General features: G+C 43.7%; 1 protein-coding gene across 1 annotated transcript; it reads left to right on the forward strand.

Annotated features, from left to right (window-relative positions):
* Nucleotides 1-249: 249 nt before the first annotated feature.
* On the forward strand, nt 250-32,790 carry EDEM1 (ER degradation enhancing alpha-mannosidase like protein 1). The gene is made up of 12 exons (XM_033210518.1): nt 250-1,011; nt 7,614-7,686; nt 12,173-12,276; nt 14,642-14,813; nt 15,842-16,025; nt 17,936-18,110; nt 20,029-20,149; nt 20,972-21,142; nt 22,977-23,050; nt 23,927-24,023; nt 26,160-26,363; nt 28,663-32,790. The coding sequence occupies exons 1-12, from the start codon at nt 503-505 to the stop codon at nt 28,750-28,752; spliced, it is 1,974 nt and encodes a 657-aa protein (XP_033066409.1). The 5' UTR covers nt 250-502; the 3' UTR covers nt 28,753-32,790.
* The last annotated feature ends 38,971 nt before the right edge of the window (nt 32,791-71,761 follow it).

Here is a 71,761-nt window from a genome sequence, read left to right on the forward strand (position 1 = left end):
AGAGACCCGATCTAGCCAAGGCCAGGCGCTCTAGGGCCACGTCTGTGTCTAGCGTCCGGCGGGCGCTGCCGTGCCGCTCTCCCATTGGCTGGAAGTTCCCTCGCCTGGGCTGGAGCGGCTCCTGCTCGCCACGCCAGCCCGTCGGGCTACCGACCGCCCAGGGGGGCGGGGCTTGGAGGGACGGGGCGGGGCCTGGGTGAGGGGCGGGGCCTCGGGGCGTCGCGGACGTCCGGGCGGCCTACGGTGTGGGAGGGAGTGCTGGGCCGCGCCCCGCGAGGCCGGGCCCTGGCCGGGCCAATCCCGGGCCACCGGGCGGGCGAATGCTGGGTCTGGCCGGCCCGCCCGAGAGCCTGGGGGTTGGGGACAATGGGCTAGTTCCTGGTGCGTCACGGGGGAGTTCCTTAAAAGGGAAGTGAGCCGGGCTACAGGGCGAGCGCGGGGTGCGGTGGTCGGCGGGGAGGCCCCCGCGCTTTAAAATAATGCCCGCGGCGCCCGCGCGACCATGCAATGGCGAGCGCTTGTCCTGGGGCTGGTGCTCCTCCGGCTTGGCCTCCATGGAGTATTGTGGCTCGTCTTCGGGCTGGGGCCCAGCATGGGCTTCTACCAGCGCTTTCCGCTCAGCTTCGGCTTCCAGCGTCTGAGGAGCCCCGACGGCCCCGCGTCGTCCGCCTCGGGGCCCGTGGGCCGGCCTGGGGGGCTATCCGGACCGTCGTGGCTGCAGCCGCCAGGGACCGGGGCGACGCAGAGCCCGCGCAAGGTTCAGCGGCGTCCTGAGCCGGGGGTGTGCGGCCCAGCCCACTGGGGCTACGTGCTGGGCGGCCGGGACCGCGGCCCGGACGAGTACGAGAAGCGCTACAGCGGCGCCTTCCCTCCGCAGCTGCGTGCCCAGATGCGCGACCTGGCACGGGGGATGTTCGTCTTTGGCTACGACAACTACATGGCGCACGCCTTCCCTCAGGACGAGCTCAACCCCATCCACTGCCGCGGCCGTGGGCCCGACCGCGGGGACCCGTGAGTAGCCCCCGCCGCCCGGGGCCGGGCGCCCAAGCGCTTCCTTCCGCCCTCCGCTCCGGGGTGCAGCTCTCTGTCCTCCGGGGCCCCTGAGGGCGCCAGGGCCGTTAGGGTCCCGGGCAGCGTCCGTGCGCCGTGTCCCGCCTGAGTCCCTGTGAAGACCCCCGAGCTTGAGGGTGCGGGGTGGGCCGGTGGCCTTCCTCTCCTGATTCTCCCACAATCTCCAAACTTCAGAACTGCTGTCCAGCTCAGTGTCTTACACATGAGGAAACTGAGGTCCAGGACCAGAAGGGACAGTGGCAGTGCCAAGGGCTGGCTGGGAGGGCTTTCCACTTCCATCTCGAGCCCCTCCTCCGGATGAACATAAACTCTAGATGAAATCTCCACGCTCCCCGTGTAAACGCAGCTTCAGAACAAGTCTTTACCCCGTACCCCCACCTCCATCAGATTGCCACACCCACGTCCTTTCTGTGTAAAAAGCCAAGAGTTGACTTCTCCAAAGCCGTCCGTTGAGTTTGAGGCAGAACGGGGTTATAGCCTCTCCTTCTCAGGGGCTGCTGCTTACGCTGAGGATAGGTGGTGGGGAGGGAAGCTATGTGGCCCACATTTGGGGTCCAGATACTTGAGGTGAAATTTATTGGATGCTGAATTGATTGTCAACGTCATTACCCTGTACGATCTGTCCTATAAATTCCCCCCCCTCTCGTGGCGTGGTTGTCAGGGAAGGTCAGGCAGCCCTCCCTGTCCACCAGCCTTGTTTGCAAAGGCTGAGCTCCAAGGTTCACCGCTGTTGACATCAAAGTCCAAGAGGGCAGTACACCCAGCTAAGGACGTCTTACCTGTAGGGAAGGAATGTGCATTGTCATAGACCCTGTTAGTCCAAATAGGTGACTCCCCTCCCCTGGATGGGAGTGGAGGAGTTGGTTTGCTCAGTGTCTTGGCACCATCTGGGGCAAGCATTTTCCTTCGCCTGGAGGAAAGCAGTGGAGTCCAGTCCTTAGGTTCTGATAAGGAAGCCTATAGACTAAACGGACTTGGGTTTTTAAAGTGATGTGGTTATCTACACATTTATGTTTTAAATTGCAGTTTGAGAGCATGACTTCTACCGAAGCAAGGGGACATCCCAGGCAAAGGACTGAGCCTTTTCATAATTCTAGGGAACTGATGAGTTTTTCTTGCTTAACCGTAGCGTTTATTTGTATAAGTGTATATTCTATCTCAATTTTTTTTGAGAAAAAATATTAAATTTTGAAAAAAAAGTATTTGGCCTTTCCAGAGTTTTTGTTTTTTGAGACAGAGTCTCGCAGTGCAGTAGTGTGATCTCCGCTCACTGCAGCCTCCGCCTCCCGGGTTAAAGTGATTCTCCTACCTCAGCCTCCCGAGTAGCTGGGACTACAGGCTCGTGCCACCATGCCCAGCTAATTTTTTGTATTTTTAGTAGAGACAGGGTGTCGCCGTATTAGCCAGGACGGTCGCGACCTCCTGACCTCGTGATCCACACGCCTGGGTCTCCCAAATTGCGGGAATTAAAAGCCTGAGCCACCGCGCCCGGCCATGACCTTTCCAGATTTTAAGCAGTGAATGAATTATTTGGCTCACTTAACTAGAGGGGACTTTATACCTGTAAATGTATTTTCTTTCTGTCTCAGTTTTTTTTTGGGGGTGGGGAATAAACTTCATTAAATTGTGGTTTTGGTTTTTTTTTTTTTTGTCAGCCTACATCATGCTTTAATGTTTTTTCTTTTTAAATCAACATCATTAAATTTTGAAAAACATCATAACATTCTACCAGTTATTTTAAATTTATCTTTGCCACTAGTTCCTGCGCATATGTCTACCCATGTTTTACATAGGCAGTCATAATATGTGTACATATTTTGGATCTTAATTTGTGCTTTTCCACTAGTGCTCTTGGTATTACAAGAAGGGAGAGAGTACTTTCAATAAGTAAGTACCTTTATTCTTGCTCACAGACTGTTTCTCAGATTACCTTTTATCAGGTGGACTCAAGTTGAAAACAGTTTAACGGGGAATTGTGATAACACTTTCATTTGAGAATATGATGGTTTGGAGAGTGAGTTGATGACATTTTAATGTTTTTCTTAATGAACCTTAAGAGTGCTTCTGGAGAACCTTAAGAGTCCCTTCCCAGCAAGGTGAGGTGGTGGTTGATTTAACTTGCTGGTCTTCATGGTATCATGTGTGCCGTTGGCTTTTATTTCAGAATGAAAGGGTGCTGATGAGTGTTTTGGTTTGGTTATGCATTGGTTTGGTTATGTGTAAGTTAAGGTCAGGTTGCTTTGAGACAGATGTGTTATTGGAAAGAGGGTGTTAGAAGTATTGAGGAGGTGGGGATGGCATTAGGGAAGGGTTGTGCCCTGAGCTGGGTAGACCTGTTGGTTGGTAAACCTTTGTTGTCTTTGAGGAGGCCATAGAAACCTTGTGCAGACTCCTCACACTTGCCTTTTACAGAGAATGGAAAAGTTAATTTTTTGTACTCTCTTTCCTTTAATTTAACTCCTCTCAGGCTTTGCTATTTTTGTTTTAATATTTTAAAAAATTTTATTTTTAATTTTTTTGGGTACATAGTAGGTGTATATATTTATAGGGTACATGAGAGATTTTGGCACAGGCATGCAATTCGTAATAATCACATCATGGAAAATTGGGTATCCAACCCCTCAAGCATTTTTCCTTTGTGTTAGAAACAGTCCAATTATACTCTTTTAGTTATTTTAAAATGTACGATTATTGACTGTAGTCCTCCTGTTATGCTATCGAATACTAGGCCTTGAGGAAAGTTTAGAACCAGAATATTGTCATGCTGGCTTTGAAACAGGAGGGTACTTCACATCCCCAAACTAAATAATCTGTGATAAAAATCTTTCATATTTTTTTTTTGTTTGTTTAATTGACAGGGTCTTGTTCTGTCACCCAAGCTGAAGTGCAGTGGCACAATCATAGCTCACTGCACCCTTGAACTCCTGGGCTCAAGCAGTCCTCCTGCCTCAGCCTCCCGAGTAGCTGGGACTAGAGCTGTGCCCCACCATGCTTGGCTAATTTTTTAAAAAATTTTTTCTGTAGAAATGGGGTCTCACTTTGTTGCCCAGGATGGTCTCAAACCCCTGGCCTCAAGCAGTCTTCCCACCTTGGCCTTCCAAAGTGCCGAGATTATAGGTGTGAGCCACCAAGCCCAGCCAAAAATCTTCCAGATTTAAAAAAAATCAAATGTATTCTAACGATTCATTTAACGAGTGAATTTGCCATTAGAGTATTATGTAAAAAGTACACATAGAAAATATTGGTGCTAAACACTCCTACCTTTTCTCTGTAGTCATGTGTGCTCCAGGCTTTCTTGCCTCAAGTACATGTGACTTGTTCTTGGGGAGGTGTCAGGTAAGGGGTTAACATGAAGTAAATAAAACCTGAACACTCTAAAAAGAGCAAATCTTTCTGTCTACAGAAAGCTATGCAAAGTCAGTTCTTCTCACATCCTCAATTTGTGTTGGAGGATCCAAACTTAAAGTTTCTTTGAGTAAATGTGGACATTATATTTTTGTAATCCTGTGAATGATAAACTATAGTTCTGGCTTTTGGGCATGTGACCATTCTCAATTTCTTCTCAACTGTATTGCTATTAAAACAACAAAGCAAATCTCAAATTAGGCCAAACAAATATTGGCCCCTCAAATGCTTAGGTACTCCTAGCTCAAGATGGCCTCCTCTGCATTCCTCTTTCTTTGGAAAATCCTGCCCTCTTTCAGACTCAGGCTCGTCTTGTTTCCGTGACACCATCTAACTGAAGATGATTCTCCTTTATTTACTCAGTTCTCCTTTTGATTCCTTTCCTTTGAGCTGCGATTCCACATTTTAACCTTGTTTGAGAATTGAGTACTGTTGTGTATTCACCTTCATTTCCCTTTGTCTTGTCTCTCCAGATTATCAATCCCTTGAACGCAGGGACTCTTTCTTATGTTATTTCTGTGCCTACACCACACCAGGTAGATTTCTGAACAGCTGTTACAGGCTAAGTATATGTGGGAATTTTTAAAAACACATATGTTTGATTTTGTTAACATAATCAGAAATTTTAAAAACACATATGTTTGATTTTGCTAACATAATCAGAAATTTTCTGTCAAAGGCCATGGTTTTCTCCATCTTTTCTGTTTTGAGGTGAACTTTAAAAATTTACAGTGGGGTGAATGCCATGAACATTTGTACCTGGTGAAGTAAGTGGAGCATTTAGTTGTGCGGTTCAGCCAGCTGGTTACAGGGAAAGGTATTGAGTTCTTGGCTTGATGCACTTAAAGATACCAGCTTAGGTTGGACATTGACAAGAATATCTACAGAGAACAAATCCAGAGTCTTACCTGCATAGTGGGCTGGCATAAATGGAGTCATAATAATTTCATGCTGTTAGGCTAGGAGAGTTTTATGGTGTTTATTTTTTTTTTCTTTCATCCTCACTCCCACTTCCCCCTTATTTTGGCACATTTTGAAAGAGCGTGTAGCAATTATTTGGTAAGAAAGAATTAAAAGTGTTCTAATGAATACCCCAGATCTTGGAGAGGATTTGTCTGACTACTCAGTGGAGAGAAGGAACCCCACAGTTACTGCAAATAATTTTTTTTTTTTTTACTGTGGCAACTCAATTTTTAGTGACTGGGCATTGTAAAAGAAATATTTTAAAACTGGGTCTATTTTAGTTATAGTTTAGAAGGCAAAGCACGATAAACCATGGAAAGGAGTTCAGTACTCACAGTGAGTACCTTCCTTCCATGGGCCTGTGCAGGTGGAGAGAGTGACACATGCCACAGATCTGGGTGTGACTCAGGAGAGGGGAGTTACATATGGTTCTCCTGATTACCATCTAGCTTGGATGCTACATGATGAGGGAGTTGCTTTCTGATGAGGTGGGCTATTAAAGCCCACTCTGTTTCTAAGCAGCAGAGCAACATAGTGAAATATTTACACGCAGCAGAACATTCTTGAGTTGGCAGAATTGGGCATGAGGATCTCCCTGTCTCCTTTGAGCCCCTCCTGCAACCCTTGCACTTTTTGTATCTTTTTTGGCTGTCACTTGCCCTTGAGAGGCCTATTTGAATCCACAGCTCTCGCTTTGAGGGGACCTTTTGCTATTGCATAAGTTTATTTCCAGAGAATCAACAAATAGAAGAAACAGGTGCAATTTTCCAGCCAAGCAGTTTTCTGACTTTCCAGCTTGTAGGAAATGAGATAATCCTAGTTCCTAGACTATAACCCCCATATATATCTTGTTTCAAAAAAAAGTATCTAAAATTTTACTATAAATTCTTTGCTTTAGATTAGGTGGCATAACAGCATAAAACAAGGCAACTGGAGGGTTCAAATAAAATCAGACGTTGGAGCTGTTATGCCTCTTTCACATAAGCCCCATTTCCCCGCAGCTGAGGTATAGACCTTTCAGAGAGCACAGCAAGCCATTACAACACAGAGGTGCTGTACACCAGAAGCTTCTCTCACTGGAAAGTGAGATGAGGACCCATTAGGGTGATCCAAGGAGCAGATAAAGTACTCTGGGATATGGTGGAAGACTGCAGATATCAATGAATCTTGCTGGAAAGAAAACTGGAGCTTTTTTGCTTTGGTTGCTAATAAAATCTTTAAACGGTTGTCTTATGTCTTCTCTTACTATCATTTTTTCCAAGCTTCTGCACTTATTCTCTGGGTTTTTGGGAATGGGACAAATAAATAAATGAAGTCCCCAGAATTTCTCAAACTGTCCTTTATTTTACTCGTTCTTCATCGCTATTCTCCCAGATGTATTAGTTTTTTTGTTGTTGTTGACTTTTTTTTTTAAGTGTTATAAAGAAATGCAGCGCCTGAGGAGCTTCACCCTTGTTGTCATCCTGAAGTTGGTTTCTTAAGGTTGTTTCAGAATGGAAAATTGCTGTAGATTATGGGGGTGAGAGCTGTGTGGCAGAAACGTTTCTGTAGCTCCAGTTAAGAAGGGAGAAAGGCCTCAATTCCTGCTTTGGTTCATGTTAAATGATATCTCAGAATTAATGGAAATAATGGAGACCCTTTGGATGAGTTATTAATGAAGAAATGGTGTAAAGAAGTTAATTTATACCCCCAACCATAGGGCAGATGAGTAATATTGACACTGTCAATGAACGTATTTACTTTGTGTGTAATAGGCTGTGGTGTCGAATTGCTTTATTAAAGTGTTGCAGGTGGGTCGTATGACAAGTGCTCTCCTTTAGTTCCTAATGATTATGAAATCAGAGCTTTTTAAAGTTGGACAGGACCAAAGAGATTGTATATGGTGATAAACCTGAATCTCAGACAGGAGGTAACTCACCTCCTGACTTCCCATGAACATTCTTTCCACTCTGGTACAAGTGTGTCTCCACAGTTCTGTGACTCGATTCTACTTATGAACACTATAGAAAGTGTTGCTTTTGGAGTAGAAAGACCTTTGCCGTATTAATTCACCCATAATTAGTTCCTGAATAAATAAGAGTTGCTGGCAATTACAGTTTCTGATGGGTGTTTAGTTTTATTGTCTTCTCTTTTGAAATAAAGTCTTTTTGTTTAATTTTAATTTTCTTTTTCAGTTCAAATCTGAACATCAATGATGTACTAGGGAACTACTCATTGACTCTTGTTGATGCATTGGATACACTTGCAGTAAGTGTTCACCTTTTTAAAAAAAGTTAATTAAGATAAGATGTTTTGGAGTCGATTATCCCTAGTTCCCTCCAGCAATGGGAATTCCAGGGAGCCTGATAAGTCAAAATGTATCGTTAGCTTTGATAACCGTTATTTATTTTAATGACCTTAATGGGGAGGGCAAGAAAAGTGTTGAAGGTTAAATGAGGGGAAATGTGATTCCATTAAAAAAAGGAGAAGAAATGTATGATTGATTTTAGGGAACCTATTTTTTTTAAACCAGTTTCTATCTTATTCCCTAAAAGAACCCATAGAGAAGCTCATTAATATTGATAATTGCAGTAGTTGCTATTCCAGGAGTAAAAGAGAGAAGATCTCAGGGTCAGCAGGTACCCTGAAATATCGTCTAGCTACTGGCTCCCCCAAGAGCAAGTTGGAATCCTAGTGCCAGTCCTTATGTGGGGCTCCCTAGAAACCTTTCTCTTTTATTTGCTACTTCCTGTTTTGTGGACACCCCATGCCTGAGCTGCCAACGTGGGTGCTGACATTACCTCCTCATCCTGTGGTTTTGCTCATTGACTCTGGAGAACTGGAGACCTTTGAGCAGATATGAAGAAGCACCTTGAAAGTAGTATGGCACTCGGTGTGTGGTGCCATGTCTGTGTGCTTCATCTGCTTCACCTTTTGCCATTAAAGCAGTTTCCAGGGGACTGTATTCCAGCATAGTGCTGTTTTAAAATCTTCTTAGTAAAGGTGATTTTACAACCTCTTTGCTTTCCTTCATTGTCCAGCAAGTCTTTACCATGAGAAATTTCTTATTGTAGTCTAGCCCATATCTTGTACTTAATAATTTATTCTTGTTTCGTTTAACATTCCATAGAATAGTTTAAAGCTGTCTGTTAGGAGTTAGAATTGGGGCCCAGCACAGTGGCTCATGCCTGTAATCCCAGCACTTAGGGCGGTTGAGGTGGGCGAATCACCTCAGGTCGGGAGTTTGAAACCAGCCTGACCAACATGGTGAAACCCCTTCTCTACTAAAAGTACAAAAATTAGCTGTGCATGGTGGCGGGCGCCTGTAATCCCAGCTCTTCAAGAGGCTAAGGCAGGAGAAATGCTTGAACCCAGGAGGCAGAGGTTGCAGTGAGCTGAGATTGTGCCACTGCACTCCAGCCTGGGCAACAGAGTGAGACTGCATCTCTGGAGACACACACACACACACACACACGAATTGGGCAATGTGCTAGCCAGGTTTGCATTATGATTATCTAGTATCTTGCTAGTAGTAGACTTACCAGAACTTGGAAAGAGCTTGAGAGATCATTCTACATCCTCATTTTATAATTAAGTAGTAGAAATAGGACTAGGCCCTTGGTCTAATAGGAAATCTGGGGGTACTGATTTAGTATAATTTAAATTGCAAAGCAACTTAGTTTCCCAATATCTCCTTCTGAAGTTATTGCTGCTCTGTTTCAGTCATTTACCATCACTGATCAAAATGTGCCCAGACGAGTATGTTCGACCTTAGAGCTAATTTGTTGATGATACCAGAGGCTGACTCAGCCTACAAGTGTTACTTAAAGGAAACGTCCTAAGACTCATGAAAGCTTACTCTTTCTCCCTAAGAGCTTTGTCTTCTTCCCTTTTTTTTTTTTTTTTTTGAGACAGAGTCTTGCTGTGTCGCCAGGCTGGAGTGCCGTGGTGTGATCTTGGCTCACTGCAACCTTCACCTCCTGGGTTCAAGTGATTTGCCTGCCTCAGCCTCCTGAGTTGCTGGCTTTTTTTTCTTACTTTCTTTTTTTTTTTGCCCCATTTTGTTTTTTTAATCCCCCTACCATGCCTACTATTCTGTTGTTCACCATAGTCTCCCCCACACTTAATGGTGTCTGGTGCATAGTAGCAGTGCAAATGTTTGTTCAAAAAATGAATTCTAACTAATGAAGCATTTCCCAACACAGATTCTAAAGGTATTTACTCCCTGAAAGAAGAGTTCTGTTTCCAAATGGACTTGAGAAATTCTGTATGTCTGGTCCCACTGTTAGAGAGCCACAGTACCCATCAGCATTTTAAAGACTCTGAGAAGTCCCAAACCCATTTAGCTCCTCTCTCCCATTCAGCCTTTTTCAAACATGAGTGAGTGAGTTCAGAACGTGGTTACTCAGGGTTCTGTAGCTATCTGACCATAATGGTAAACTACAGTAAGTAAGAGTTGTTGACTTCCTTCACCATCCTCACTTGATTTGAGCTCATGTCAGCACCTGCAGCTTCACCAGATATTGTTGCTGGTAAACATCTGTAAGAAAACAGACTCATCTCTGTGGTTTTAATTGTAGAATATCCGGCCTTTAGTGCTTCAGGCCTGTTTTTCAGGTGTACTTCTGTTGAGGTTTTCCTTTTCTTTTGCTAACATTTAAACAGGCTTTAACAGATATGCTAGGGAAACATTGTGAAGATAGCAGTCCCCTGACCATTGGATGCAACTTGCAGCATTATTGCATCATCTTCTAAAAAGAAAGAACCGAAAGCTAGAAATGTCTGTACTTACTCTGTAGGTTATAGCAAAATAATGATGAGGTGGAAAAAATGTAGCAGACCAATTAATATTAGGAAATAATATTTGTTATTATATAATATATAATAATATACAATAATACATACTTGAAAGTAATGTCTGATGAAGAAAGAAGTAGTGTCTCAGTTATTTTAGAAAGTTTATTTTGCCAAGGTTAAGGACACACCCATGACACAGCCTCAGGAGGTCCTGATGACATCACCCACGGTAGCTGAGCACAGCTTGTTTTTATACATTTTAGGGAGACATGAGACATCAATCAATATATGTAAGATATACATTGGTTCAGTCCAGAAAAGTGGGACAACTTGAAGTGCTGGAGGTGGGGTGAGGAGGCACTGCTAAGTCATGGGCAGATAAAAGACAAATGGTTACCTTTTCATAAATTTTTCTTTTTTTTGAGACAGAGGCTTGCTCTGTTGCCTAGGCTGGTGTGCAGTGGTGAGATCTCGGCTCACTGCACCCTCCGCCTTCCCAGGGGTTCAAGCAGTTCTTGTGCCTCAGCCTCCCGAGTAGCTGGGATTACAAGCGTGTGCCAGCACACCTGGCTAATTTTTTGTATTTTTAAAAAGTAGAGATGAGGTTTTGCCATGTTGGCCAGGCTGGTTTTGAACTCTTGACCTTAAGTGATCCGCTCACCTTGGCCTCCCTAAGTACTGGGTTTACAGACCTGAGCCACCATGTCCAGCTGGTTGCATTTCTTTTGATTCTCTGATTAGCCTTTCACTGAATACAGAATTTACCTGTGACAAAGGTAGAGGAATAATCACTTATGCCTTTGCCTGGCTTAGTGAATCTGCAGTTTTACATAAACAGTAGGGCAGAGGAAGCAATCAGATATGCATTTTTCTCAGGTGAGTAGAGGGATGACTGAGTTCTGTCCTTTGTTCTTACCTGTGAAGATAAACTGTCAATTTACATTGCCAGGGTAGAATTCAGCAGAATTGTTTTAGAGTGAAGATCTTGAGGCCCACAAGGAATTTCCTTCTAGATAAATTATAAGGGATATATATATAGTTTTTTTTTTTTTTTTTTAAAGTCTATGTAACTATCTTATTTAGGAATAAAATGGGAGGCAAGTTTGCCTGATGCAGTTCCCAGCTTGACTTTTCTCTTTGGCTTAGTGATTTTGGGGTCCTAGCAATTTATTTTTCTTTCACAGTGTGTCTTTATGATGTCATTATAGTGTTAGGGTTTCATAAAATTTTGAGTGGAATGAAATAATTTTGGTTCAGGTTAATCTAGAAAGTTTGATGCCCAACTGTGCTTCATACAGGAGAGAGTAGCTTAGTGTGACATTGTATCTACACACCCAAAATAAGAATCATAATTCTAAATCACTTTTTAAAAGGACATAGAGCTGAGTATTCATATATTTTGTTTCCTTTAAATTAGTCACTGGTTTTATCCTGTGCTCCAAAAGATATTACCCTGTTTCTCAAAGTGTTTAGACATCTGGATAACAAACAAGTTCGTTCAATTTTCCAGATGTTTTGGTCTCCTGGGAGCCAAGCACCCAAGCCGCTGATTTATTTGAGGAGCAGACAGAAAGACATATTTTTGTTTCTTCAGTTTTCTGATTTATTTGTATACCTGCCAGAAGTTTTAGAAACCACAGTGCCTGGCATGTTCAATAAGATCATAGTGAAGTTTGCTGGAGAGTGGAGTTGGGAAGATGAGGAGTGCCAGTGATTTTACAAGGAATTATTTTCAGTTTTGTCCTTTGGAGATAGGGCTCTTGAGTTGGAGGAAATGGGCCTGCCATGTGCTGGTAATATATTCTAAGAAATAACTGCTTTTCTATCTCTTGTGTTTCTACTTCTATGGTAGCAAAACCACATACAGACGTTTAGGTGACGTGACTAGGCTGCTGTGATGATACAGCCTCAGTTTCATTTCAAGTTGCTGTAATAACCTGTGTTCCTGTTTTTAAAGGTAATGGGAAATTCATCTGAGTTCCAGAAAGCAGTCAAGTTAGTGATCAACACAGTTTCATTTGACAAAGATTCCACCGTCCAAGTCTTTGAGGCCACAATAAGGTAAAATAATGAATATTTATAAAATGAATTGGAGACTTCTTTTTATGTGTTTAAAGAGAAAAATACCTGTGAGGCTCTTTTCACCCCAAGATCCAGGCAGGGAGTCCATATGGGCTTTATGGGTGCAGTATGCATTTTTCATGTTCATATCATATTTGTCAAAACTGGAACAATTATTTCAAAGTAATCACATCCCGGACTGAAGGGAAAGACACATTTATATTTTGTTTTGTTTTTATAGATTAAACTCTTTTTTTTTTTTGAAATGGAGTCTGCTGCCTAGGCTGGAGGGCAGTGGTGCAATCTTGGCTCACTGCAATCTCCACCTCCCAGGTTCAAGGTATTCTCATGTCTTAGCCGCCTGAGTAGCTGGGATTGCAGGCACACACCACCACACCTAAGTTTTGTATTTTTAGTAGAGACTAGATTTCACCATGTTGAGCAGGCCGGTCTCGAACTCCTGACCTCAAGTGCTCTGTCTGCCTTGGCCTCCCAAAGTGCTGGGATAACAGGCGTGAGCCACCATGTCTGGGCACATTTATGTTTTAATGGGCGTGTAAAATAGGTGTCTGTCTAGTACAGAATTTCATGGTTTCCCTTTATAGTCTGATTTCATTCCCTTCTTTCATGGTGTCCTAGGACAACCCCTACATATTTCTGAAGGAAATGAGAGTTTCCCATCTTACCACCCACAGAAAATCACTGCTTAGCATTTTAGTATATTTCCTTGTTAGGTATATTTCTCACTTCTATTTCTCTCTCTCTCTCTCTTTTTCTCTCTCTCTTTGTTTAATGGATTGGGATCATACTCTATACCTAGTATATTGTATATTGCTTTCTTTGATATATTGTGCTTATTTTCCTATTTACATTTTTTGAAAATTGTGTTAACTGCATAACATTCCAGTTCACAGATATAATACTTATTTAAAATTAAATTTGTGGGCCGGGCGCGGTGTCTCAAGCCTGTAATCCCAGCACTTTGGGAGGCCGAGATGGGCGGATCACGAGGTCAGCAGATCGAGACCATTCTGGCTAACATGGTGAAACCCTGTCTCTACCAAAAAATACAAAAAACTAGCCGGGCGAGGTGGCAGGCGCCTGTAGTCCCAGCTACTCGGGAGGCTGAGGCAGGAGAATGGCGTGAACTCAGGAGGTGGAGCTTACAGTGAGCTGAGATCCGGCCACTGCACTCCAGCCTGGGCGACAAAGCGAGACTCCGTCTCAAAAAAAAAAAAAAAAAAAAATTTAAATTTGTGAAAACCTTTGTTCTGACATACGTCACAGTCTACTTCAGATCTTTAGAATGGGACTTTATGGGTCTACAAGGACTTAGGTGTAAGCTGGTAGTCTGCTGCCTCTTAGTAGGTCATTTTTTCCTCCTCCTCTTCACCTTGCCTCTTTACCAGATGTTAGGGTATTAGGGAAGTTGCTTGGCAGCCAAAACAACAAAAATTACTTAGTATTTGTTGTCTTACTTTTCTGTTTTTTTTTTTTTAATTTGAATTAAATTGCTTTTTTTTTTTTTCTCATTTTAGAGCAGGGTCTTGCTCTGTTGCCCAGGCTGGAGTGCAGTGGTGCTGTCACGGCTCACTGCAGCCTTGAACTCCTGGGCTCAAGTGATCCTCCAACCTCAGCCTCCCAAGTAGCTGGGACTACAGGCAAATGTCACCATGCCCAGCTTCTGTTTTTTATGAGTGTTTTCCCCAAGGAAAATAAATCAAGAGTAATAATACTAATAAGTAATATTTATTCTGAGAACAATTAGTATACTCTTTTTTTTTTTTTAAGAGACAGAGTCCTGCTTTGTTACCAGGCTAAAGTGTAGTGGCATGATCATAGCAGCCTTCAACTTCTAGGTTCAAGAGATCATCCTGCCTCAGCCTCCCAAGTAGCTGGGACTACTGGTGTGTGCCACTACACCTGGCTAAGTTTTTTTTTATTTTTAATAGAAACAGGGTCTTGCTTTGTTGCCCAGGCTAGTCTTGAATGCCTGGCCTCAAGAGATGCATCTCCCTTGGCAAAGTGCTGGGACTACAGGCGTGAGCCACCACACCCAGCCAACTCCCTTTTCTTAATGCCCTAAGATTTAGATTACCAAAATTGTTAATATTTTAAATAGTATTGTTTTTGGTAGTCTCGGATAAATGATTCCCTTTCTCTCTTTTAGTAATATGGTTAACAAAAATCAATCGTGTATTATTAGAGCTAGAAAGGAATTCAAGAGGCCATTAAGTCAGGTCTCTCTGATGTCAGGCAGTTCTGAGTCTATGTGGATATGAACATACTTCTATCTTTCTGAATTGGATTATGTGCATTTACAAGCAACATGATTGTATTATCTTTTTGTTCTTTCTGTCATTAGGGTCCTGGGAAGCCTCCTTTCTGCTCACAGAATAATAACCGACTCCAAGCAGCCCTTTGGTGACATGACAATTAAGGACTATGATAATGAGTTGTTATATATGGCCCATGACCTGGCGGTGCGGCTCCTCCCTGCTTTTGAAAACACCAAGACAGGGATCCCGTATCCTCGGGTGGGTAGACTGCTGTGACCCTTTGTGTTTGACAATTCACCATCTTCCTGAATTAAAATTCTTTGTTTATTAATTTATTTGGGAGAAGGAATGGGATGGAGGTAGATGAGAAAAGCAGTGTCCTTAGAAGAATTTGGCCTTAAATATGATGTAAATATTTTAAAATTCATTCAGCATTTACTTAGCATCCACTGTATGAAAGGCAAACAGTGATATATCTGACTTAGTCCTTGCCCTTAAAGAGTTGATGTTCTGTGAAGTTCAGTATTCTTACATGTGTGATTTGTATTCTCTGCTACAAAGCAGTGTCGGGAGTTTGTCTTCATCTCTGATTTGGGTATATTTTCCCAGAGATCCTCACATGGGTATTGTGGGAGCTCAGTGAGTGAGCTTTTCATTGCTTCGCATGGATTGTCAAATAAGGGCTGCACAGACCAGCAAGTTAGCTGCTGATTTAAATGCCAGGATCTGGAATTAGATTATATATTTGTGACATCTGATTTGCTAAGCCCAGAACTCCTCTGGTAATTGAGTCAGCCTTTTAGGTAACTGGCTGAGAACTGCCAGAGGACAGAGCCTTCATGATGAAACTGGCTGTCATATTCTGATAGTGCCTCCTTTCTCTCCCGGTTTGAGGTTTGTTTAGGTGCTGAGCAGGAGTGAGTTCATAGTGGTTTATTTAAAATTTAGAAGAAACTCTATAGTTTGCCTTTGTTTCTAACCCTAAAGCCTGGTGCTTGTGTTACCATGAAGAAAACCTGCTGGAAAGAGAAGGTTTAGTGAAGTGTTATAGCCATTCCCTGAAGACTGGCCCTTATTAATAAAGCAAGGCTCTGCTGTTCTTATTTTCTTGTTTGTGTCTTTTACATTTAATTCCCATATTCACCTCAGATGTATCTTGGAAGGCAGAGGACTGATTCACCGTGGTAAGCTTGCTTTATTAGCTGAGTGTAGTCTCTGAAACCTGGCTTTTCAGCCCTGTGGATTCCTTAAGTTTTGTCACAGTCTTTGTCTCTTCCCTTCCCCAGGTGAATCTAAAGACAGGAGTTCCTCCTGACACCAATAATGAGACATGCACAGCGGGAGCCGGTTCCCTCCTGGTGGAATTCGGGATTCTGAGTCGACTGCTGGGGGACTCCACATTTGAGTGGGTAGCCAGGCGAGCAGTGAAAGCCCTTTGGAACCTCCGGAGCAATGATACGGGATTACTAGGTGTGGCACCTTTACCCACCACTGGGACTGCACACTGATTGGTCCCCTTGCCTTTCATCTTCTCTGGGCTCTGTCCCTTTTTCACTCTTTAACTCAATTGACAACGCAGAAAGAATTGTGTCAGCTGTGTCTAATTTCTTTATGTGACCGTTTGCAGAGAGGCTACATGGTCTGATGGAAAAGAATAGTTTTTGTGTTTGAGGGCTTCCTTCTGATTTGGATCCACTGGCGTATTCTACTTAAAAATTATTGTTAATGGAAATGCCATAAAAAGAACTGCCTCTGAGGCAGATTTTATTGCTTCAATATAAGGTTCTAAATATAGGAATTTAGAGTTACTGATGGAGCAGCTTTTTCCTTTTAAAAAATCTGGGCCTGTGGTAGTAGATTGAAACTCCAGATTAAACCTGTATGAGGTGGGTTTTTTTCCCTTAAGAATGTTTGATCAAGATGTTACTTAAAAATTATTATGGAAAATTTCAGAGTATAGTAGAGAGAAACTATGATGAATAATAACCCCTATGTATGCATCATTTATCTTCACTAATTATCAGTATTTTGCTAACTCAAGGTGTTATTTTATTTATTTTGAGATAGGGTCTCACTGTGTCACCCAGGCTGGAGTTCAGTGGTGCGATCTTGGCTCACTGTGGCCTCCACCTGCCGGGCTCAGTGATCCTCCTGCCTCAGCCTCCCAAGTAGCTGAGATGACTGGTATGTGCCACCATGCCCAGCTAATTTTGTTTATTTTATGTAGAGATAGGGTCTCACTATGTTGCCTGAGTAGTCTCAAACTCCTGAGCTCAAGCGATTCTCCCACCTTGGCTTCAGAAAGTACTGGAATTACAGGTGTAAGCCACTGTGCCCGGCCTGGGTGTTATTTTAACTCATGTAACTGTCTTAAGTTCTGAAATTTATGTATACATTTGTTGTATTTAACAACAGCAATAGAAATAAAGAAGTCACTCAGATTGTCAACTTATCACCAATAGTTGACCAGTGTCACTTCAGATTGTCAACTTTTTGGGTTTCCATAGACCCTTTCAGCCTGGCATGTGTAACTTTTACATATTTTTCATTATAATATAAACAAATATTTTGATTCTGCCTGAATATGGCAGATTATTTGTTTCCAAGTTGGTGCCTTGCTTTCATAATTACCACTTTTGTTGTTGTTTTTATTATTTAAAAAAATTTATCCTTTCCCTTTTCTTTTCTTTTTTTTTTTGTCTTTTGAGACAGGGTCTCCCTCTGTCACCCAGGCTGGATGGCAGTGGCACCATCTCTGCTCACTGCAACCTCTGCCTCTCAGGCTCAAGTGATCCATGGGCTCAAGTGAACCCTCCCATCTCAGCCTCCTGAGTAGCTGGCACTACAGGCACCCCACATCGCACCCAGCTAATTTTTTGTATTTTTGGTAGAGACAGGGTTTCACCATGTTGCCCAGGCTGGTCTCGAACTCCTGAACTCAAGCAATCCACCTGCCTCGACCTCCCAAAGTGCTGGGATTATAAGTGTGAGCCATCATGCCTGGCTACTTTTTCTTTTTAAAATCATCTTTTTTTGGATAAATTCCCAGGAATGGCAGTACTGGGTTAAAAAGTCTGTGAAAAACTCTTGGGTTTTGAAATGCATCGTCAATCTGGAAAAGCAAAATGACAGACCTATTTTTATTTTGCATTAAATGTTTATCCCCATGTTTGTGTCAGTAAATGCTATATATTTAGAAAGATGTCTAGGCTAACTTAGTAATAAGACTGACAAAAATGTTAGATCCAAGCAGCCACTCCTCCTGTATGCCAAGGATAAAGGTGCTGAGGAGCAGTATGGTTGGAGTAGGAGGTGTGTCCCCATCCATGTCCTCTCTGATGAGACAGTTGGGACCTCAAGTGCCTTGTTTATTTTTGCAGGCAATGTTGTGAACATTCAGACTGGCCATTGGGTTGGAAAGCAGAGTGGCCTGGGTGCCGGGCTGGACTCCTTCTATGAATACCTCTTGAAATCTTACATTCTCTTTGGTGAAAAAGAAGACCTAGAAATGTTTAATGCTGCATATCAGAGTATTCAGAACTACTTAAGAAGAGGGTATGTCTCCCTAACATCTCCTCTGTTACCTTGTAAAGCACATAGAATGCATTCTGAAGTGTTTGTATTTTTTTAACATAGAATCACAGGGTCTTTTATCTCTGCCCTCACCTTACCACCTCTCCTAGTTTGTCAGTCATCTGGGGGCAAAGAGCTGTGTTAGCTTTCTGTCGCTGCATAGCATAGTACCCCAGAACCTAGTGGCTTAAAACAACAAGCATCATCTCATGAAGTTTCTTAGGGACAGTAATCCAGGAGCAGCTGAGCCAGTCACTCTGGCCCAGGATCTCTCCTGAGGTTGTTGTCAAGCTGGTGGCCAGGGCCACAGCCATGCCAAGACCTGATGGTGCTGGGAGATCCCTTCCAGGCTCACTTTGGTTGCTGGCAGGCTTCAGTTCCTCATTGGCTGTTGGCTGGAGGGCTCAGTTCTTTGCCAAGGGGCCTCTTTGTAGGTAGCTCATGGCCAGTGGCTTCCCCCAGAATGAGTGATTGAGAGAAAAAGAGAGAAAGAAGCCAAAATGGCAGCCACAGTGCTTTCATGACTAATCTGGAAATGATATACCAATACTTCTGCCAGGCCGTTAGTCACCCAGATCAACCCTGATATACATACAGTGTGGGAGGGGGCTGTGCAAGGGTGTGACTCACAGGAATAGAGGTTCTCGGGGGCTGTCTTAGAGACTTGTTGCTGCTACAGGGGCTGACACATCCCAGTGTTTAACTGTGGCTTTAATTGCAGATAAATTTGCAGGACAATGTTTTGGTTCTATTACTTTCCAAAGAATTGTTAGGACTGGTCTTTATACTTGGTGATAGAAAGGACAATTACCACATTTTTTTTTCTCTCTGAGTTTGTTTAAAACAATGTTATTCACTATTTTTTGTCATGCATCCAGGATGACAGGAGAGAGAGAGCCATTTGAAGCTACAATGGCTTCTACCTAGTGTCACTCTCTTATCCCAGGTCTTTTTCTTTTTTTTTTTTTTGAGTCAGAGTGTTGCTCTGCCACCCAGGCTGGAGCGCAGTGGTACGATCTTGGCTTACTGCAACCTCTGCCTCCTGGGTTCAAGCGATTCTTCTGCCTCAGCCTCCTGGGTAGCTGGGACTATAGTCACATGCCACCATGCCTTGCTGATTTTTGTATTTTTAGTAGAGATGGGGTTTCACCATGTTGGTCAGGCTGGTCTCAAACTCCTGACCTCGTGATCTGCCTGCCTCGGCCTCCCAAAGTGCTGGGATTACAGGTGTGAACCACCACACCTGGCCCCCAGATCTTTCTTTGTATGTATTTCTATGTTGAGTGTCCAGTTTTAGTGCAAGTGATAGCTACTGAGCTTCCAGCTTGGTAGGATTTTCTTGGGTCCATTTCTACATTGCTGTTGTAGGAACCACTTGTATGTGCTGTGTTTAAGTAAGGGGCCTTTTGGGTGGAATTTATTTATTGTTGCTTCTCAAAGCCACAAACTAAATTGAGCAGTAATCCCCAAGGGTCTTGCTCTGATGCATTTCTCTAGGCCCATGCTGTAGGGCATTACTAGAGAAGAGACTCTTTGTACCAAAAGAACCAAGTTTTTCTGCTCAGGTGAAATCCAGCATAGACCCATGCTATATACTGAATTCTCTTATGTGGCAGGGCTCTTAAATGCAAAGCTCAAAGTGCTTTCTGCAGAATACTGTGAAATCCTGACATATTATAATGGCTGCATTAGGAACTTTGATCCTGTGGTAAATATTATCTTCTGCTAGAGTCTAATGTAGATAGTTAAAGGCAGTCTGTCTCCAAAGGTTTAAGGAATGAGTTAGGAGAAAAAATTAATGTTAATTCCATTTAAATGAAACTACCAGCAGCTGCTGGAGAGGTAGAGATCTGTCAGTGAGCTTTCTTTTCATCAGTGAATGTGCTGCTTGGGTTTGCAGGCGGGAAGCCTGCAATGAAGGAGAAGGAGACCCCCCACTCTATGTCAACGTGAACATGTTCAGTGGGCAGCTGATGAACACCTGGATTGACTCTCTACAGGCCTTTTTCCCTGGACTGCAGGTATTTTGCAATCAGATTTCCTAAGAATAACCATTCACCGGAAAGGGCTTCTCCCTTCCTTTCTTTCTTTTCTAATACCCTGAGCATTCTCTGTCTCCTTTGGATTTGGGAGGTCACTAACACTATACGTCTTCATCTCTCTGTTTGTGAAATTAGTCTCCAGAATATTGAACAGAGCCATTCCACACAATTGCAAAACCATGCTTGAGAAGTGACTGTATGTGATTTTTGTTTTTGTTTGTTTGTTTTTGTTTTGAGATGAAGTCTTGCTCTGTTGCCCAGGCTGGAGTGCAGTGGCACAATCTTGGCTCACTGCAACCTCCGCCTCCCGGGTTCAAGAGATTCTCCTGCCTCAGTCTCCAGAGTAGCTGGGATTATAGGCGCCCACCATCACACCCGACTAGTTTTTGGTACTTTTAGTAGAGATGGGGTTTCACCATGTTGTCCAGGCTGGTCTCGAACTCCAGGCCTTAGGTGATCTGCCCGCCTCAGCCTCCCAAATTGCTGGGATTACTGGCATGAGGCACTGCGCTGGGCTGTGTGTGAGTTTTGGATAATTATCCCTCAGTTGTTTATTCCTTGTTCATTAGTACACGTACTCTGTTTTTCTGTTTGCAGTTCACATCAATTTGGCATTAGTGACCAGATAGGGAGGGCATTTATTTGTCTGGGTTGTCACTTTTGGGTTGGTTTTGTCTTTAACCGTATGTATAGGTCAAGTAAGAACTCGGGGGTAGAGGAGAGCCCAGGCAGGCCCTTTGTGGCATGTCTTGTCACTCTAGGAATGGTATCTCAGCCTGATGACCTGTGTCCTCTTCTTAGGTGCTGATAGGAGATGTGGAAGATGCCATCTGCCTTCATGCCTTCTACTATGCCATATGGAAACGATATGGTGCCCTCCCTGAGAGATATAACTGGCAGCTGCAGGCCCCTGATGTTCTCTTCTACCCACTGAGACCAGAGTTAGTGGAATCCACATATCTCCTCTACCAGGTACTAGAGTTTTGTTTTGTTTTTCTCTCTTTCACTGCCTCGCCTGACCTCAGCAGTTTGTTGTTAATGAACATTTGCTGATTTAGGGTTATGTTGTTTCACAGTGACTCTGATTGAGTTACCCCCATCTGTAGTCTTGTTAGTGTTCAGTGTTATTCGTGACTTCACAGGACAGAGAAGGCATTTGCAGTGAAATATGTTTTTAACCTCATATTCTACAAAGCTGAATCATGTTTTTACCATAGGACTCATATCTCATATCCTTAAATATTCATGAGGAAGATTTTGTACTAAGGTGTTTTCCAAATGTATTTGGACCAGAAGACCCGTTTTTAGGATGCAATTCTGCACCAGTGTACTGTGGAGCCCCGGTCTGTGTAACAACTATTCAGATAAAAAGAAAATTCATTTTCTTGGTTGTAAAGGAAATCATCTGGGATTCATCTGGATGCCTGTTTTTGTTTATATATGTATATAAACTAGTGTTCATCCTTTGTGAAATTACTTCAGTGGCAGAGGGAATGTGACTTTAACTGTGAAATGTCTTCTTCCTGACAGTTGAAGCCAGATATTTATACTTCTGTGCATGCCATACATATGTACACGCAGAGAGTCCTCCATTCACATGCACAGCAGCACGAGTGGTTAACTCACCAAGAAACTGACCTTGGTGAAATTCAGTAGGCTTGTAACAGATGTCCACTGTGGACCAGCCTTAGCAAGCAGAGCCTGAGTTTCAGAAACTCTGGTAATGGGGCTAGCACTAAGGTTTGAATTTATTTATTCAACAAGTTTTTTTATACCGAATCCTTGCCATTTGCTTCAGATGAAAAAAGGGGAAAGAAATCCTATGAAACTAGTAGTAGTCCTCATGCCTAAAAAGGGACCTCCTGAGTTTTAGATAACCTTTCAAAAAAGGAAAAAGATGATAGACACCTGTTTGGCCTTTCTGAGCCCAGTAGAGCAAGGCTCTACACAGAGGATCGTGTGCCGATTACTGGCTGATTTCTCCTCTTAAGCTTAGTCCTGTAGTCTGTGAGCTTACTCCTCTGTTTCTTTCACTGCTTCTTTCGTGTGTTCAGCTTCTCCTTCACGTTGACAGAGATGTCTTGCACTCTACAGCTTTACCCTCTGAAGCCATACCCTGTGCACTTTTAATCTGGAGACTGCTAACCTTGTTGTTTTCTTTGTTGCTGCAGTCTGGTGCTAGGCAAGAATTAAAGATCCCCAACTTTTAAACTGTTTGTTGGATAAAGGCTTATCTTCCCAGAGAAGTGTTTTTCTCTAGTAAAACCATCTAAGAGCATGTGTGAGAAGAGTAGGCAACTGAGGACTGATTTCTCAGGGTGACTAGAGAGGAAAGGGTGGCGGCTTCCTTTTACACTTTGGAAAGTCTTGTTCCCATCAGCCTTTCCTCATGGTGCCATAACTGGAATGGTGGCAAGGTCCTGTTTCCTGTGCCAGTATCTTAAGTTTCTGGAGAGTTCCAAGGCAAGATAGAAATTGGATTTGTTCTCAGATATGGTGCTGTCAGGGTGGGCGTTGTTTTATTTCTAATCATGATGGGAACCAAAGTAGAGTGTTGTTCTACCCTGGAACAGATGGTCTTACCCCTGGCTAAAGTTAAACAAGTCACAGGTACGCTTTGATGTGAACTGACGGAATACCCTAGTCCTCTAACCGTTGTGACCCTGCAAGGTAAAGGACCTGGGCCCTGTTTCTTCCTTTGGCTGGCGACTCGTCTCCATGGGGAAACCCCGCAGTCACCATGATATTTGTCGATGGCATGTCTTCCAAGCCCATGCTGGATCACATTCTCTCGTGTTCTCTCTAGGCAACCAAGAATCCCTTCTACCTCCATGTAGGAATGGATATTCTGCAGAGTCTGGAAAAGTACACAAAAGTCAAGTCAGTTTTCTAAGTTCCTTCCTTTTTCTGTCAGCCACTTTTATTTCAAATTGTTTTGGGGAAATATCCTAGTTTGCATTTTAATTTATAGAACCCGGTCATTAATGTTACATTTACAGGGAAATTGCTTACCTTTTGGTGTAGTAGAACCTTTCCATTGTAGTGAGACCTGCCCTTTTTTTTCTGTGAGGTTCTAGCAGATTATGGGTGTTCATTCTAACTTCTTTCCTCTAGTTATACAATAACACATACACTAAAATGTTTAGGGAGTACAGAAAATATAAAGCAGTAGAATATTATCACTGTAATCTCCACATACAGAGAAAACTGTAGTCAGTATTGAAATGTATGTACTTATAATCTTTTAAATATATTTTTATATATGATGTGTGTGTATAGGTATATATAAGAAACATACTCTGTGTTTCAATTTTGTGACATGCTTTTTTTTTAACCCGCTATATCATGTTTTTCTTTTTAAAAAGTACTATCTTAAATAATAAGTCAATACTCAAATAATAAGTCAATTCTCAATAATAAGTCAATTCTACAAGTATTAGGACTAGACATTTAAATTAGTCCTTTTAAATTTGTTGCCAATCATTTTCTTGGTGCCATGTTATGCTTCTGGTCAGCCCCCTGCCACCACCCCCACACCCTGTAACTCACCTGATAATTTAGCAGCCAAAAGCACTTGCTAAGTAAATTTGCAAACAATCCAGGCTATAAAAAAGGGGAGCCCTACAGTGTAAACATAGTTTCATATGGTGCTGGATGACTGGTTGATTATTCTGAAAAGAGAATGTTTCTGCTTCTTAAGTGAATCAGCAGGTGGGAAGGAAGAGAGGCAGGACTGACCTGACGATTGTTTTGTAGGTGTGGGTACGCCACGCTGCATCACGTCATTGACAAGTCCACAGAAGACCGGATGGAGAGCTTCTTTCTCAGTGAGACCTGTAAATACTTGTATCTGGTATGTGTGTTGCAAGATGAACCCAGAAATACTTAGTATTGCTTAGAGCGAGCATTCGCATAGTCTTCTATCTGACAGGTGCTTACTGGGCACAGCTACATGCTGGACATTGTGCATTCCCAGGATGCAAATGCTGTCAGAACCAAAGGATATTACTGTCTTCTTTCATGGTTTCCAACCTTGTTGAAAAGTCATTTGTCAAGTAAACCAAGAATTGAACTTATGATTACAAACTTACGACGTTAACAGGACGAGTTTTAGAGTAAAGGAAGGTGACCCTGTAGGGTGTGCTAGGTGGGAAATGCTGGTAATGATTGATACAGAACCAGCGTTAGTGTGGTGGTAGGGGGAAGACGCCTCTGAGGAAGAGAGCTGTGTTCATAATGGCTTCTCACTTTTCTTGATGTATGTGATCTTGGCCAAGACCTGCAGCTCAGCCTTGTCTCTGTCCATATACACATCCTCAGGCACGTGATTGTGTATGTGTGTGTGTGTGTGTGTGTGTGTGTGTAGAGACAGAGAATTTCTGGACCTGGATGAAACCTTTGATATTACCTAATGTTCATATGTTCATTATTTCCCTCACAAGAACTACAGCCTACACAGAGATCAGGCGACTTGTCCGTAGTATGGGGGTTGCTGTGGCAGAGCTGAAATGTGAACTGTGGTCCTGACTCCCTGTCTGGTGATCTTTCCACTTCACTGCTCTTCCTCCTGCATACAGTTGCTCTCGTGCCCTCCTGCCACTTTCCTCAGTATGGCCACATAGAAACAGAGGACAGGATTTCCAGGTTAGAAGATAGCATGGCAGCTGAGAACTTGGGCAGAGGGTCAGAGATAGAAGCAGCTGTGATAAATTGCATTTATCTAGTTCCATGGTTCCTAGGCCTGGGGCTAGCTGGGTCCAAATCACCCTGGGGCCCTTGCTAAGATTACAGCCATATTGAGTCAGAATCTTTAGAACAAGCGTTCTCAGAAATCTGTCATTTTGACAAGTGCCTCCAGTGGTTTCACGTGAGCCAGGTTTTGGAGCTGCCGGTCTCATCCATTAAGATGATACTCTTCTGTGTCTAGTGTCTTTTCACAGACGACTGCAGAGGTATGTCCACCAGCAGCCGATGTGGTCTGTCCCGTGGGAAGACAGCTGTCCTGCTGCCGATTCCTGTGTGTGCAGTGGTTCTTGCTGTCCATGCAGGTGGCTCAGGTCTGCTAAATCAGGCTGGTCAGAGCCTAGCTGCGTATTTCCATCCAGCAGCCAGTGGTGTCAGAAGGACGTTAACAGGGCGAGTTTTAGAGTAAAAGGAAGGTGACCCTGTAGGGTGTGCTAGGTGAAAGAACCTAGAGTCTAGGGAGAGGAAAACCTGTGGTCTGCCCTGTTCTTCTCTTGTTACTGTGTAAACATTGACAAGCTGCACTGAATCTCATTTTTCCTCATCTTGAAATAGTTTAGGTGACCAATACCATTTCAAAGAATTTCTAGGTATTCATTCAACATTCACAGAACACTTGCCTTCTCCTGCACTGTTGCATCCCATATTGGGTTAGATGTTCTTTCTAGATGCTCTTTTGTTCCTTGTCACATGCACCATTGAGGGAAGGACTGTGCCTTGTGGCCATTGCGTCTTCAGAGCCCAACCCTTGTTGTGCAAGAAATGAACTGAATGTTGGCAGATGTGTTGGGCTCTGTGCTAGGCCCAGGGAATATGGTAATGGATAAAACTTGGTTCCTCCCTGCCAGCATTTACAGTTCAGGGACTAGGTGTCTGTGAGGTTGGGCGTAGTTCTAGAATTCCAGCAGGAGAACTCTTAGGTAGCACATGGGAATCATCCAGCAAACTTTTATAGACTACCTGTGCTTGGGCCTTAGCCTTGGAATTTCTGAGTCTCTGCGTCTGGGCGGGGTATGTGTAGGGAAGAGGCAGGTCTAGGTATCTGAGTTTAGATGAAGCAGGTAATTCTGCCTTGCAGCCTGGGTTGGGCACCACAGTTGTCAGTCAATTCCTTTTCACCCAGTTGTCACTGAGAAGCATGAGGTCCAAGCAAATTCTCCTCCCTGAGTAGCTGGGACACTCCCCCATGATTCAGTTCCAAGTGTGCTACAATTATTGGTTGTATCTTTTTTTCCCTTCCCTCTAGCTGTTTGATGAAGACAATCCAGTACACAAGTCTGGAACCAGATACATGTTCACAACAGAGGGACACATTGTATCTGTGGATGAGCATCTTCGGGAATTGCCATGGAAGGAATTCTTCTCTGAAGAGGGAGGGCAGGACCAAGGGGGAAAGTCTGTGCACAGGCCGAAACCTCACGAGTTAAAAGTCATCAACTCCAGCTCCAATGTGAGTTGCTTTCTCCAGGGGTGATTTGCATATATAGGAAGAGAAAATACTATGAATTCCTTAGTTGTTCAGACTTCCTGATGGAAAATTGATGGTGTACGCAGATTGGGAGATTTGAAAACACCTCCTAAAGACACCATTTGTATAGATGTTGTCAGGGTGTAGGGAAACCACAGGAGCAGTGGTGGCATCATCACTGCTGGCTGCAGGTGCCAGTGGAGCGAGTGGCTACAGGTTCCTGGAAGAGGAGAGTCTTGTGGGAGGAGCAGCCACTCAGCAGGAGCCACCGCTCAGATTTGACTTCTGTGGCCTTGCCTGGAGGGAGCAGGCAGAGTCAACATGTGACCCCTCCCTGCTCCCCCAGTTGCCTGCTGGAGCATCTTCTTGGCTGCCTGGGGCAAAAGCTGGAGGCCGAGGGAGCCTGTTGATATGATCCATCAGTGGACCTGGAGGGGCAAATGGAAGACATTCAGCAAAATCATCTACCAGCAGCAGAAGAGAAAAAAGCGGTGATAGTCACGATGGTCCTAATGAAGATGCTCTTCGAAGTGCAGCAAACACCCACATTCATTTGAAGTAGGGCTTTATTCCACATGCCTAGATTGTCCTGAGAAGCAGCAGGAAAAATTTGGAAATGGAAGTCCTTGCATCCCTAGTGAAAGTATCAGGTAGTTGTGTTGATTTGAATCAAATAGGATGGTTTGGAAGTGAGGATAGGGAAATGTAGATCAGTCGAAATTTCGAATCTCGTTATCCCCCAGGGCCTCGGTGGTCAGGAGTTCGGCAGCCTCCCCACAGATGGGTTGCCTTGGCATTGGGGCGCCCTCTCATCGCAGACTGTGCTTCAGTGCTTTTCCATTAATGCCCCAGTAAAGGTCTTCGCCATCAGTTTGTGAAGTAAATCGATAGGCCAGAGTGTAGATAACCACCTCCGCCCCCATTTCCATCGGTCGTGGAGCGCTGATTGAGTGGACAAAGCATAATCGGGAGGAAGGGGAAGGAGAGTGAGGGGGAAAAGTTAATAACAGCCAGCACTTGCAAATACATACCAGGGTTAACCTTTGCACCACTCTAAACGCTGACGTACGTTAACCTGTTTACTTCTCCAACAGCCCTGTGAGGGGTGGGTACTTTTATCGTCTCCATTTTACAGATGAAGAAAGGGAGGCACAGAGAGGTTCAGGTCCCACAGTGGAGCCCGGATTTGGACCCAGGCAGTGTCTTCTCTTTTAGGAAGGAGACATCTCTGACCTGCCACACTCGCTAATAGATCTAATCCCATGATTCCAGGCACCAGGGATTCAGGCCCTCAGAAGGGCTCCCAGTTCTGGATGGGGCATGGCCTAGTGGGGAATCCAGTTCCATCCGAGGCGTTTGTCCGTAGTGCCGTTGAAACACAGAGGGCAGGGACTAATCTCCAGAGAAAATCAAGGCGGGATTCCCCGAGGAGGTCACTTGCTGGAGATCCTTGAAGGATGAGAAGGGGTATCCCAGAAAGGATGTTCAGGCAGAAGCAGTAGCACCTGCAAAAGCACAGAGATGTGGGCTTGGGGGGCAGTCGGGACCAATGGAAGGACCTGCCAGTCTTAATCTTGCCGGGGATGAGGAGCAGGGTGTAGTTAGTTCAACTACAGGGCATGGGGAAAATGTTTCTTTGGAGATGAAGCGGATAATGGATGTATTTAGACAACTGCTTCCAGGGATATCACAGTTGGTTAGTTCTCAAGATGTGCCTCTCCTTTGAGGAAAAAAAGTGGTGTGGGGGTCTTTAATTAAAAAAAAATAGTAGTCTTAAGCATTTAGAGTTGAGTTGTGAATGAGAAAAACATAGCTCAGAAAAACACATTGTTTTCAAATAGCAGAAATGTTTTCTGAAATTCTGGGTTTACTAAGGACCCCAGGGATGTGGCTTTCAGTCCTGGCCACTAAGTAGTTGCTGTGATGCCTTTTAGCCTCCCTGGATCTGCCATTTCTTTATCTATAAAGTGAGTGAGGATATTAAATTATGTCAGTGGTCTTCACCTGATGGTGATTTTGCTGCTCAAGGGACATTGGAACAGTGTCTGGAGACGTTTTTGATTTTCACAACTGAGGCATAGGAGTTGCCACTGGCACCTAGTGGGAGAGGCAAGGGGTGCTGCTGACCGTTCTACAGTGTACAGGCAGCTTCCACAACAGTTACCCACTTCCAAACGTCAGTAGTTCTCAGACTGAGAAACCCTGGATTAAGTCATTCAGTCACATTTTCTGAGAGATCAACATATGAGTTTTTAATTTTCCCTCGTTTTTGTCTTTCTAGTGCAATCGTGTACCTGATGAGAGGAGGTACTCCCTGCCCTTAAAGAGCATCTACATGCGACAGATTGACCAGATGGTTGGCTTGATTTGATCTGCTCTCTGTGAGGCCTCATCTTGAACCAGACCGTAACAACCTAACCCAGACCATGCCAAAGTCCAGTCTGAAATGGAAAGGACAGAAGTCTCGCTGTCCATGATGGTGTAGGAATTTCTGTGCAGCACCTCACCACATCTGGTTAATCCTTGCACACTTCAGTGTTTCTCTCCTGTTCAATGAATTGCCCTATTAAGGATATAATTTGAAGTGAGAAGGTACATGGAAATTGGCCTCTTATGACATGTTGATGTTATGAGCACAATAGATTGGGCATTCTTTGGATTGATGTTCATAGCTTTATACTTTATAACGTAAGTCTCTTTGCTGGCACCTGCTATACTGGAGTATTGCTATATCTTAAGAAAAAATTTTTTTATTATTTTTATTTTTTTGAGACAGGGTCTTGATATTTTTTTGAGACAGGGTTACCTGGGCTCAAGTGATCCTTCTGCCTCAACCTCCCGAGTAGCTGGGATTACAGGTGAGCACCAGTGTACCTGGCTAGCTATTTCTTTATTAGAAGATTGAGAATGAAATTTCTGCAAAAGGGTCTGTAGTTCATTTGGTATCCCTACTTAATTGCATTGAAAATGTCATCCTTTCTGTTATTAGATAATTGAGCTCTTCCCTTGATATCCAACCATGATTTTGGATCACATGGGAGAAAAAGTCATCCAGTTTTTCATGTATGCCTCAAGTAATCTTTACAGCGTTACAAATTATTTGCTTAAGAATAATGGTCTTAACCAGAATTCTTAACAGAGTCTCTTAAGTTATTATGTTATGGTCTAAGAGGTTAACTGACAGATCTTTTGGATGGTATTTTGCATTTTGAATATGAACTTACCTGAGGAAATCCCATAGTTCCAGAATCAGGTGCTTTTTAGGAAGAGAACAATACCTAAGGCTGTCTGAGCTTCCATCTTTCTCATATTTCCTAAGCAAGGATTCTCAGTTCTGACCATACTTGGGTTAAAGTTCTGTTTTGTTTTTGTTTCCTATGTCTAGTGCCAATTAGCTAAATCAGGGAGAAAGAAATGATCACATGACTTTCTAGCATCCTTGAGCCATTTCTCTGTGTAATACAGGCTTTAGATTAGTGCCTTACATTGGTTTTGGTTTGGGCCACTGGATGTCACAGCTACTGCTACGGTTTCAGGAGGCCTGTTTAGCCACATAGTGAGACCATGGTGAAAGGGGGATGGAAATTGCTTGGTCAGTCTTTGCCTTTCAACCTGTAGAAGTAAGCATGTAGACAGAGGAAGTTTTGCTAGCATGCCTTCTTTCTTTTTTTGTTTTATTTTCTTAGCCAGAACCTCTCTCTTTGATCCCACACTGATACACACCTGCTACTCTTACACAGTGCAGCAGGGTTGACTCTTATTCTGGCTTCCATGAAGCGTCATGGGTGGAAACACATTCTAGTAAAAAGGGTAGGAAATCCCTAAAACTTCCAGCCTCACATACCACGGTTCTCACCTGTCACTGTTTGCCCACCTCTAAGGATTTCATGTGCATCTTTTCAAAGCTAGAAATAAACACTGTCTATGTTGCATTTTTAGTCAAAAGGGAGAAATCTTATTCCTTCTTAAAAATTTTAAGTGTTAATGGTTTTAAAAATATATAGTTCAGTTCTTTGAGATTTTTGAAAAGAGGATTTTCAGTAATAAACGTGCCATCTCTATCTTTTAAACATTTGTTACATCGTTTTAAAATAGAAAAAATAAAATGCTTCTATTTTACCTTTTTTCATTTCAGAAGCATTATTCTGTTTGTTAACAATGTCCCATCTACTGAATGGAAAACTTTGAGAATAGTATATATATTTTAAATGTTTTCACTGACTGATTAAAAATGTTAAATAAATACACACGCACGCATGCATGCACACACACGAGCATACTTGTACCTTTGTCTCTGGGCAAACAGAGGTAGGACTATTAGTGACCCATTTGGGAATATAGAGCATCTCAGAGAAGGAGGTGAGTTCTTCGTGCCTGTGATTTCTCTTGGCGCTCCCCTCCTCTCCCGCTCTGGCTTCTGTGGTGGCAGTGGTGGGTAAGCACTCCAGTGTTCTCTTAATGAGGCATTTTGCCTGTCACTCGAGCAAGCCCGGTTGTTCCTTCCTCCTCATGCTCCTGGAATAGGGAATAGGGATCTCATGCTTGCAGAGTACAGAGTGCTGCAGGTGCTTCTCAGGGACCACAGGCTGTCAGGAAACGTGTTTTATGTTAAGTCCCAAACTCTCTTGACTTCTGGGTACTGGAATTAATACCAGTAGGTGAGACTGAGGGTGAGTGAGTTAGTACATATTAATCCTGGTTGTTGAGCTTCCAGACTACCCCGTCCGAAGTTTGATGCTATGTAGTCAGTGGTTTGTGTGGCTGGATGCCAGAAGGTTCTTTGAGCCAGTTTCAAAGGTTACTTGTTTTCTTTTTGAAAGTCAGAATGTTAACAACTGTGATATATCCTGCAGGGCTTTTGCAGTTTCTTCTGTTCTATGTTCTGAAATACTGGGTAGAGAATGTATGAGGAGGAGATTACCAGAGAAGTTGCTTTGCTCAGTGCTTTGCCCCAGGAATGCCTCAAATCTGAGTGGACCTCATCCTTTGTGGCAGCTCTGAGCCTGGCCCATCTTCCTATTCCCACGTGTAGCTAGTGTCTAGTGTCAGCTTTGTTCAGTGTGGTGGAAGCATTTTGCAGAACTGTTGTAGAAAGCTGCCTTATAGTTGTCTTGATGAAGCGAAATTCTCTCGCAACAAACTTTCAAATCATTACAGGGGAGGCTTAGCTACTTTAGTTGATGTGACTGAGGAATCCCTTCTGGAAAAATAAGTGGCAAGGAAGGGTTTGCTAGCTCTCCATTTGCACTGGCCATGGTGAAAAACCAGCTTCTGTATTCAAATCTTCCGTTCATTTAAAATTTTTTTTTTCTGCAGCGCTTGTGCCAGAACTTATTCATTGTAACTGAATCCTCAGGGCTTTTCTTGTTTTAGATCATGGACTGTGCACGTGACACTTAAATAATTTTCTATGTATTTAAAGAAAAATGCACCAGGATGATGTCTGTGCACATGACTATTAGAGGAGCGTCTGTAGGAAGTATCTGGTTTGGTCAGCGCAGTTGTGCAATCTGAGGGCCTTGTTTCCTCCTCACCTTCCCCCTTCTCCCCACCAAAGGAAAATATCCCTCTTAATGATTTCTTAGTTCAGTTTACTGAATGATTGCCACCTGTAATTCCTCTTTGGATTGTGTAGACTCAACATGAGACATTCCTTTCTGCTTTTGGAGGGCACCAGAGGCCTTTCTCTTTGATAAATTTTTTTTTGTCTGTTGACAAAAACAAAAATCTTTTTTCAAATTTAGTGCTGGTGAAAAGGTAGGGCTGAGTGATTACCTTAGCCACAGGGTGGCTGAGCAGGAACTTTAGAAGAAACTTCTGAGCTTTCCTGTCCATTCCCAGCATCCAGCTCCTATTCTAGTGCCTCTTCCCTGCAGGGCAGGGACACCTTGGGAAAGCGAGGAGGTGGGGCGGGTTGGGCCGAGTGTCCCAGGTTTCGCAGGGCTCGGGGTTATGCTCCCGCTTGAATCCGGACGTGAATCTGGTAAAAATGTCAAGTACCTGTGGAAATCCCTGATTCTATACCCTCTTCCTTGTTTCTTCAAGGCAGAGGAATAGTATTCTTAAATTTATTTTGTTTTAATTTTAAATAGCAGAACAGAAGCTGCATTTTTATTTATTTTGCATAAGAAAGGTAAATCTTTTTACAAAAAAAGTATAGAGTTGGAAACTCTGGGAAAACTTACTGAAATACACAGATGCTTCTCTCTGTAATGTGCAATATGCTTTGCAACTTAGATGATATTTTATGTTTAATCTGTAAATAAGAAATGTATTTAAATTAAAAGGGATCTTTTTGTAAAAGGACCAAATGTTCTTTTATAAATGTAATAAGGAATATCTTGCTCTTTAAAATTTATTAGGATTTTTATGAGTAATTTTTATTAAAAGATTTCTTTTTTTGAGCTGTCGTCTTGTTTCTCTTTTACATTCTCATGTAGACACATTACATGCAAGACAAACGGGAGAAAAATCTCTAAAGGAACTGCCCATCTAGATGAATAAAACCTTGCTTTTTATAGCTAAGCCCTAAGTAATACCTCCCCCGATGGAATTCCACTACATTTTTGTATGTCACACTCTTCCATTAAATGCCCTTCCCGTGCGGGTCACAACTGCTTTTCATGACCTTTATCCCAGCCCTGGCCTTCCCCTCTGCATTAGCTTCCTTTCTCTTGGCCACTGAGTCACTGTCTTTTCTTATTGCCAATTAGCTGAGTATATCTGGGATCTAAAACCAGTTCTCTGTGTTGTCGTAAGCAAGATGCTTCATTTCTCCTCACCTCTGAGAGCAGTGGCACTTCACGGCCTATGTAGGAAGCGTGTGGGTGGAGGGTTCTGGAGGTCTGGCCTCCCTCCCTGTGTTACCACTGGAGACCATGGTGGGATCTTGAGGAAGAGACCTGCTCCTGCTCTGTGACGTCTGTGTCCCAGCTTTGGTCACAGTCAATTCTGATGGTTTTTTTTTTTTTTTTTTTTTTGAGATGGAGCCTCACTCTGTCACCCAGGCTGGAATGCAGTGGCACAATCTTGGCTCCCTGCAACCTCTGCCTCCTGGGGTTCAACTGATTCTCCTGCCTCAGCCTCCCTGGGTAGCTGGGACTACAGGCACATGTCATGACGCCAGGCTTATTTTTGTATTTTTAGTAGAGACGGGGTTTCACCATGTTGGCCAGGCTGGTCTCAAACTCCTCACCTCAAGTGATCCTCCTGTCTTGGCCTCCCAAAGTGCTGGGGTTATAGGCATGAGCCACCAGGCCTGATGGGCCTTTTTAAAGGCCACGAAGCATGACAGGGCGAAGGAGAGACTCTCAAGGCTGGAAGCACCTTGCTCATATTGAGCTCTAGTATTGTGAGGGGTGGTGGGGTTGTGTTTGTGAAGTCTCGTGGGTTTGTGATCTTGACAAGACCAAGCAAGCCCAGTGGGCCAGGGGACCAGATCAAGAGCCACAGGGCTCTTGCCTTCCTGCCTTCCCGCTCCAGGCTGCCTCAGTAGTGCGAGCACCAGGCCCTTACCATCTGTGGAGCAAGTGGAGCCCAGAAGTCCTGTGTGAATGGTGCAGTCAGTGTCAGGTGGAGTATGGGGACTCTGGGCCACACCGTGCTGGGTACAATCCCACCTCTACCCCTTAGTTGTGTGCCTTGGGCAAATTACAGACTTGCTGGCCTCAGTTTTCCTATCTAGTAAATGGTTTGATAATAATAGCCCATACTCATAGGATAGTTGTGAGGACTGGGTGGATTAATATGTGTAAGGCATTTAACGTGTTTCCTATAATTATGGTCCAGTTGGATTTGACATCCAGGATCAGACCTAGGACTTTAACAGGAATGCTGGAAGAAGACTAAGAACATGGACTGGCTATGGGGAGGCTGGGCTGGTCTCGCTTTGTCCTGGATGTGTGGCTTGGGTCAAGGCACTCACCTTCACGCAGTTTCCTCGCTTTTAAAATCAGAGATGATAGCACATAAACTCCTAGGGTTCCTGTGATGGCAAAGGGAATTGGAAGCTACATTTGTCAGCGTGTGAGGTGGCAGCTGCTAAAATGTTTACAGGTTATATCTCTTTGTCCCTTAAAGTTTTTTTTTTTCCTTCTTAAAGTTTAATCAAGGAAGTATGCTAATGTCTCCCTAACTCAGAAACCCAGACCAGGAGGTGCAGAGTGGTTGGGTGTGGTGGTACCTGTGCCCCAGTACACCCGGTCTTTGTGCTTAAGTATCTGTCACAGTCTGCTAGTCACTGGCCTATAGAATGAATAGTCCCTCCCCACTCTGGCTGTGTGTGTGTGTGTGTTTATGTGCTTGTGTGCACTCATGTGCATGTGTGTGTGGTTTAAAAGCCTGTTACATTCAAACCTCACCCAACTCCTGAGCAGTAAATTCTATGATTCCATTTCTCCAGCTGAGGACACTGGAAAGTAAACAATCTTGCTTCCCCCGTCACAGCTGAACCAACTGGAAGCAACAGCCTCAGGCTCTCTTTTAGGTGCTGTCAACCTTAAATAACGAAATTCAGAAAATATGATTAAGTATATTAGATATATGATTAAGAGTTTATTAGAGCCCAAAGCTGGGAATAACCATCCAGGGAACACAGACTCTAGAAAAATGGGGTCAGTGCTCCCAAGTTAGAAGTTAAAGTCTTGCTTACATAGGTAGAAGACAAAGTTATCTAGTAGGATTCAAACACATTCCACACAAGGGTGGTTTACGAGTTACAACAGTTTAATTTGTTACAGTTTGGTTTCTTTTCTGTGCAGCTTGTTTTCACTTCCTTTCCAATTTAAGAGTCCATTTAACATTCCTTCCATTCCTAACATTAAGGCAGTGTGATAGTCATGAAGCCTTTGTTTGAGAACGGTAAGAGGGAAGTTAATCTATAGTGAAGATCAACAGTGAAGAGGGAAGGGGTCTTCCCTGGTGCCCTTTAGTCACTTTTTACAAAACACTGGAGGTGAGGAAGAAGGCTAATCTATAGTCAGAAAAATAAAGGTTACGGCTGCCTGAACTCGGGTCCCATAATCACATTTTCTTAAGGCTCGAAATATTTAAAAGTTCCAACAGCTTGAATTTTGAATTACTTATTTTCATGGTGCCATTGTGAATGGTTTGGTTCTAGCCTCCATATGAAGAGAAGGGATGTCGCTGTCTGTCCCCAGAGGGAGTAGCTCAACCTTTGGTCAGAGACCCAAGTAGCCCCTCCCCAGGGCTGGAGGGAAGAGGCTGGGACTGGGCTGCCCACCTGCTTCTGGCTTCCCAGGAGCCCAGCACCGGGCTCTCCGCAGCTGCAAGCAATGAAGACCCCAGAAGGCACACTGTGAATGCCCTTTCTCCACAATTCAGGATATTCTCTCTGCCTGTGTCGGGGAGTGGGAAGAAGGCTACTTTTGGGGACCTACACTGCCCCATACCACAGAGAGATCCTCTTTAAAGAGCTTGGTTCTCAAACATCCACCTTTCCAAGGTAGAGTCTCTCATCGTGGGGTGCTTTGAAGAAGCTCTGCTCCACAGCTGGGTGCCCTCCAGTGATGGGCTGGTCAAGTTCTCGAAGAAAATGACCTGATCTTTTGAAAAGCTTAACGCCTGCTTAATAAGGCACCAGAAAGGAATGAGAGCCAGTTGCCATTCTTAGAAAATCCATCCGGACCACCCTAAACTGATTTTGGGGGGTTAATACTGACATTTTAAAATAAAACTTTAACCCTTTTAAATATTTCCATTGAAATCTATAAACCAATGTAATTTGTTACCCACCATCATCTATTAAAGAATATATTCCAATTTATTTATTGGGAATTTTAGATTGTTTCTTTTTCTGCTTGAATTAGTATTTACATTTCTGTCTCCCCACAGAATTTTATACTGATTTAATATACTTCAGTTCTATAAAATCCTTAACAATTTTCTGTGTTAAGTTTCTAAGTATTAAAAAAGTCTTTAGAATTGAGCTAACATTACAATTAGTTATATAAACAACACATATATTTTGACAGTTATTAACAAAATGAAAATTTATTAGAAAGGTTTCCTTTTGTTAAATGACAGTTTTTTGTTTTTTTTTTTTTTCACCTCTTCAATTGAATTGTATGGCTGTGATGAATACTGCTTAGTGTCGGAATGAGATGGGTTTCAGCATGAATTTTTTTTTTTTTTTTTTGAGACAGGGTCTTCCTTTGTTGCCCAGGCTAGAGTGAGGTGGAGCAATCATAGCTCACTGCAGCCTTGAACTCCTGGGCTCAAGCAATCCTTCTGCCTCAGCCTCCCAAGTAGCTGGGACTACAGGTGCGCACCACCATGACCGGCTAATTTTTGTATTTTTTTGTAGGGATAGGGGCTTGCCATGTTGCCCAGGCTGGTCTCAAACTCCTGGGCTCAAGCGATCCTCCTGCCTCAGCCCTCCAAACTACTGGGATTACAGGCGTAAGCCACTGCGCCTGGCCCTTATTTTTTATTTTATGGATGTAATGTATTCACACAAATAAGTGCACAGAAATAGAGTTTTTATTATACATATTACATATGGATATCTATCTATAGACATACATATCTTAATTGTATGTCTGAATAATGTCAAAATTTACATAATACTTTATCATAAGAACTTATTTTTAAGAATTATTTGCTGATAAATTAGGCTGTCTTTCAATTTTGTTGTAAGCAGACTTGGAAAACACTGACTTGCAAAAAGGTAGTTATTCAGCTATTAGAGTCATTCATTTTTGCAGTTTCTGGAACATACTCCAGAAAGGCCCTCCAAAACATATCAAATGATTATTCATTGTACCTATTGTTTTATTTAGAGGGACTCATGTAACCTGAAACACTCAGAAAGTGCTGGGAAGTTTAAAAATACAGTTGACCCTTGAGCAACAGTTAGGGATGCCAACCCCTGCTCAGTGGAAAATTCGTGTTAACTTTTGACTCGACTTAATCACTAACAGCCTACTGTTGACCGGAAGCCTTACCAATAATAAAACAGTCAGCCAGTACATATTTTATATGTCATATATATTATGTATTGTATTTATATGATAAAGTAAGCTAGAGAAAAGAAAGTGTTACTTTAAAAATCATAAGGAAGAGAAAGAATATGTACTATTCATAAGTAGAAATGGATCATCATAAAGGTCTTCATCCTCATCTTCACGTGGAGGATGGGGAGGAAGAGGGAGGAAGAGGAGGGGTTGGTCTTGCTGTCTCAGAGGTGGCAGAGGTGGAAGGGATCACACAGTGTGTGTGTGTGTGTGTGTGCATGTGTGTGTTTATCCAGGGTCTCCCACTGTCCCCAAGGCTGGCGTACGGTGGTGCCATCTTGGTTCGTGGTAACCTCTGCCTCCTGGGCTTAAGTGATCCCCCTGCCTTGGCTTCCAAAATTGCTGGAATTACAGGTATGAGCCACCACGCCTGGCCTACCAGTATTTTAAGCAGATATATGCAACACTTGAACTCACCATATTAGCAACAGGAGGTGGCTATAAAATTATTACAGTAGTTCAGCATGTACTACAGTTAATTTATGCAGTTATGGTTTAATACTGTATCTTTACATTTAATTACAAATAGCATGTTCATGTAAGTTTTTTTTTTTTTTATACTTTAAGTTCTAGGGTACATGTGCATAACGTGCAGGTTTGTTACATATGTATACTTATGCCATGTTGGTGTGCTGCACCCATCAACTCGTCAGCACCCATCAATTCATCATTTATATCATGTATAACTCCCCAATGCAATCCCTCCCTCCTCCCCCCTCCCCATGATAGGCCCCAGTGTGTGATGTTCCCCTTCCCGAGTCCAAGTGATCTCATTGTTCAGTTCCCACCTATGAGTGAGAACATGCAGTGTTTGGTTTTCTCTTCTTATGATAGTTTGCTAAGAATGATGGTTTCCAGCTGCATCCATGTCCCTACAAAGGACGCAAACTCATCCTTTTTTATGGCTGCATAGTATTCCATGGTGTATATGCCACATTTTCTTAATCCAGTCTGTCACAGATGGACATTTGGGTTGATTCCAAGTCTTTGCTATTGTGAATAGTGCCACAATAAACATACGTGTGCATGTGTCTTTGTAGTAGAGTAATTTATAATCCTTTGGGTATATACCCAGTAGTGGGATGGCTGGGTCATATGGTACATCTAGTTCTAGATCCTTGAGGAATTGCCATACTGTTTTCCATAATGGTTGAACTAGTTTACAATCCCACCAACAGTGTAAAAAAAAAAATAGTGTTCCTATTTCTCCACATCCTCTCCAACACCTGTTGTTTCCTGACTTCTTAATGATTGCCATTCTAACTGGTGTGAGATGGTATCTCATTGTGGTTTTGATTTGCATTTCTCTGATGACGAGTGATGATGAGCATTTTTTCATGTGTCTGTTGGCTGTATGGATGTCTTCTTTTGAGAAATGTCTGTTCATATCCTTTGCCCACTTTTTGATGGGGTTGTTTGCTTTTTCTTGTATATTTGTTTGAGTTCTTTGTAGGTTCTGGATATTAGCATTTGTCAGATGAGTAGGTTGCAAAAATTTTCTCCCATTCTGTAGGTTGCCTGTTCACTCTGATGGTAGTTTCTTTTGCTGTGCAAAAGCTCTTTAGTTTAATTAGATCCCATTTGTCAATTTTTGCTTTTGCTGCCGTTGCTTTTGGTGTTTTAGACATGAAGTCCTTGCCCATGCCTATGTCCTGAATGGTACTACCTAGATTTTCTTCTAGGGTTTTTATGGTATTAGGTCTAACATTTAAGTCTCTAATCCATCTTGAATTAATCTTCGTATAAGGGGTAGGGAAGGATCCAGTTTCAGCTTTCTACTTATGGCTAGCCAATTTTCCCAGCACCATTTATTAAATAGGGAATCCTTTCCCCATTTCTTGTTTCTCTCAGGTTTGTCAAAGATCAGATGGCTGTAGATGTGTGGTATGATTTCTGAGGACTCTGTTCTGTTCCATTGGTCTATATCTCTGTTTTGGTACCAGTACCATGCTGTTTTGGTTACTGTAGCCTTGTAGTATAGTTTGAAGTCAGGTAGCGTGACGCCTCCAGCTTTGTCCTTTTGACTTAGGATTGTCTTGGCAATGCGGGCTCTTTTTTGGTTCCATATGAACTTTAAAGCAGTTTTTTCCAATTCTGTGAAGAAAGTCATTGGTAGCTTGATGGGGATGGCATTGAATCTATAAATAACCTTGGGCAGTATGGCCATTTTCACGATATTGATTCTTCCTATCCATGAGCATGGTATGTTCTTCCATTTGTTTGTGTCCTCTTTTATTTCACTGAGCAGTGGTTTGTAGTTCTCCTTGAAGAGGTCCTTTACATCCCTTGTAAGCTGGATTCCTAGGTATTTTATTCTCTTTGAAGCAATTGTGAATGGAAGTTCATTCCTGATTTGGCTCTCTGCTTGTCTGTTACTGGTATATAAGAATGCTTGTGATTTTTGCACATTAATTTTGTATCCTGAGACTTTGCTGAAGTTGCTTATCAGCTTAAGGAGATTTTGGGCTGAGACGATGGGGTTTTCTAAATATACAATCATGTCATCTGCAAACAGGGACAATTTGACTTCTTCTTTTCCTAACTGGATACCCTTGATTTCTTTCTCTTGCCTGATTGCCCTAGCCAGAACTTCCAACACTATGTTGAATAGGAGTGGTGAGAGAGGGCATCCCTGTCTTGTGCCAGTTTTCAAAGAGAATTTTTCCAGTTTTTGCCCATTCAGTATGATATTAGCTGTGGGTTTGTCATAAATAGCTCTTATTATTTTGAGGTACGTTCCATCAATACCAAATTTATTGAGCATTTTTAGCATGAAGGGCTGTTGAATTTTGTCAAAAGCCTTTTCTGCATCTATTGAGATAATCATGTGGTTCTTGTCTTTGATTCTGTTGATATGCTGGATTACGTTTATTGATTTGCGAATGTTGAACCAGCCTTGCATCCCAGGGATGAAGCCCACTTGATCATGGTGGATAAGCTTTTTGATGTGCTACTGAATCCGGTTTGCCAGTATTTTATTGAGAATTTTTGCATCGATGTTCATCAGGGATATTGGTCTAAAATTCTCTTTTTTGTTGTGTCTCTGCCAGGCTTTGGTATCAGGATGATGTTGGCCTCATAAAATGAGTTAGGGAGGATTCCCTCTTTTTCTATTGATTGGAATAGTTTCAGAAGGAATGGTACCAGCTCCTCCTTGTACCTCTGGTAGAATTCAGCTGTGAATCCATCTGGTCCTGGACTTTTTTTGGTGGGTAGGCTATTAATTGTTGCCTCAATTTCAGAGCCTGCTATTGGTCTATTCAGGGATTCAACTTCTTCCTGGTTTAGTCCTGGGAGAGTGTAAGTGTCCAGGAAATTATCCATTTCTTCTAGATTTTCTAGTTGATTTGCGTAGAGGCATTTATAGTATTCTCTGATGGTTGTTTGTATTTCTGTGGGGTCAGTGGTGATATCCCCTTTATCATTTTTTATTGCGTCTATTTGATTCCTCTCTCTTTTCTTCTTTATTAGTCTTGCTAGCGGTCTGTCAATTTTGTTGATCTTTTCAAAAAACCAACTCCTGGATTCATTGATTTTTTGGAGGGTTTTTTGTGTCTCTATCTCCTTCAGTTCTGCTCTGATCTTCGTTATTTCTTGCCTTCTGCTAGCTTTTGAATGTGTTTGCTCTTACCTCTCTAGTTCTTTTAATTGTGATGTTAGAGTGTCATTTTAGATCTTTCCAGCTTTCTCTTGTGGGCATTTAGTGCTATAAATTTCCCTCTACACACTGCTTTAAATGTGTCCAGAGATTCTGGTATGTTGTATCTTTGTTCTCATTGGTTTCAAAGAACATCTTTATTTCTGCTTTCATTTCGTTATGTACCCAGTAGTCATTCAGGAGCAGGTTGTTCAATTTCCATGTAGTTGAGTGGTTTTGACTGAGTTTCTTAGTCCTGAGTTCTAGTTTGATTGCACTGTGGTCTGAGAGACAGTTTGTTATAATTTCTGTTCTTTTACATTTGCTGAGGAGTGCTTTACTTCCAATTATGTGGTCGATTTTGGAATAAGTGCGATGTGGTGCTGAGAAGAATGTATATTCTGTTGATTTGGGGTGGAGAGTTCTATAGATGTCTATTAGGTCCCTTGCTGCAGAGATGAGTTCAATTCCTGGATATCCTTGTTAACTTTCTGTCTTGTTGATCTGTCTAATGTTGACAGTGGTGTGTTGAAGTCTCCCATTATTATTGTATGGGAGTCTAAGTCTCTTTGTAGGTCTCTAAGGACTTGCTTTATGAATCTGGGTGCTCCTGTATTGGGTGCATATATATTTAGGAGAGTTAGCTCTTCCTGTTGAATTGATCCCTTTACCATTATGTAATGGCCTTCTTTGTCTCTTTTGATCTTTGATGGTTTAAAGTCTGTTTTATCAGAGACTAGGATTGCAACCCCTGCTTTTTTTTGTTCTCCATTTGCTTGGTAGATCTTCCTCCATCCCTTTATTTTGAGCCTATGTATGTCTCTGCATGTGAGATGGGTCTCCTGAATACAGCAGACTGATAGGTCTTGACTCTTTATCCAGTTTGCCAGTCTGTGTCTTTTAATTGGAGCATTTAGTCCATTTACATTTAAGGTTAATATTGTTATGTGTGAACTTGATCCTGCCATTATGATATTAACTGGTTATTTTGCTCGTTAGTTGATGCAGTTTCTTCCTAGCCTCGATGGTCTTTACATTTTGGCATGGTTTTGCAATGGCTGGTACCGGTTGTTCCTTTCCATGTTTAGGGCTTCCTTCAGGGTCTCTTGTAAGGCAGGCCTGGTGGTGACAAAATCTCTAAGCATTTGCTTATCAGTAAAGGATTTTATTTCTCCTTCACGTATGAAACTTAGTTTGGCTGGATATGAAATTCTGGGTTGAAAATTCTTTTCTTTAAGAACGTTGAATATTGGCCCCCACTCTCTTCTGGCTTGTAGAGTTTCTGCCGAGAGATCTGCTGTTAGTCTGATGGGCTTCCCTTTGTGAGTAACCCGACCTTTCTCTCTGGCTGCCCTTAAGATTTTTTCCTTCATTTCAACTTTGGTGAATCTGGCAATTATGTGTCTTGGAGTTGCTCTTCTAGAGGAGTATCTTTGTGGCGTTCTCTGTATTTCCTGAATTTGAATGTTGGCCTGCCCTACTAGGTTGGGGAAGTTCTCCTGGATGATATCCTGAAGAGTGTTTTCCAACTTGGTTCCATTTTCCCCCTCACTTTCAGGCACCCCAATCAGACGTAGATTTGGTCTTTTTACATAATCCCATACTTCTTGCAGGCTTTGTTCATTTCTTTTTCTTCTTTTTTCTTTTGGTTTCTCTTCTCGCTTCATTTCATTCATTTGATCCTCTATCGCTGATACTCTTTCTTCCAGTTGTTCGAGTTGGTTACTGAAGCTTGTGCATTTGTCACGTATTTCTCGTGTCATGGTTTTCATCTCTGTCATTTCGTTTATGATCTTCTCTGCATTAATTAGTCTAGCTGTCAATTCTTCCACTCTTTTTTCAAGATTTTTAGTTTCTTTGCGCTGGGTACGTAATTCCTCCTGTAGCTCTGAGAAGTTTGATGGACTGAAGCCTTCTCTCATCTCATCAAAGTCATTCTCTGACCAGCTTTGATCTGTTGCTGGCGATGGGCTGCGCTCCTTTGCAGGGGGAGATGCGCTCTTATTTTTTGAATTTCCAGCTTTTCTGCCCTGCTTCTTCCCCATCTTTGTGGTTTTATCTGTCTCTGTTCTTTAATGATGGTGACGTACTGATGGGGTTTTGGTATAGGTGTCCTTCCTATTTGATAGTTTTCCGTCTGACAGTCAGAAGGACTGTCTGTTGGTCTGTTGGAGATTGCTTGAGGTCCACTCCAGACCCTGTTTGCCTGGGTATCAGCAGCAGAGGTTGCCGAAGATAGAATATTGCTTAACAGCGAGTGTACCTGTCTGATTCTTCCTTTGGAAGTTTCCTCTCAGGGGTGAGTCCACCCTGTGAGGTGTGGGGTGTCAAACTGCCCCTAGTGGGGGATGTCTCCCAGCTAGGCTACTCAGGGGTCAGGGACCCACCTGAGCAGGCAGTCTGTCCGTTCTCAGATCTCAACCTCCGCGTTGGGAGATCCACAGCTCTCCCCAAAGCTGTCAGACAGAGTCGTTCGCGTCTGCACCGGCCCCTGCTGCTTCCCCTATTGGACTCCAGCTGTGCGCTGTCCCCAGAGGTGGAGTCTACAGAGACAGGCAGGCTTCCTTGAGCTGCTGTGAGCTCCACCCAGTTCGAGCTTCCCAGCGGCTTTGTTTACCTACTTAAGCCTCAACAATGGCTGGCGCCCCTCCCCCAGCCTCGCTGCTGCCTTGCGGATAGATGGCAGCAGACTGCTGTGTTAGCAGCGAGGGAGGCTCCGTGGGCGTGGGACCCTCCCGGCCAGGTGTGGGATATATTCTCCTGGTGTGCCTGTTTCCTTAAAGTGCAGTATTGGGGTGGGAGTTACCCGATTTTCCAGGTGTTGTGTGTCTCAGTTCCCCTGGCTAGGAAAACGGATTTCCTTCCCCCTTGCGCTTCCAGGTGAGGCGATGCCTCGCCCTGCTTCAGCTCTCGCTGGTCAGGCTGCAGCAGCTGACCAGCACCGATTGTCCTGCACTCCCTAGTGAGATGACCCCAGTACCTCAGTTGAAAATGCAGAAATCACCGGTCTTCTGTGTCGCTCGCGCTGGGAGTTGGAGACTGGAGCTATTCCTATTCGGCCATCTTGCTCCGCCCTCCCATGTAAGTTTTAATACATTATAACTTTATAATAAATTCGCATGTGTTTTATGGTAGTAAATGATAAAATAGACTAGTAGCTACATGTATTTTCTGCATTTGTGACATATCTTCTTCTTAAATGTTTTCAATATTTCTAGCCTAAGTGATTTGTCTTTTTCAAATTATCAAAAATCTCTGCCAAATTTTCCAATGTAGTTATTGAAAAAATCTGTGTATTAAATGGGCCCACACAGTTGAAACCCATGCCGTACTGCTGTAGTATTAACTTCAGCACATCTCTGAGAATACAGTTTTTTAAAGTGCCTTTATCTTGTCACTCCTTTAACTATATTGGCATCAAAACCTTAGAGCTGTAGCTCTAGCTCATTCAATTTAGAGAATGTATCCATCGTACAACTTACTTGTCTAAGCCAGTCCTTGTTTTCCAATCAACCCTATCAGCATTATTTGTTGAAAAGTCTGGCTTCATTTCTCACTCTTAAAACGTGTTGTACCATGGAATACTATGCAGCCATAAAAAGGGATGAGTTTGCGTCCTTTGTAGGGACGTGGATGCAGCTGGAGGCCATCATTCTTAGCAAACTGTCACAGGAACAGAAAACCAAACACTGCATGTTCTCACTCATAGGTGGGAACTGAACAATGAGATCACTTGGACTCGGGAAGGGGAACATCACACACTGGGGCCTGTCATGGGGAGGTGGGAGGAGGGAGGGATTGCATTGGGAAGTTATACATGATATAAATGATGAATTGATGGGTGCTGACGAGTTGATGGGTGCAGCACACCAACATGGCATAAGTATACATATGTAACAAACCTGCACGTTATGCACATGTACCCTAGAACTTAAAGTATAATAAAAAAAAAAAAAAAAAAACATGTGTTGTAACTATGTGTCCTGTGCTAGCCATCTCATTTCTGTACTCCAAGATGGGGAGAAGCAGCAGGAAGCTTTCATAGTCTGCCATCTGAATGGGACGAGGTACCACAGCCTTGGTCTCCTGTGTCCCTGTGGGAACTCACCCTTCAGTGCCATGCCCTGTTTGCCAAAGATGGAGAAGGGAAGAGGAAAGATTGTCACATGGAAAATATTTCATGTCAACCCTTTGGTGCCCCAGAGATTTTTACACACTAGGGGTGTGCGCCTTGAGTGGTGAGGTCCTGGGTTTGTGAGAGGGATGCCCTCTTTGTTAAAGTGGAAGAGGGGATTGGGAATGAGAATTGATGGGGCGGTTTGGTCCCAGGTCAGGACTCAAGCCAGTCGATTTTAGGGGAGAGTACTTATGGATATCGAGGATCTAGAGATTGGTTCCCTTAAATCCTGTGGTTCCGTGACTTTAGAGTGCCTCAGTTCACTTGGAATGTTTGTAAAAGCACAGATTGCTGGGCTCCAGCCCAGAGTTTTTGACTTGGGAGCTCTGAGCTCCTGGGGGTAGGGCCTGAGAATCTGCATTTCTAACAAGTTCCCAGGTGGGACTGATGCTGCTGATCTGGGGACCATCCTCTGCGACTCTGCTTAAACCTTTCCCTGCTGATGGATCCCTGGGCAAGTTTTGGAGTACTAAGGCCACCATCCTCACTTTTCCATCTCTTGCAGGGGTAGACCCAAGAGGGGCCTCTTTAAGAAAAATAATATGGGCTGGGCCCAGTGACTCACGCCTGTAATCCCAGCATTTTGCAAGGCCGAGGCAGGTGGATTGCCTGAGCTCAGGAGTTTGAGACCAGCCTGGGCAACATGGTGAAACCCTATCTCTATTAAAATACAAAAAATTAGCCAGGCGTGGTGGTGCACACCTGTAATCCCAACTACTCGGGAGGCTGAGGCAGGAGAATTGCTTGAACCCAGGAGGCGGGGGTTGCAGTGAGCCGAGATGGTGCCATTGCACTCCAGCCTGGGTGATAGGGTGAGATTCTGTCTCAAAAAAATGAAAAGGAAAAATAATATGGAATTATGGGTGCAAAACTAGAAATGCAAAAGTGAACACATATTTGGAATGAGAAAGAAACCACAACAAACACAAATATTAAAAAGCTGATAAATACCACAATAACACAAAATCGATAAAAATAACAATGTCCTTATTAAAATTACTTGATGCACCTCTTCTGTTCCTATAGTTTTTGGCTACATCTGTTTTGATGATTGTATGTAATATGTGCGTATTTTCTGGCTTGCATTTGTATTCCCCTTCCCTGATATGCACCCTCAACCCTCTGGCTACAGAACTCCAGCTTCCTGACAGCTAGAGCAAAGAGAGAAAGTTCTTGGCTGAGCCAAGTCTACCACTTTAAGTATTTCTGAGCCGAAAGAGTTTATTATAGATTTTTATAAGAGACACTCCACTTTATTCCTCATTGCATTTTTTAAAAGCTGCTAAGATAGCAATAGCCAGCATTTATCGGATACTTATATGCCTGAAATGTAGCAAGCTTTTTCCATGCTTTATCTCAGTTAACATTTAGACTAAGCTAGTGAAGGAGATTCAATCATTACTCCCATTTTACACACAAGGTAGCTGAGGTTCAAAGTTCAGCATTAGCTCAAGTTCCCCCAGCTAGCAGATGATAGAGCCAGGATTCGAACCCAGGCTGTCTGACTCCGGCTCCCAGCTCTTACCCACTAGCTGTACTTGCATATCCTCCATGGAGGACAGTTTGTTTTCTTTCTTTCTTCCTTTTTTCTTTTTTTTTGTTAAGGACACATGGTCTCACTCTGTCACCCAGGCTGGCATGCAGTGGCACCATCATAGCTTGCTGCAGCCTCAACCCATGGGCTCAAGCAATCCTCTCCAGCTTCCAGAGTGGCTGGAATTGCAGGCATGAGTCACCACGCCCAGCCAGTTTCTTTTCTTGTATTGGCCCTCAGTAAATGGATTAATATTAAACAGTGCAGTTTAGAATTTAGAAGAGTTTGTAAAGGTCTTCAAATAAAATATGAAGTAGTGGCCACATTTATAAACATATTGCCCCCTCCACACACACACCAGTAGCTGTGGTTGAGGTAGGAGTGGAAACAAGGATTCCTCTGTACTTGGCACATCCTGCCCCTAACTTCCTGCCTCCTCATCACCAGGCGTGTTTTACAGAGACCCCGGGATTCCCTAGAAACCAGTGAGATAACCACTCACTTTGCTTTCATCACTACTAGGGTGACTTTCATTTTTTTCAGAATTTTTATATGGTCAGTGGTCTCTATTTTAAAAAAAATGGCCTCAGCCTTAACCACCAGTCTTGGTTACCCATCTTTCATTCATTGAAAACTTAAGGCATGGTTTGACTTACCAAAATAACTGCCTCAATGATGTTTAGCACGATTTTTGGGAAAGGGGTAAGAGGGGATACAGAAACATGTGGTTCTGTCACTACTTAAGTTCCCGAAGGGCAATGACTCATCTTCAATTTACAGAGCAGTAGTACAGCTGTCAAAAACATAGGAACTCAAGACAACTACGCGTACAAAGCAAAACTTTTGCACATCTCTGTGTTTGGCAAAAATGCATGACACTAAGTACTGCTAAGGATGTGAGTGATGGGGACACATCTACACTGCTGGTGGGAATGCACTTTTGAAACCATTCCAGGGAAGAGCTTGGCATTGCCCAGCGAAGTTGAACGTTCATGTGCACGACCCCACTTGGGGCTGCCATGGGCTTGTGCAGTGGGGTGGCCCTGGAAGTTCCACTCCTAAGCAAGTTATCTGGAGCAGGAGTTGGCACACTATGGACTGCAGCCCAAATGTAGCCTACCACTTGTTTTTGTTTTGTTAAGTAAAGTTTCAGCGAAACGTAGTCCTGCTCATTTGTTTACTATAGTCTATGGTTGCTTCTGGGCTCCAATGGTAGAGTTGAACAGTTGGGAGAATGACTGGTGCATAGATCTCAAAATAGTTACTATCTGGCTCCTTATAGAAAAAATTTGCTTACCTTTGGTCTAGAGGATCCCTTGCATGTGGCAACCAGGTGACACATTTAAGGGTGCTCATTGCAGCATTTTTTCTGAAAGAAAAAAATGTTGGAAAACTAAAACTACCATAATGTTTATCAAAAGCCATTAATTCATATGACAGAATATTTTAGAGCAGAGAAATGAGTCACAATAAGTCCATTTATATACAAATTAAAAGCGACCCAAATTAAATTTATTGCTTAGGGGTATAAACATGGGTGGGAATCTATAAAGAAAAAACAAGGAGATGATGATCATAAAAGTTGGCATAGGGGTTATCCCTGGGGCAGATGTGATTGTGGAGAGTCACGCAGGGGTCTTTTAAGGAAGGCACTGACAGTGTTTTCTCTTAGCCTGCGTGGTAGTTGCATGGATACTTACTATTTATTTATTTATTTTTGAAATAGCATTTCACTCTGTTGCCCAGACTGGAATGCAGTGATACGATTATGGCTCACTGCAGCCTCGGCCTCCCGAGCAGAAGTGATCCTCCTGCCTCAGCCTCCCAAGTAGCTGGGACGACAGGTGTGCGTCACCATGTCCAGCTAATTTTGTATTTTTATTTTCTGTGGAGACAGGGTCTGGCCATGTTACCCAGGCTGGTCTTGAATTCCTAGGCTCAAGTGATGTATCTACCCTGGCCTTCCAAAGTGTTGCGATTACAGGTGTGAGCCACTGCACTTGGCCTATTTTTATTCTTTACATGGTGCACGTGTTTTAGATGCTCGTCAGTATGTGTTGCGGACCAAATGTTTTCCCAAAATCCAGATGTTAAAATGTAACCCCCAATATGATGGCCATAGGAGGTGGGGCCTTTGGGGGGTGATGAGATCATGACAGTGGAGCCCTCCTGAATGGGATTAGTGCCCTTCTAAGAAGAGGCCAGAGGAGAGCTAGCTCACTGTGTTTCTGCCTATCCTTGATGATAAAGGGAAAGTTATCAATCTGAAATCCACAAGAGGGCCCTCACCAGAACCCAGCCATTCTGGCACCTTGATCCCAAACTTCCAGCCTCCAGAACCATGAGAAAGAAATTGCTGTTGTTTAAACCACTCAGTCTATGGTAATTTGTGGTAGCTGACCAAACTAAGTGTGTATGTTGAATTTTATAATAAATGGATTTTAACATTGCATGTGACATTAACTTCCCAAATTATGAAATAGAGGTCAGAGTGCAGTTTGTTTTGGTTCACTGTAAAAAAATGGCAAAATATCCATCAAAACAGGGAAAAATACAACAATGGGTATCATCCAGTGGAAGAGTCCACCAAGTATCTTGGGCCCCTCCAAGCCATTTAGTCCTGTTAGACCTAGGCTGGCCTTATTCTCTCTTTGCCTTACAGGGATGCAAACTTAGATGAGGGGTTGCCAATGGGTTAGCAGTCTATTTTTGCATGGGAGTTCAAATGCAAAGTCTTTAAATATCATGGCCCTATTTTGAAAGTAGTGTGGGAAGTGGCTAACCCTGTAATCCCAGAGTTTTGGGAGGACAGCATGGGAGGATTGCTTGAGGCCAGGAGTTTGAGATTAGTCTGGATAACATAGTGAGACCCTGTCTCTACAAAAATAATAGTGATAAATATGTTTTTAAAAATTACCTGACCTACATTCTTTGACTGTAGGTCCTAAGACCCCCCATTCCAGAGAGGGTCCTGTCCCATACCCAGAAGGAAAGCAATGATGCATGGAGAAGCCAAGAAGAATCTAGACAGACAGGCCTTGCTGGGCTCCTCCACTCAGTCTTTTAGCATTAGATCAGACCTTTTTCGCCCAATCATATTTCTGCATGGCTGTCCATACCTTGTAGAACCTACTCATAAAAATGGACAATTTTCTCTGTATCTTTGGGTCTCCCTTCTGAAGGTTCTGGTGTATACACATTAAATAAATCTGTGTGTGGCTGGGTGCAGTGACTCACACCTGTAATCCCAGCACTTTGGGAGGCCAAGGTGGGTGGACCACTTGAGGTCAGGACATTCGAGACCTTCCTAGCCAACATGATGAAACCCTGTCTCTACTAAAATTACAAAAATTAGCTGGGTGTGGTGGAGCACACCTGTAATCCTAGCTACTTGGGAGGCTGAGGCAGGAGAATCACTTGAACCCGGGAGGCAGAGACCGCAGTGAGTCGAGATTGTACTACTACACTCCAACCTGGGTGATAGATTGAGACTGCGTCTCAAAAAAATAAAATAAATCTGTGTGCCTTTTCTCCAATTAATCTGCATTTTGTGAGTTTATTTTTCAGTGAACCTTCAGAGGACCCAATCCTCCTGCCTCAGCCTCCCAAAGTGCTGGGATTACAGGCATGAGCCACTGTGCCTGGCCCAGATAATTTCTTTATGGCCAGTTTTTACACAGAAAGGTGGAGGGAAAGATAGAGTAATATTTTTAAGTTTTATGGTTGCCTTTGGGGAAAGGGGGTTCTGGTTTCTATGGCCTGCCTTGGAGAAGAGGGGTTCTGGTTTCTATGGCTAGTCTTGGCAAGGGCAGTGGAACTGAGAGAAGGGAGGGCAAGAGAAGGTCAGAGAAAAACTTTTGCTTCTGAGACCTTCATTTTTGGGGTATTGTTTTTGGAGCCCCAACAGTAGTGTTTAATGAAAACACAATGATGTGCACCACACAATGCCAGTGAGACTTGCTGGACCCCTGAATCTCAAAGACTATGTCTTGAACACCTGCTTAGGCTCACCTGGGTGGCTTGGAGAGCACAGCCGGCCAACAGGAAAAATAAAACTTTTCCTGCTCCCAAGGAAAGGCTCCCAAATATAGGCTAAGATTTTATGCATGCATCTTCATAAGCCATCCACTCTGAAAATGGGCCGTTTTCCACCAGTGGGCATCAAAAATATCCCATGGGATGACTGTAGTCAACAATAATACATAGTATCACATAGCTGGATGGAAGCTATTGAGCTTTCCCAACACTAAGCAATGGTAAATGTTTGAGAAGATGGATATGCTGATTACCCTGATCTGATTACTATACATTATATGCATCAAAATACACCCCATGAATATGTACAATTATTGTTAATTTTAAAAGTCCTATGCCATTTAGCTTACAAAAACTGGTTGCAAATACTGTTCACTTCCACAAGAGACCACTATTGCTTCACTATTTCCAAAGGTGCCTTTAAAAAAATCAGTTTGAAAAACCCAGTGGTACAGAAAAAGAAAATAGTGTTGTATGTTTTGTTTGGTTTTGAGATAGAGTTTCACTCTTGTCGCCCAGGCTGGAGTGCAATGGCGAGCTCGGCTCACTTGCAACTTCCGCCTCCTGGGTTCAAGTGATTCTCCTGCCTCAGCTTCCCGAGTAGCTGGGATAACAGGCGCCCACCACCACGCCCAGCTAATTTTTGTATTTTTAGTAGAGATGGGGTTTCACCATGTTGGCCAGGATGGTCTCGAACTCCTGACTTCAGGCAGTCTGCCTACCTCGACTTCCCAAAGTGCTGGGATTACAGGCGTGAGCCACCGTGCCTGGCCGTGTTGTATGTTTTAGAGACAGTGTGCACAAACATAATTTCGTGGTTCTCAGGATCTTGTTTCTAAATCTTGGCTTGTGCTGCTAATTGAAACATGAGTAATAGTGATGATCACGATGATGACATTGTGTATCTCTAAAGGGTCTTAGTCCCAAGATCATAGCTCTTTCATATGTATTACACAGTTAACACAATTGGCCAGGCATGGTGGCTCACATCTGTAATCCCAACATTTTGGGAGGCTGAGGCAGGAGGATTGTTTGAGCCCAGGAGTTTGAGGCTGCAGTGAGCTGTGATCATGCCACTGCACTCCAGCCTGGGAGACAGAGTGAGCTCCTGTCTCTAAAACAAAACAAAACAAGCAAACAAAAAAGACTCACAATATTGTGATGTCTCAGTGTTCTCATTTTCTAGAGAATAAAACTGAGCTTCAGGGAAATGCCACAAATTGCATAGTTGGGTGGTGATATTTCAGCACCCAGGATAAGTAAGAAGAGGGAGAAATGGAGACCTATTATTTGGGAAGAGCACCTTCTTCAGCGTTGAGTGGTTTCATTTTCATCCCATGAAGTTGCTTTCAGCTTGATATGAAATCAGGTTGAAGATAAAGCTTGGGAAGATGCCCAGCGTCTCTCAGCACTCACGGAATGTTGCACAGTTGGGAGTTCCCCGAGACGAAAGCTCCTGCAGCCTCTCCTCACTGCAGCCTCTCATCACTGGCTTCTACTCTGGATGTTGGCAGCTTCCGGTCCCATGGAGCCTCATCTCCTAGAGCCTCCTACTAGTTCCTGCCCTTCCTACAGTTTCCATCAACCCATTTGGCAGACAGAAGGCAGGATTTGGAGTCAATGTTTTAGATTTGAATCTGAACTGTGCTCATTAGCTGGGTGAATTAGTAAACCTCTCTGAGTCTTCAGTTTTCTCATCTGTAAATGGGGCTAATTCTAGCTGTTTCACAGGGTTTTGTGGGAGATTCAAGCAACTATGTATATCAAGGGCCTGGCGTGTGGTGGACAGATCTGCTGAGCAAATTCTTTTTCCCTTTCCTCCTCCTTCGCCGTCTGATCAGCTGCCTCTGTGGTCATTGTTCCTGGTTCTGACAGCACTTCACAGAATACTTGTTTCTGACCTATAGGGTTCTGGCACAACCCTATGGTCCTTGGGAGCAGTGGTTGGCATGATTGCTAAACAGTTGGTAGATGGCTTGGACAGAATCTACATTGAACTCTCTCCTGGGGGTGAGGGGTGGAGGTTCTGAAGCGAGTGGTCAAAGGATCACAGTTTGAGAACCACAGCCTTGGGAGTTTGCTGGGGAAACTGCACTGAAGGCTTACCTTCAGGGACAGATTTAATCACAATTTAATTTAATTTAATTTAATTTGCAAATCTGGCTCCTCTGCTGCACCTTCCTAAGGACTCTCTGCCATTCAGTAGCTGCTGTATCACCTTGGGAATACCTATTAGGAAATGCTGTCTTTAACAGCAGGAAGGCTTATTTCTCAAACTATGGTTCCTGGAGCTACAGCAGCAGTGCTGGCAACCCCTGGGCCCCACCCAACACTGAATGGGAAACTCCAAGATGGGACCCACCAACCTGTGCTCTAAGAAGCACTCCAGGTGACTCCGCAGGCCAGTGGCAGATGCCCTCCTAACCCTGACAGAGCTGGGAATCTAGTCTCTTCCAACCTTGGGCTGGTAGGGATAAGGGTGGTAGGGGGGTTGTGATAAGGGTGGTAGGGGGGTTGTGCTCCACTCTTCTGAGTGTGCAGGTGGTGAACATTTATTAAGCACCTACTAGATGTGCTGACTGCTGATCACTCATTTTCCCCTCTATCTTGCCCTGTCAACTAAACCATATATTTATAGTTGAGAGGTAGACTGGTATTTGATATGGTTTGGATCTGTGTTCCCACCCACATTTCATGTAGAATTGTAATCCCTCGTGTTGGAGGAAGGGCCTGGTAGGAGGTGAAAGGATAATGGGTGGTTTCTCATGGTTTAACACCATCCTTGTTGGTGCTGTCATTGTGATAATGAGTGAGTTCTAGTGAGATCTGGTTGTTTAAAAGTGTGTGGCACCTACCCCCTCTCTCCCTTCTTCCTGCTCAGGTCATGTGAAGTGCTGGCTTCCCCTTCGCCTTCCGCCATGATTGTAAGTTTCCTGAGGCCTCCCCAGAAGCTGAGCAGAGGCCACCATGCTTCCTGTACAGCCTGTGGGACCGTGAGCCAATTCATTTATTTACAAATTACTCAGCCTCAGGTATTTATGTATAGCAGTCCCAGAATGACCTAATTCAGGGTTTCTGATTCATTCATTCTTTTATTCAACTAATATTAAACAGTATTATGTGCCAGGTATTCTGGGTACTGGGGCTATAGTGATGAGATTATGCCTTCACAGAAATAAATAAATACATGCAGAAATAAATAAATGAATACCTGCAGAAATGAATGAATAAATACACGAAGAAATGAATGAAAAAATAAATACCTGCTATAATGCCAGAGTGGCAATAGCTTTGAGGGCAAAGCAGAATCAGAGGATAGAATGTTGAGTGTGGGAGAGGGGAATGTGGAAAGAGAAGAGGGGCCACTTGCTTTATCTTGGATGATATAAAGGAGACTCTCTATTTGCCCTTTAATCCTTGCTCTGAGAAAAGCACCTTGATTTTCTTCCCACCCCATCAATTCAAAAGTTTCCACCCTCCTTACCCCTACAGTTTTAGGGATAGGCACATGGCCCATTTCTGGCCAGTCAAAGCATTCATCTCTCTGCCTCTAGCAGTGAATGCTTCTGCATTGGGCACAAGTTGCCTAAAGGAGATTCAGTCCTGGGGCTTTTCCTAGACACTACTGGAAAGAGAGAAATGAAAAACCTCCCTTAACAACTGCTGATGTCACTGGGCTGCGAGGCTTGGGGCTTGGGGTTTCTGGGGCCTACTGAGAGGGAAGAGGCTTCCCGTGAAACAAAGCCTACCTAGAGAAAGTGAGGCTGAGAGGAAGAGAGAGTCCTCACTACAGACCCCACGAGATCAGGGGTCCCCAACTTCTGGGCCACAGACTGGTAAGTCATGGTCCCTGGCCTGTTAGGAACTGGACTGCACAGCAGGAGATGAGCAGCAGGTGAGCAAGTGAAACTTCGTCTGTATTTACAGCCACTCCCCTTTGCTCACATTACCACCTGAGCCCCGCCTCCTGTCAGAACAGTGGTGGCATTAGATTCTCATAGGAGCACGAACCCTATTGTGAACTGTGCACGTGAGGGATCTACATTGTGTGCTCCTTATGAGAATCTAATGACTGATGATCTGTCACTGTCTCCCATCACCCCTAGACGGGACTGTCTAGTTGCAGGGAAACAAGCTCCGGGCTCCCACTGATTCTACATTATAGCAAGTTGTATAGTTATTTCATTATATATTACAATGTAATAATAATAGAAATAAAGTGCACATAGATATAATGTGCTCGAATCATCTCAAAACCACACCCACCTGCCCCCAACCCGTGTCCGTGGAAAAATTGTCTTCCACAGAACTGGCCCTGGTGCCAAAAAGGCTGGGGACTGCTGCACTAGATCTAGACATGCCTGAAGCACTTACTCCTAGACTTTATAGTTTTGTGAGCCCATACATTGCATTTTCAGCAGAACATGTTTCAGTCTTTTGAAACTCAAAGAATCATAATACTAAACCCAGGGAACTTGCATTCAACACCTATGTCTGCTACTTTCAGGGAGTCACTTGCCTCCTCTTGCAAGAAGGGCTGATTGAGAGGATGCAGGAAAACGAGAGAACCTGTGAGGCTCTCAGCCCACCGCCAGCAGTGGGTGTTCAGTAACCAGTGGCTGGATTCCAGAAAATAATAAGCTGCCAAGCTGATTTCTGTTACCTTAGCCTCATGGTGTTCACGTTTTGTGTTTAGGAAACATGTGACTGAGTTCCCAATGACAGAATGAGTGGCTGGTCTATTTTTTCTGTCTGTTCTGAGACTCCAGATGGTACAGTGCACAAGTGTGCCGAGTAGAGACATTTTTCTTTTTCTCAATGAAATACAATTACATCGAATTCACAGCATTGATGATATTCATTGTCTCAAATCACTGTGTTTTCTGAGGCTGGCTTGAGAGATGTATAATAAGGTACTGATAAGGATTTTCTCTTTCTAACCTAAATTGTATGCAGATAGATGACACCTTCTTAGGGCAGCACTTTCTCTCGTCTCAGAATTATAGCAAAGTCAGTCATTCTGGGGCCGATTTACATTGCTTGTTTTTTTTTTTTTTTTTCACATCCATCAATTTCAGAACAGATTTATCTGATGACAGAAGTAAAATTCTCTCAGTGCAGACATCCAAATGATTTGCTTTTAATAATATGCCAAACAGGGGTGGAGATGAGGGAGCAGAGCTGCCAGGCTTGGCTGTGCATAAATGAGCTTCAGATGGAGGAGGAAAGCAGGCAGCATTTCCTCCAGCTGAGAACAGCCCAACCAGATTGCATCCTCAGCAGCCTGGGATGGGGGTGCCACGGGGTGAGGGCTCTGGAGAAGCAATCGGGACTGACCAGTCCTCAGACTGGGAATCTGCCCAAGTAACAGAAATAGCCCATTTCTGCATTTTAGCCACTTGGAGCAGTTGCTCTCTATCTGTCTCACCACCATCTTTACTGTTAACATCCATCTTGCACCATGCTTTTTAATCTTTTATTTTTAATTATTGACCACCCTCTGGGAGCCTTTTTTATAGTTTTTTTCCCTAATCCCTTCTGATCTCTCACCAAATTAAAAAATAATTTTCTTAGAGACTGAGTCTCACTATACTGCTAAGGTTGGCCTTGGACTCCCAGGCTCAAGTGATCCTCTTGTATCAGCCTCTCAAGTAGCTGGGACTACGCGTGTGCACCACTACACCTGGCAAATGTTAATATAACAGATATACTGTATACTTGTTTATGTACTGTATGTATATCTGTGTTTAATACAGAAAAATAATCATTTCTTTTTTGTTTGTCTCCAAGAACCATTTTTGTCCCTTTGGTGATATCACCCCATTAAGGATACATAATTTACTGATTACTCCACATGCAACAGGCAGTCCTCTGAGTCCTTACTTATAACAACTCATTTAATACTCACCATGACCCCATCAGGTTTGCCCATTTCAAAGTTGGGGCATTGACACACAGAGAAATGACTTGTCCAAAGTCACAGAACTAGTAAGTAGTTGCCTGGAGTTAACCAAAATGCAAAGATAGAGGGAACAGTTTCTACACGAGACCTCCCTCACTTCTCACACAAAATACAAGGAATTTCAGCCAACTACAAAGTTAAAGGGAGAAATCCTCTCCTCAAATCACCCTCAGGTTTGATAACTTGCTAGAGGGACTCATGGAACTCATTGAAAGCTAGTGTGCTCATGATTACAGCTTATACCCAGAAACAGATAAAAATTAATTAGGCAAAGGAAGAGAAGCATGGAACAGAGTCTGGAAGAGTTGCAAATGCAAAAGTCATATTTTCTTCTATTTTGCCTTCCTGCCACTGATGTGTGATTGCCAGCCAAGGAATCCTCACCTAAGCATTGGTGTCTAGAGTTTTTATCAGGGCATGATTATGTAAGCATAATTGATTGATTGATTGATTGCCTACATTAACAGTGTCCAACCTTTCTGGCACCAGGAATCAGTTTCATGGAAGACAATTTTTTCACAGACAGGGTTGGGGGGATGGCTTCAGGATGAAACTGTTTGACCTCAGATCATCAGGCATTAGGTTTTCATACAGAGCACGCAACCTAGATCCCTCACATGCAGTTCACCATGGGGTTTGCTGTCCTGTGAGAATCGAATGCCACTGCTGACCTGACAGCAGGTGGAGCTCAGGTGGTAATGCTTGCTCACCCAAGGCTCACCTCCTGCTGTGCGGCCCAGCTCTCACAGGCCACAAACTGGTACTGGTCTGTGGTCCGGGGTTGGGGACTCCTGGCCTACGTGACTGAACTCAGACTTCATGTCAACTGATACAGCTTGGCCAAAGGCCCCACCCTGATCACAGGGTTGGTCCTTTCTGGTGTGGCCAGTCCCCACTCCATGAATATCAGGTATAGCCATCCCCACCCTAAGATCTGGTGTGGCTGCACCTCACCTGAAACAAATACTTCTTCACTCCAAGTCTTCAGAAGGAACACCAAGTCTTCCTGCTGACACTTTGATTTTAACCTGATCTACCTGTTTCTGGACTTCTGGCCTTCAGAACTGTAAGAGAATACATGTGTGTTGTTTTAAGCTACCAAATTTATGGTAATTTGTTACAGCACTTTGGGAGGCTGAGGCAGGTGGATTGCTTGAGTCCAGGAATTCGAGAACAGCCTGGACAACATGGCAAGACACTGTCTCTATAAAAAATACAAAAATTAGTTCGGTGTGGTGATGCACACCTATAGTCCCAGCTACTCGAGAGGCTGAGGTGGGAGGATCACTTGAGCCCAGGAAGTGGAGGTTGCAGTGAGCCAAGATTGTGCCATTGCACTCCAGCCTGGGCAACAGAGCAAGACCCTGTCTCAAAAATAAAATTCTAGTAATTTATTACAGCTGCTGTATGAAATGAATACAGGAGACGCAGAGAAGTTGAATATTTGCCCGCATCCCTAGGGCTAGGGAGTAGTTGTTCTAGAATTTTAACATAGACCTCCCAGACTCCAAAGGCTAGTTCTCCCATCTACAGTCCAGAGATGGCTTGTTCAAAGCCTGCAGGCCTGGCACTTCACTCCTGCATTGAGGTTAACTATTGCTAATTGATCCTGCTTTTTTTTGAGACGGAATTTCACTTTGTTGCCCAGTCTGGAGTGCAATGGTACAATCTTGGCTCACCGCAACCTCTGCCTCCCAGGTTCAAGCGATTCTCCTGCCTCAGCCTCCCGAGTAGCAGAGATTACAGGTGCCCACCACCATGCCTGGCTAATTTTTGTATTTTTAGTAGAGATGGGGTTTCACCATATTGGCCAGTCTGGTCTTAAACTCCTGACCTCAGGTGATCCACCCGCCTCAGCCTCCCAAAGTGCTGGGATTACAGGCGTGAGCCACCATGCCTGGCCTGATCCTGCTTTTTCTTTTTCTTTTTTAACTGATCTGAAGATGAGGGTCAGAATCCTTGTTGATACGATCCTCTTGGCAGCCACTAGCTGTAACCATTCAGGGATGGCCTGGGATCAGTCTACCACCTTGAGACTCATAAGAAGAATAGCAGCACCATTCTTGAGCAGCTCTTCCATTGTTTCTCTCCCTGAATTTGTAATGCCAGTTCACTTAACAATAACAAATACTCCTTACAGAACCGCTCTTTGCACTTCCCGACACTGACCTCTGTTACAGTTGGCCTTTAGCAGCTATGACTAATCAAATATTCTAGCTCCTGGCATACGTCCTGGAGGACCAGCTCTTTCAATACTGCCTGGCATCTTCTATCTTTTATCACTACCTTAGTTCAGTTTCCTAGAAACAGAGCTGGAGACAGGGACTTGGATGTATGTGATTTCTGGAGCAGAAAAAAACCTGTGAAAGAGTGAGGGAGCAGGATAGTTAAGGGCAAGGAGCCATGCAATGATGGTGATGTGGGTGATCTCACCTTGAACTGCATATAGCACCATCCCCTTGCCAGGCAGGGTGTCACCCCAGGTGGGGGTGTGCACGCAACTTTCTGGGAGACTGGGCTCCTGACATTTGAGGACAAGGGGCCACTGTACACCATTAGTGGCCAGCACTCCTGGTGGGCAGTGTGGGGTTGGGGAAGCGTGGGTGCCCTCCCAGGAAAGGAGATCTGGGTGGGGCTCAGAACCTCCCAGCATCACCTTTCTGAGTATCTGTTTTGTTTCTTTTTGGCGATCTGTGAAAAAGTCACTTTCGGTCCCGGCTGAGCCCCTGGTTCTGGGGATGTTTAATCTCAAGTTAGGGACCAGAATTTCCTCTGGCTGCTTAACCTGTGCTTCTCTAATATTGGTGCGCTTCAGCCTGTGTTTACATGAGGCAAGCTTTCTAAATGTTTAATTCTTTTCTCACTGTTTGCATCTGCTGCTTCCATGTGCTCAGGCCTCTGGCTCGGTGAAGACCATCAGGTGCTTAAAACCTGCTTTGTTCTCTAAAGCATTACTGAAGGTCATGGGAAAGACCAGGAGAGCTTCCTCCTGGTGGTGGCCTCTGGCTGATGGTTGAAGGTGAAGCAGGCTATTTTTGCAATGGCTCCAGTGATTCCTTTTACTAGTAGTCACGGCCTTGTAGAATCCCCTCTTCTTGTGTGTGGGTTGGATCTCAGAGGGGCTTTCTGTAAGCTCATGTGGACCCTAAGTATAAAACTGATAGCTTGACTCCTGAGGTCAGTGGGCTAACCCAGAAACACAGGAAGGAACCACGACGTTGCCTGCAAGGACTTTCACAGGGTGAACCCTTATGAGCAGGTGCTTCTAATGAACAGAATTTGGCAGGAGTGATGGCATGTCCCTTCCAAGTTTAGGATCCAAGACTGTGACTTCTGTCTTGCTGACACTCTTTCTTCCCCTCTTGCTTGCTTGCTTGCTGTGATGATGCAAGCTGTCATGGTGTGAACAGGAATGGAAGGAGGCCTCTGGTGAGTAGTTGCATCCTGCCAATAACCACCAGCGTGAGCCTGGAAGCTGATCCTGCCGTAGTTGATTCTTTTTATTTTTTATTTTTTTAAGAAGGAGCTGGGGTGCAGTGGTGTGATCTTGGCTCACTGCAACCTCTGCCTTCTGGGCTCAAGTGATTCTCCTGCCTCAGCCTCCTGAATAGCTGGGACTATAGGCGCGCATCACTATGCCTGCCTAGGTTTTGTATTTTTAGTAAAGATGGGATTTCACCAGGTTGGCCAGGCTGTTCTCAAACTCCTGACCTGAAATAATCCACCCACCTCAGCCTAATTGATTCTTAAGATGATTGCAACCTTGTCAGAGAACTGCAGCCAGGGTATCCAAACAAGTTGCTCCTGAATTCCTAACACACAGCAACTGTGACATAATCAGTGGTGCTGTTCTAAGCTACAAAGTTCGTGGGAAATTTGCTGCACTGCAGTGGATAACTAGCACAAAGAGTTTTGGGAGGTGGAAACAGATAAACCCTGTATTGTGCTTCTGTAAAACTTACTATTATATGGAAATCATTTTCCCAGGCCATTAAAAACTAGTCATAAATATGATTTTTCATGAATGAATCATAATTTATCTAGCCATTCTCCTATGATTGGCTATCCTGATTGCCATCATTATTTTCTGTGATGAATAATGCTACCAAGATTTGTATATAAACTGATCCAGGCCGGCACGGTGGCTCACACCTATAATCCTAGCACTTTGAGAGACTGAGGTGGGCGGATCCCGAGGTCAGGAGATTGAGACCATCCTGGCTAACATGGTGAAATCCCTCCTGTACTAAAAATATGAAAAATCAGCCAGGCGTGATGGCGAGCACCTGTAGTCCCAGCTACTCAGGAAGCTGAGGCAGGAGAATGGCGTGAACCCGGGAGGCGGAGCCTGCAGTGAGCAGTGATCATACCACTGCACTCCAGCCTGGGTGACGGTGGGAGACTCTGTCTCAAAAAACAAACAAACAAGCAAAAAATTAATTGGCCAGGCGTGGTGGCTAACGCCTGTAATCCCAGCACTTTGGGAGGCCGAGGCTGGCGGATCATGAGGTCAGGAGATCGAAACCATCCTGGCTAACACAGTGAAACCGCATCTCTACTAAAAATACAAAAAAAATTAGCGTGGTGGCAGGTGTTTGTAGTCCCAGCTACTTGGGAGGCTGAAGCAGGAGAATGGCGTGAACCTGGGAGGTGGAGCTTGCAGTGAGCCGAGATCGTGCCACTGCACATCAGCCTGGGTGACACAGTGAGACTCTGTCTCAAAAAAAAATTTTTTTAAAATTAATTAATAAAGGAAGTTCATTCTAGGCCAGGCACGGTGGCTCATGCCTGTAATCCCAGCACTTTGGGTGACTGAAGCAGGTGAATCACTTGAGGTCAGGCGTTTGAGATCAGCCTGGCCAATATGGTGAAACCGTGTCTGTACTAAAAATACAAAAATTAGCCAGGCATGGTGGCACATGCCTGTAATCCCAGCTACTCAAGAGGCTGAGGCAGGAGACTCACTTGAGCCTAGGAGGCAGATGTTGCAGTGAGTGAGACTGCACCACTGCACTGCAGTCCGGGTGACAGAAGGAGACTCCATCTCAAAAAAAAGCTCATTCTAGACTGAAAACCTTTGGTTCTAGATCACTAAGATGGGTTCATATCTGTCTCTGGATCTGCAGACTCTAGCTCAGGGCCTGACACGTAGTAGGGCCCATTTAGTGATTACTAGATGATGGAAAAGTCTGTGGAAATGCTGGATGAGCCTTGTTTCAAGACTTCTTATGTTTTCTTCCAGGAGCGACTGCCCATTGGACAACTACTCCTCTTCAGCTTGTGACTTCTGAACAGTGAGTAGAAATGTGCACTCAGACTTCAGCATGCATCGGAATCACCTGGGAGGGAGCCTTGTTCAGATGCAGATTCTGGACTGCATTCCCAGGCATTCAGAATCAGCAGGTCTGGGGTGGGGCCTGGAAGTCTGCATTTCTAACGAGCACCCTAAGGGTGCCATTGCTGCTGGTCTTTAGACCACACTTGCAGAAGCACCAGAGCAGTGGACATCTGCCACTCTTTGGTCTTTTCTTCTTCATTCTCTTGGAGCACCGCCTCCTCCTCGCCCTCTGTAGTCTGGGTGGGGCTGCCCACCAAGGGTGTCCAAACACTGATGCACAGGTGTGAAAATGTATCTCAGGTTGGTCAGATAACCAGAAAGTGGTGCACAGGTCAGCATATAACTTGGGTAGGGACATTCAGAGTGTATTTGGAGGGATTAAGGTAGATACAGAATGATAAAGAAAATTTCCCTTTGGAGCTTGAGAATAGACCGGATCAATAAGCCCAGAGATTGGCTGAGAACGAAGTTAACAAAGCCAGGGAAATGGAGAAACAGTCTCCTCCGGACGAGTTTCAGCACCAGATCTAGTCATTCATGGACTTCCTAGAAATGGGCACCAAGACTCTCATCTTTTGCTTAAGCTTGTTTGAGTTGGGTTTCTGTCTTTTACAAAGGGAAGAGGCCTAATCAGGATTCCTGTGACCTGGAGGATGTGAATGTGGACATTAGCAACAATGCGCACATAGATGTCTCTCTTTTTTTTTTTTTTTTTTTTGAGACGGAGTCTCGCTCTGTAGCCCGGGCTGGAGTGCAGTGGCCGGATCTCAGCTCACTGCAAGCTCCGCCTCCCGGGTTTACGCCATTCTCCTGCCTCAGCCTCCCGAGTAACTGGGACTACAGGCGCCCGCCACCTCGCCCGGCTAGTATTTTTGTATTTTTTTAGTAGAGACGGGGTTTCACCGTGTTAGCCAGGATGGTCTCGATCTCCTGACCTCGTGATCCACCCGTCTCGGCCTCCCAAAGTGCTGGGATTACAGGCTTGAGCCACCGCGCCCGGCCGTCTCTCCTTAAATTCGTGGGGATTCTAACTATAATCTGCTGGCACAGGTGCTGAGACCAACAAGCGAACCCTCTAACACAGGAAGGACCGCAATACTGCTTGTAAGGCCTTTCACCACTTGGACGCCGGTCAGCAGAGATCTCTACAGACGGCCAGAAGTGTCATCAGCCCAGTTCTCTGCCTCAGGCTTGCTCAAGGAGTACTTGTACACACAGAAGAGGTTTAGTGCAGGTCTATGGAATGATCCTCTGCTTACCTGAGGCTGGGGAAAGAGGCAGCCTGAGGTCCCTTTATTAGGGGAAAAGCCTTTGCTTCTCCAAAAGGAAATGAAGCTGCAGATGAAGAAGCCTCTGGGAGAAAGGCTGTCATGACATTGGTTTATGGGGATGGATGGGATGTGATCAATCTAAGGTTTGGATAGAGGAAGCGGTGAGGTGGGAGGGGGATACTGTGGGGGTGTAGATACCGAGGAAGAGAGAGCGAGGGATGGAGACAGGCAGCTGTGGATGCTGAAGACAGAAGGCCAAGCAACTCTGGGTTTTGAGAGTCTCTGTAGCCAAAAACACCCTTGATAGTCAAGCAGCATGGTCTCTGTTTTGTTCCACCTCCCTCTACCCCTTAAATAATCACCTCTTCCTCCTCCCAGCATTTTTTTTCATAATTAACTTTCTTACCCTATGGAAAATCTCACTGGTCCCCTCCTTCCTTATGTTTATTTATTTAGTCATTAAACAAATATTTATTGCCAGACATCATGCTGGGATTAAGTGTTGGGACACCATGGTGACTCAAAAGCAGATAGAGTCCCTGCTCTCATGGAGTTTGTAGCTGAGAGAGAGAAAGAGAGAGAGCAAGAGAGAGAGAGAGAGAGAGAGATTAATCAAATAACCACCAAACTGTAAAATTACAAATTCTCATAGGTACTGAGGACTAGTGCCATCTACAAGCACTCAGCTCGTCTCTTCTTTAACAAAACTTTCCTGTTGACTGTCCATATTAACATGACTTGTCATTCCAAGAAACTCTTGTCCTGGAAGCTGAAGTTGCAAATAGATATATAGAAAATCCATGTATCCATATTGGAGACTTCTCAACTAGCTCTCATTAGGGTAAATAACCCTTTCTCAAAGCAACAGGTTCCTTAACTAGGCTTATCAAATGAGTTTTCAAGACAGCTTCAAGAGCCTTGCCTTGCTGTGTCCACAAATTTGAAATAATTATGTTATGAACTTTGCCCAAACCCAATCAGACCTTGTGTTGAAAGAAGTGCCTTAAACCAGTCCCCCTGAATCTCCTAAATGTTCCAACTTTGCCCTTCCACTCTGAGATGCTACTAAGACTCTGATAAGGTTGTACTTCTTCTTATCACTGGAGCAATGAACTTAAAGTTGGCAGATGATGGTGCTGTGAAGGAGTGGACTACAATTCTAGGAAATCGTATGACAGAGAGTAGAGACCAAAACTGGAAGTTTCCCAGGAGAAGAAGAATGCCTGAGCTGAATTCTATGTATGTATGTATGTATGTATGTATGTATTTAGACATGGAGTCTCTCTCCGTCACCCAGGCTGGAGAGCAGTGGCACGATCTCGGCTCACTGCAACCTCTGTCTCCCAGGTTCAAGCAATTCTCCTGCCTCAGCCTCCCTAGTAGCTAGGATTACAGGCGCGTGCCACCACACCTGGTTGATTTTTGTATTTTTAGTAGAGACAGGGTTTCACCATGTTGGCCAGGCTGGTCTTGAACTCCTGAACTCAGGTGATCTACCTGACTCAGCCTCCCAAAGTGCTGGGATTACAGGCATGAGCCACCACACCCAGCCAAGTTGAGTTCTAAAGGTTGTAAAAGAGTTAATATGGCAAAGGGAGAGAGGAGGATAAGGGAGGGGAAACAATGGGAAAGGAAGAATGTAGAAAGATCTTGGGGCAGAAAGGAACATGGGCTTCATGGAACAGGGAAAGCCCAGAGTGGCTGGAGAGTGAGGGCATCACAGTGAGAGTTCAGGCTGGGGAGAGAGGAGGAGCCAGACCACTCACATGGAGCCTCATCAATGGGCCATGTAAACAATTGTGGCCTTTTTCTGGAGAGCACTGGGATGCCAATGACAGACTTTTAAAATCCAATTTTAATTTTATCAATTGCTCACCATTCACAATCATGAAAAAGAATTAGGAGATCGCTTTGGCTGTCCAGGGTACAGAAAGCCTTCATTGCTGGGATTAGAGAACGAGGGTGCCAGCAGACGCATGGAAAGAAGTGGATGGATTTGGGAGGTCTGTAGGAAGTAAAACTGAAGGCTGGAGAAATTAAGTAAATTGACCAAAGTGACATAGTGGCTATTTAAATTTATATTAATTAAGATTACATAAAATTAGAAATTCCCTCTTCTCAGTGGCATCAGCCACATTAGGAGTGTTTAGTAGACACATATGGTTACCATACTGGACACTGCAGTTTAGGGAATAATTTCCACTGTGGCAGAAACTGCTCTTGGACAGCGCTGGTCTAGAACCTAGGTCTCCTGAAATTCCTTGCTTTATGTATGGCCATATTCCCTGATTCTAAGACTCAGTTTGGAGATTCTGAGCATCGAGGGACAGAAGTCAGTAACTCTACACTACTTGATCTCAAGGTGCTCCCCAAACCCTACAAAATCAAGCCGGGACCAGAGCAGCTTGGTTATTCCTGCCCCCTTTACCATGAGGTAGTGATTGAACACTGGAAGCAGCTGTCACTAACACGCTTCTGTGAACTTGAGCCCACAGCCACCAGGAGTATATTTCCATCCAGTGGGGCCAAGTATGGCTCCTCCACACACACCAGCACTCAGGGCTTTGCCCAACTTCTGAAAATGTTGGCGTGTGGCATGCTCATTTCATGGCTGAAATTGTCCATTTCTGAATTAGATAAAAGATGTCAGAAGAATAATAAAGTTACTTTTGGCGAGTACATATTTTCTGTAACGAAATAAAATGGGGATTGCAGCAACTACAACTCAATCTTCCATCTCAGAGATTTATTAACTCCAGTCCCACTAGAATCAGTAGCAGAATTTGGGAGTGTAATAAAACAAACTCGTTTTTCACAAATTTTTTTCTTGAGTGCTAGTGGTGTAAAGAGAGCAATAGTGAACACACACACACACACACACACACACAGCATCTGTTTAAATTTCCCCTGCTAATATATGACTGAGTTTTGCAGTGATTTTTGTAATCGTCCTATTGTTTCTGTTTCTAGATGGTGGCTTTCACCTTACCTTAATTCAGAGCCAGGGCCACAAATCAGAGGCTTTTGTCTTTGGCCCCTGATCCTCGGCAGACATCATTAATCAATCACAGTGCTCTTGGCTGATGACTCTGGATGTAGCCTCACCATCCTTCTCTCCCCTGAAGTCCAAGAAACTGAAAGAATAGGTCTGAAACCTAGTTGCTGTCTTTGGATTAGTCATTTTATCGGGAGTACAACAAGGTAAATATTCAGTTCACAGGAAAGCAATAGAAAATCGTTCAGAGTTGTCTACTTCTGGGAAAGAGAAGAACATTCTTGCTAATTTGGGGGGGCTATTAATGAAGAATTGTTTACCCTGGTAAACTAGGCAGTGACTGAATCACGGTAGTACATCATAACAGGAAAAATAGGAACATCAGCATGATGATAAAACTATTTCTCAGTGCTTCTGTTAGCCTTTCTTTATCTTTTGTTTCTTTTTTTCTTTTTTCTTTTTTTTGAGACAGAGTCTTTTGCTCTGCTGCCCAGGCTGGAGTGCAATGGTGTGATCTTGACTCACTGCAACCTCCACCTCCCAGGTTCAAGTGATTCTCCTGCCTCAGCCTCCCCAGTGGCTGGGATTACAGATGGGCACAACCGTGCCTGGCTAATTTTTGTATTTTCAGTAGACACAGGGTTTCACCATGTTGGCTAGGCTGGTCTCAAACTCCTGACCTCAGGTGATTTGCCCACCTCAGTCTCCCAAAGTGCTGGGATTACAAGCGTGAACCACCGTACCTGGCCCAGGCCTTTTTTTTTTTCCCCTGGAGAACTCATTTGCTAATATTTTTGCAACCACAGTCCTATTGTTAAGACCTGGGGCTGCCCCGCAGTCAAATTTAGCAGAAAGCACATTGTGTCTCTGATCTGGTTCTGACTCAATTTGTTCCCTTGCAAATCCTTTGGCAGATGTTCCATTCAAACAAGCAAACTAACTAAGGTTGAATGAAAGAATTCTGGAATTTGGGAAGACTAAGAGAATAAGTGTTAGTGAATGAATAAATGAACGAAACTCAGCATTTCCCCAAATGGGTTTTATGGAACCATTCCTGGAGTACTAATGAATTTTGTGATCAACCGTGTTTTAGAAATGCTGAGTTAAACAAAGTGAAATAAACTTCTTTAATGCAGGACTTATCAGAACCTGTATATGTCAGTACATCTTGTGATTCTTCTAAAGGGTGATTCAATATGTAGCATGTTCCAAATTTATTTGATCACAGGATTTTTCCCTTTTTCTGGTCTGATCTATGAAGCATCTTATAAGAAATTAGGTATGTGTTGGAATTAACTCTCAGGGGATTCTAGTATTCTAAGAAATACATTTTATGCTTGTCCAAACTCCTCATTTTACAGATTAGTAAAAATGAGTTTCAAAAACGTCAACATGACTTTCTTAGGGTCTTGTAGGATGATGTTATGCTGGGATTCAAAGCTGTCTGAGGCAAGTGCTTGAGCCAGCAGATTGTATCATTTATTATTGATTGGAGACTTGCAAGTACCTTTTTACAAGAGATCCTGGATTAATACGATCCCTTCCAGGCAGATAATATAAGTAGGACTGGCTGATGTGAAGTCTCAGGACCATTGTAGCAGATCCTTCCAGTTCGTGTTTTGTTGCCAGCAAGGGCTCTAAGTAAAAAGTCTTTGTTGTCCTTACTGATGTCACTATGAGAGTGGTGCCATTATCATTGTTTCTGAATAGTAGTGCACAACCTCTTCCATTGATCCAGAATGTTTTCACTGATCCTGGCTATTCTAGTTTTGAGTGCAAATGCCAAATGCCCATCAGTGATAGACTGGATAAAGAAAATGTGGCACATATACACCATGGAATACTATGCAGCCATAAAAAGGATGAGTTCATGTCATTTGCAGGGACATGGATGCAACTGGAAACCATCATTCTCAGCAAACTTACACAGGAACAGAAAACCAAACACCACATGTTCTCACTCAAAAGTGGGAGTTGAACAATGAGAACACTTGGACACAGGGAGGGGAATATCACACACTGGGGCCTGTCGGGAGGTTAGGGGATAGGGGAAGGATAGCATTAGGAGAATGCTACCTAATGTAGATGACAAGTTGATGGGTGCAGCAAACCACCATGACACATGTGTACCCATGTAACAAACCTGTACATTCTGCACATGTATCTCAGAACTTAAAGTATAATAACAAAAAAAAAAAGAAACAAAGTTGTGCTGGGCTAGCACCATGGCCTCAGGATTTCTGCCCAGGGAAAAGCATTAAGAGTTATCAGATTACCCCTCTCTTTGGGGGATGTACTGCAAGAAGTTCTCTCCTGTCCCCACTGCTAAGTGCATTATGCAAGCCCTGAGGTCCAGGAATGTTCAGACCATTGAGGAATCCCAACTTTTCTAGAGGGCAGTAGTAGTGTCTGATATAGCTTAGCATCACCTCTGATAGGCAATAATAAGAGTAAGGCCATCTTTGCTGGTTGCTGATTCTTTCTGTTCTGAAATTTCTGTTTTGATAGGATCAAATGGGCTCAAAGTACTGTACAGGCCAGAGAGAGAGAGAGACAGCCCAAATCTGGTAGATTTTAGGACAAGACAGTGGGTCTTGCTTATATCACTTAGTTCTCTGGACTTTGATAGAATTTGATAGAATTTGTTGGCCTTCACCATGTTCCTAGGTCAGGTGGTTTTCTGTCCTCTTGTTCCAGGTATAATGGCTGGGTACTAAGTTACTCCAACACTTAGTGACTTGTGCTTATGGATTCTGTGGGTCAGGAGATCAGATAGGGTATACCCATTTGGGGATGGCTTGTTTGTGCTCTGGGTGGTTGGAGGTCCTCATTTGGGAAGACTCAAAAGTTGGTAATATAACCTCAGGGGGCTGGAATCCCCTCAGGGTTAATTCCTGCACATATTGTGTGCCTGGACCTGGGTGACTCAAGAGAGTTGACACCTGGCCTCTCCATGTGGCTTGACTTCCTCACAGCATGGTGATTTCAGGGTGGCTGGACTTCCTGTGTGATGGCTCAGTGCAATAACTTTGAGGTCCAGTAAACAAGGCAGAAGCTCTTCCACCTGTTATGACCCAGCCTCCAAAGCCATCTGCAGCAACTCTGTTCTACCCCACTGGTTGAGGCAGTTGCAACCCTGCCTGGATTCAAGGTTGAGAAGTTAGACTCTTCCTATTAATGAGGTGTCACGTGGTAGAAGAGTAGATTGCAGTTATATCCTCCACCTCTCTCTCGTGAGGGAGTCCAGGTTGAACAAGTTGGGACAGCTTCCATTGTGTGTGATAGACAAGCTACCTGATGGTGCTCCTAATTTGCTGAAGTGGTGTTGTTCTATAACAGGGAGACCCCCACAGGGAGTGTTGGGTCGTAAGTCACTTAGCATACTTGCAGGCATGTACAACTATTCCTAAACGCTAACTAATTGAGGCAGTTGTTAGCCTCTGTTGGGAGTCTACAGAAATTAGAAAAATCGCTCTGTGGACATTGGGGAAGGGGGAAGCAGCGTACACCAGCCACTCTTTCATGAGACCCTTATGCAGTGCACACACAGCACAACCAAACATGGCAGTCCTGACAACTATTATTGTTGTAATTGGTTTCACCATTAAAAATAAACAGTCAAGGCATTTAGCAGTCCCCAAGCCCAGGGACCTCCTGGTGGCCTTCTCCTGTGTTCATTTCCAGCTGTTCTTTTCACTGGGCCTTGGTCCTTGCCTGTTTTCCTTCCATCTACCACATTTCACCAGATACATGGTACTCTCCATGGCAGTTCACAAACTGGCAAGGAGGGGGCACACTCCCAGGAATGCTAGGGGTTTAATGGGACTAAGTCTTCGTGTAGAATATTTCCCAGTGGCCAGGTGCAGTGGCTCACGCCTTTAATCCCAGCATTTTGGGAGGCTGAGGTGGGCAACATGGTAAAACCTTGTCTGTACTAATAATACAAAAATTAGCTGGGCATGGGGACGTGCGCCTGTAATCCTAGCTGCTCAGGAGGCTGAGGCAAGAGAACTGCTTGAACTCAGGAGGCAGAGGTTGCAGTGAGCCAAGATTGAGCCATTGCACTCCAGCCTGGGCAGCAGAGTGAGACTCTGTCTCAAAAAAAAAAAAAAATTCTGACCCATTTTCTATTTCTAATTTTAGATGTAATCCATATGTGTTATAAAATTTAAACAAAACAACATAGAAAGGTAAAAAGATAGTAACTCAGAACTCTCTTTGTCAGATTTTCAGCAATTGTGAAAATCAAGTGGAGAAATGGGTGTGCGTATGTGTGTATGTGATAGAGAAAGATCTGTGTGAGATATTTTACGTTTGTCAAGTACAATATAGCCCCACTATTTAAGTTGTAATTTTACATAAATAATGTATTTATTTTTAGTGTCTGTCCAAAATATGTTCATTTGAAATTCTAATTTAACTTAGTGTCCTGTATTTTATTTGTTAATCTGGCAACTTTGTGCGATCTGTACGTGGGGAACATGTAGGGTGATGTGTGGGCCCTGGGTATTGAGTGCGTATGGGGTATATGTGTGATGGACATTGTGTGTGTGTGTATGGTGTGTGGGCTGTGTGTACTTGTGTGAGGTATATGTTTGGGTGGGTAGATAAGAGGGTTTGTCAGAAGAAGGAAAAAGGAGATATAGGAAACTTGAATTGTTTAAAACACTTTCTTCAAATTGGCGTTTTAACGTACAGGTTTCTTGTTTTTGTACTTATAACACTTTATTGTCATTTATTGGTTTACATTTCCAGATTCCCACTAGACAGAGAAAGTGAAGAGCTGAGTCTTGCCTGTGTTGTATTCCCCGCATGTGGCACGCAGTAGACTTGCAACTCACATGTGGATTTGGGTGCTGCCACACATCTGGAGTGGCAAAGATTTCATTCCAGTGCGTCTGACTCCCTGACTCTCAGCAGAGAAGCCATCCCCTGCTTCATTGAATACCCAGACTTCAGGATGCGACAGAGTAGTCTTAGTTCTTCAACCTCAGGGCATCAGAGACACCTGGAGATTTGGTTTAAAATGCAGGTTCCTGGGCCTCAACCCTCCAAGAGGTTCAGGACTCCTTGGGTGAGAGGGAATGATGTAGAGGAATTGAATGGACAAAAGTGCTCATTTTTAATGTTCTCCTCTCCTAAAAGTAAAAAATTTAACAGAATCAGACCTGTAAGCCATGCTATGAATGACCGAACGTGTGTGTGTGTGTGTGTGTGTGTGGGGGTGGGTGTTGTGCATGCATCACATTGCATGTGTACATATGCAAACACACACAGGCAGCACGAGGTGTGAAAAGTGAACCTTGGTTCACTGATATTTTATAAAGATTTTTCCTCTATGAATTTATGTCGGTGCTGCTTCTCATAAATCACTTGCTTTGAGCAAATGTGAAGTCAT

Source organism: Trachypithecus francoisi, unplaced genomic scaffold (genome assembly GCF_009764315.1).
Source record: "Trachypithecus francoisi isolate TF-2019V2 unplaced genomic scaffold, Tfra_2.0 Lachesis_group0, whole genome shotgun sequence".
Lineage (NCBI taxonomy): Eukaryota > Metazoa > Chordata > Mammalia > Primates > Cercopithecidae > Trachypithecus > Trachypithecus francoisi.

Coding starts and splice junctions, on each gene's coding strand:
- EDEM1 (XM_033210518.1), top strand. CDS start 503: ATGCAATGGCGAGCGCTTGTCCTGGGGCTGGTGCTCCTCCGGCTTGGC. Junction 21,143..22,976: donor CCACATATCTCCTCTACCAG/GTACTAGAGTTT, acceptor TGTTCTCTCTAG/GCAACCAAGAATCCCTTCTA. Junction 23,051..23,926: donor GAAAAGTACACAAAAGTCAA/GTCAGTTTTCTA, acceptor ATTGTTTTGTAG/GTGTGGGTACGCCACGCTGC.